Source organism: Papaver somniferum, chromosome 9, assembly GCF_003573695.1.
Source record: "Papaver somniferum cultivar HN1 chromosome 9, ASM357369v1, whole genome shotgun sequence".
NCBI classification, from domain to species: domain Eukaryota; kingdom Viridiplantae; phylum Streptophyta; class Magnoliopsida; order Ranunculales; family Papaveraceae; genus Papaver; species Papaver somniferum.
In genome coordinates this window covers 131,578,263-131,640,121 of record NC_039366.1, presented here as the reverse complement: position 1 = coordinate 131,640,121, position 61,859 = coordinate 131,578,263, and the positions used below count along the sequence as shown (strand labels likewise).

At 36.0% G+C, this 61,859-nt stretch overlaps 1 protein-coding gene across 2 annotated transcripts; it reads left to right on the top strand.

Annotated features, from left to right (window-relative positions):
* The first annotated feature begins 13,505 nt into the window (after nt 1-13,505).
* LOC113310734 (folylpolyglutamate synthase-like) lies at nt 13,506-19,896 on the top strand. 2 transcript variants are annotated; one of them, XM_026559498.1, is made up of 17 exons: nt 13,506-13,663; nt 13,886-14,037; nt 14,120-14,185; nt 15,712-15,821; nt 15,985-16,045; nt 16,230-16,313; nt 16,471-16,527; nt 16,657-16,717; nt 16,814-16,860; nt 16,958-17,035; nt 17,417-17,578; nt 17,657-17,941; nt 18,172-18,250; nt 18,337-18,489; nt 18,666-18,805; nt 19,135-19,190; nt 19,295-19,896. In XM_026559498.1, the coding sequence occupies exons 1-17, from the start codon at nt 13,654-13,656 to the stop codon at nt 19,296-19,298; spliced, it is 1,605 nt and encodes a 534-aa protein (XP_026415283.1). In that variant the 5' UTR covers nt 13,506-13,653; the 3' UTR covers nt 19,299-19,896. The 2 variants fall into 2 exon arrangements, with proteins under 2 accessions (XP_026415283.1, XP_026415282.1); XM_026559497.1 differs by having other exon boundaries at nt 17,411-17,578.
* The last annotated feature ends 41,963 nt before the right edge of the window (nt 19,897-61,859 follow it).

Here is a 61,859-nt window from a genome sequence, read left to right as displayed (position 1 = left end):
GGGGGGGGGGGGGGGGGGGGGGACCATGTGGGGTACGCATTGGTCCGGTGTTGAATGCTCCAATACCTGCTTGAGGGTTATGGATCCGACTAAGTCATCCAATCATGCTGGTGAAGTTGGATGGTCATGATTGTGTCTGAGACTGATATGGACAGTCCAGATGCTCGATCGGGCTAGTATAACACTTGGAGAGTTATAGCCTGTACGGGTATTTCGTACATGCCTCCTTATTTAATGCTTGGAGATTTGTGTTGCTCTGCTGAGAGCGATCACTCAGTCGTCATGCCGCACCAATAACGAGAATGAAGTAGTACAGGAAATACAAGGCTGGTCATGCATTAATTGATAATGCTATAAGTTTTCAATGGAGAAGTATTCTCTATTTTATCAGTGGCTTTATCCTTTGCAGGATGTTAGCGCATAATTTCGGCTTTTACAATTTTAGCCTTAAATGAAAATCCACCATCAACACTTTGAAGAAGATAAGATCCTACATACCTTGGCGGTCTTCTGAGCAAGTTCCAACTTTCTTGCTAATCGATCTGCTCTTCGTTGAAGTTTGTTGACGTGCCTCATTTGATGTTTGTACTTGTAACATCTTGATAGTTCGTGACCCTTCATCGAACAAAACGAGCACATCAATCTTGGATAATATTCAGGTATCCGTGGTGCGACGGCGGCTAAACACATAGTAGATCCTGAAACATCACAATCAGAGTTTCCATAGGATAAATCAATCAGATCTTCCAGCTTGATTGGGTTTCCTTCTTCCCTGAACCCATTGAGGTTTATATGTGTATTGCTACAAGTATCAAAATCGATGTTTTCACCAAGAAGCCCTACACTTGATTTCCTATCTTCATCGGAATCATAGGTTTCATACATTTCATCAAGTGTTACAGCTAGACCTTTGTTCCCAGTATATTTTCTGCGATTAGGGTATTCGTTTGCAAAATGGCCAAAACCCTTACACTTAAAGCACTGAGGCATGTCCTCGTCATCAGCCTCGTCAGCATCCCTGTTTTTAGGAGGTATGCGACCGTGAGGTTTGTCTCTTGAAAACCGTTCACTTCTCTTTAACAGAAGATCCCTAAAATGTCTTGTGATCAAGGAGACCGACTTGTCAAGGTCTTCATCTGAAAAATCATTCTTAGATTGATCATCCTTCGAAACATGAACACTTTTACCTTTGGCAAGTAATTTAGTGCTCTTATGTGCTTTAAAGGCAACATCCTTACCGACTTTGGATGTATGCTCATGATCAAAGATCTTTAGCTTCCCAACCAAGGTGTTTCTGGAGAAATTATTATGGTTATTCCCCTCAACGATGGCATGCTTCTTAGACTCGTATCTGGATGGCAGCGATCTGAGAATTTTCATCACAATGTCCTTTTCAGGAATAGTCTTGCCCAATGCAAAAGATGCATTCACAATTTCAGACACTTTGTGATTAAACTCATCAAATGTTTCTTCATCTGCCATACGAAGGTTCTCCCAATCGGAATTAAGGTTTTGAAGCCTAGATTCTTTTTCACTGGAGTTTCCTTCAAATACGGTTTCTAAGATATCCCAAGCATCTTTAGACCTAGCGCAATTAGACACATGGTGTTGAAGACTTGGGGAAATGGCATGTATGATAGCATTCAGCCCTTCAGAATTCTGCTTTGCAACAAGAATCTCGGCAGCATTATATTCACCAATTTTCTTGTGAACAGTTCCGTTTCTGGCTGCAACAACTGGCGCACCATAGCCATTGACTACATATACCCACGACTGAAAATCACGCGATTGAAAAAAAGCTCGCATAGAAATTTTCCACCATAAGTAATTTGAGCCATCGAAGACTGGTGGTACGTTAATAGAGATAGCACCTCTGTCCATAGAGTAAGATCGCTACAAACACAGACTGATGAGGTCTTTAACGTGTTTCCCTGCTCTGATACCAATTGAAAAAGCGGGGGTCTAACAACACCACCCAATATTTCGCTTAGCAATCTGTATGGACTAACTCCGAAATACTTTGCTAGAGAATCAACTAGACAGTCAGACTCAATCTAGATAAAAAGTATCTCAAGGAGTTATTATCTCAATCTCTCGATTTGATTTCTACTCAAGCTAAAATCAATAGTGAGTCTTTATCAAAGAGAGAACTTGGATGGTACCAAAGACCAATGTCCAAGGATCAATCAACTACAATCAACAACCAAAAGTTGGATTAGAGAAGTTGATGATCACGAACGCACAACCTAAATTATTTATATTATATAAAATATAATGCAGAAAAGAAATAACACAGACACCAGAATTTTTGTTAACGAGGAAACCGCAAATGCAGAAAAACCCCGGGACCTAGTCCAGATTGAAAACACACTGTATTAAGCCGCTACAGACACTAGCCTACTCCAAGCAAACTTCAGACTGATCTATAGTTGAACCCCTACCAATCTCCCACTGATACAAGTTACAGTTGTAGTCCAACGCCTTTGATCCCAGCAGGACACTGCGTACTTGATTCCCTTTGCTGATCTCACCCACAACAAAGAGTTGTTGCAACCCAAAATCACAGACTTGATAATAAACAAATCTGTCTCACACAGAAAAGTCTATCAAAAGGATAAATCTTTCTCCCACAGATAAACCCTAGGTTTTGTTCCGTCTTTAGATATAAAATCAAGGTAACAGGAACCAATTGATAATCTGGACTTATATTCCCGAAGAACAGCCTAGATTAATCAATCACCTCTCTACAATTCTTCCTGACTACACAAACGGATTGTCGAGAAATCACAAACAGTGAGACGAAGATGTTTGTGACTTCTTTATCTTGCCTATCGGAGAACTCTCACGATCTCAAGCCAATCAATCGATTGTACTCGTACGATAGAAGATGCAAGATCAGATCACACAACAACGATAAAAGTAGTACCGGTCTGGCTTCACAATCCCAATGAAGACTTTAAGTCGTTAACTCGAGTTTAGAGAAGAAACTCAAGAGTTAATGGAGATCGACTCTAGCGAGAGAACTAGTATCACACAGACGTGTGGGGATTAGGTTTGCTCAATGCTAGAAGTCTCCATTATATAGCCTTCAAATCACGGTTTTTCCTTAGGTACAAAGCAAACTCTATTCACCATTAGATGAAAACCTGATTTAGATTCAAGTCAATATATCTCAACCGTTAGATCGAAAGACATAGCTTGTCATACACACTTGGGTACACGTTTACTGGGTTTGAGAAAAACCATGCCCAAACGAGTACATGTATGTTGGTTCAACATGATAACCCAAAAGGTCAACCATATGAGCATCTCATATTAATCATGTTCTTCTTCACCATAACTAGTTCAATTGACTCAAATGAACTAGCTAAGAGTTGTTCAATTGCTATGAGATCTTATGTAACTACACAAGACACAATTGAAAAAAGATGATTCGATTCGATTAGAATTGGCTCTTGAACATTATAGCCACGGTTTGCATAAAGAATTCCTTAATAATTAATGTTTCATGTTCAGAGCACATCTTTAGATCATAACCTCTTAATCTCACAAACAAGTTCGCGGACTTAAGTTAATCGGTTGAGTTTTCCAAACTCAGCAGAAATTCTCGGGTCGAGAACTTCCGCGACTTAGCATACAAACGAGTTTTGGAAATCCCAGCAGAAATTCTTCGTCGAGAACTTCCGTCAGTTCGCGGACTTGGCAAGCCAATTCCACAATCCTACCAATTTCTCTTGATCAACAAAGTTCGAAAACTTCGGTTCAAGGAATACATGGTTATATAATCTAAACTCTCATTTCAATCGTTGAAACATTCTCAAAGGGCGATATTCAGTCGTGAAGAACAACAGACCTTTCTCGCCAGAGCAATTTCCAAAGTGACTGAAACTTTCATGACTTTCGTCACTAGGTGAAAATAAACCTGATCAAAGCGAAACGCTTTACCAACACATGATTTCGAGTAAAAGATAAGTAATGAATACTCATCTCGAAATATCAAGTGTATATGATCTAGTCTATATAGCATACGACTTTTGTCTCATAAGAAGTAGGAGAAGAATAGATAGACTTTCGAGTGATAGATAAGTTCAATTCTTCACATACCTTTTTGTTGATGAAGTTCCATGGTTCCTTGGTGTAGATCTTCGTCGTTGTCGTTGAATCACCATGAAGTCCTTGAGCTCAACTACACTTTTCCTATCCTAGTCCGAGACTTAGCTAATAGGCTAGAAATCAAGACTTTGTAGTTTTGATCACTAACATTGACAAACATGCTTGATATAGCAACGCATGCGAGGTTGACCGTGCTATGCTTTAACAACATTTTATGGGGGAGAGTTATTAATTGAACTTGTGATTAATTGCTAAATCTTTGCGGGGAGTACGGTTGTGGAATATTATAGGAGTTAGCTTGTATCTTTTTAAACTCCTTGATGAATACACTAAGTTTCGACTATGTGAAATTATCGAAACAAGGTTGATATGTTCTCTTTTAGTCATGAATTATCTCTTTAAGAATTTCATTATGATCCCGTAGTTTTCATACCTTTTCCAACTTATATTGACAAAAAGGGGGAGAATTATTTGGTAGTTCACACCACATACATATGGTTTACGGATCATTATGTAAAAGGGAGTGGTATTCGTTGTGAGGTGGAAGTATTGACTAAGGGGGAGTGATACATATCACCGTAGTATTATTGTCAAAGTTGTGATATAATTGGACTTTGATGTTGTGTAATAATACTATGACACTATATAACAATGATTGAGAAAAAATGTTTTTCATATGTTTTCGGCTGCGGATCTTCAACAACAATGATGCTAAGTTGAACACGTTCAGAATCACTGAAGTACTTTCAGTGGCGAAGAATCCAAGAAAATCAAGCATTATGGATGAGAAGCTATAAGGTTTATTTATTTTGTAATCCATATGTATTCATAGTTTTGTTACTAAAAATTGACAAAGGGGGAGATTGTTAGAGCACTGCTCGGTCGAACTCTTAAGCGTTGCTATCTTAAGCTTGTTTGTCAAATTTAGTTGATCAAAACTACAGTCTTGAATTCTAGTCTACTTATAGTTATGTCTCGGATTTGGATAGAATGTGTAGTTGAGCTTTAGACTTCACGGTGTTCATCGATTGAAGACGAAGATCTACTGATGAGAGCTTGGAGGAACTTCATCAACAAAAGGTATGTGGAGACTAAAACTTATCTATCACTCAGAAGTATATTTCATTCTATCTACTAATGAGACTAAGTCGTATAGCTATATAGACTTTTATATTATACACATTTGATATTTCGAGATGAGTTTATCTCGGTTATCTATTTATCGAAATATGTGCTGGAAGTTTTTTGCTTTAGATACGTTCATCATATTCTTAACGAGTTTAGTTGGAAACAATTTATATGTTGGAAACTAAATAATATGTCAAAAGATGATCATGTGAAAATTGCCTTGAAACATCTTACATGATTTGTATGAGACAATCATTTGATGTCGACTCAGAAAGTTTTGTATTGATCATTTGATCACTGGAAAATTACTTATAAGCTAATAGTTTGTGTGAGACAGCTATTGTCGTCTTCTAAGGATGTTTCAATGATTGAAATGTGAGTTCAGGACAAAAACCTTTATCTGGATACATCACAGTATGCGTACCTAGTATGCAAACTGTTTTGGTGTGGTTCAGGTACGAGAACCTTGTTTGCATACCTTGTATGCGAACAGTTTTAACTGTTAAAGTCCGGGAACCAAGTTTGCATACCAGTATGCGAACGGTTCTACATGAGTTAAGGTCCAGGAGTCCGGGACAGCAGTATGCATACCCGTTTGCAAACTGCTGGACAAGACCAAAGTCCGGAGGCTATAGTTTGCGTACCTGTTTGCAAAATTAGTGGTTAAAGTTCTAAAATCGGCCAAGTATATTTTTCATACTCATGAATAAATACATTTATGAATTAAGGAATGCAATTTCTGCAAACCGTGGCTTAATGTTCCTGAATTGGTTCTTACGAATCAATCTGATTTTGATTCAATTGGTTTATACATATTTATATGAAATAGTGAAAAATTGAACAACTCTATGTGGAACACAATTGGATTCATTTGATTATCTTTCATGATCGATTGATTATCATAGTTGATCTAGAAGTGTTAGATGAATGCGGTTAAGACAAAAGTATTCATATGGCTAACTTCGGTTAACTGTTATTGAGCAAGCTCAATATACACGTTTAGGTATAGTAACCATATCTAAATGAAGGTATATTTCATTTGTGTGTAAAAAGCTAAGACTATCTAACGGTGGAGAGATATTTCTTTGGTTTTAAGCAAACTTAGCTTGAATTTTAGATCAGTTTTTCATCTAACGGTGAATATTGAATGTTTTGTTACTAAGCTATCTTAGCTTTGATTGAAAGCAAACCCTGATTTGAAAGACTATATAAGTAAGAACTCTAGCAACTGGAAAACCTAATCCCAACACTTTCCGGTGTCCTAGTTGCGATTAGAGTCGATTCTCCTTTAAACTAGTTTTTTCCCAAACCCCATTAGGTTAACGACTTGAAGACTTCATTTGGGATTCGTGAAGCCAGACCCAACTATTTTCTCTGTAGTTGCATGTTCTAATCTTACTTGTTTTATTGTATTGAGTACTATGTTCTCTAAGATTAGCTCGAGATTTATCTCCAATAGGTAAGATATATAAAGTAATCACAAAGCTCTTCGTCTGATTCTTTTGATTCCACGATAACTTCTTCTACTACCATATAATTAAGTTATTGTGAGATGATTGATATTTCTAGACTGCTCTTCGGGAGTATAAGACCAGATTATCAATTGGTTCCTGTTCACCTTGATTTATCAATAGACGGAACAAAAACTTCATAGGAACTTCTGTGAGAGACAGATTTATCTATCAGAATAGACTTATCTGTGCGAGACAGATTTGTTTATAAGTTTTCGACTTTGGGTCGTAACAACTCTTAGTTGTGGGTGAGATCAGCTAAGGGAATCAAGTGCGCAGAATCCGGCGTGGTTCAAGAGGTGTAAGGAACGCGACTGTACCTTAATCGGTGTGAGACTTGGTTAGGGCTCAACTACATTCCAGTCTGAAGTTAACTTGTAGTAGGCTGGTGTTTGTAGAGTCTTAATACAGTGTGGTGTTCAAATCTGGACTAGGTCCCGAGGTTTTTCTGCATTTTCAGTTTCCTCGTTAACAAAACTTTTGATGTTTGTGTTATTTTTTTTTCTCATTATGTTTGTTTATATAATTGAAATATCACAGATTGTGCGTAGTTCAATCAATTGGTAAATGCGATCTTGATTGTTGGATAGGAATTGTTTGGCACTTGGGCATTAGTCATTGGTACCATCCAAGTTATTTCTCATATCAGTTGGGTTTACCGATTTCTATCCGTTCGATTGCAGATTGTATTCAGAAATTGAAATTAAGCTCTTTTATATATTTTTTGATTGAGCTCGCTTTTAAGTGGGTGCTCTCTGAATTATATTAGAGTTAGTCCATACAGATTCCCCAACGAATTATTAGGTGTGGTTGTTATACCCCCACTTTTTCAGTTATTAGTCGAAGTTCACTCTGTAACTGACGAATTTAGGTTTGGCTGATTCGAACAAAAAATTGAACAACCGAATTTAGTGTGTGTTTTCGATAAGTGAAGTTCATCTATCACTTTCATGTTTAATTATCAGCCGAACTTTTTAGTAGTACTTTAAGAATAAAGAACAACGAGAAGTTCGGCTGATTATTCGTTTTAATTTTCAGTTGAACCTCATTTGTAACTACCGTAACACCCGTTTTAAACCTCATATGTCAATTAAACATTAGTTTGCGGGAAATATTTTATACATAACCTTACTCGACTTGATTTCTTCTTCTTCTTCTTCCTCTTCTTTAATTCGACGATTAGAAGAATGACTAGAATGATTACGATTCTGTGTGCAAATCGGTTTATTGTTGTGTTTAATCGACGATATTTTGAAATCGGTTTTCAAGAATAAGTTCCATGAAGAAGAGAAAATGAAAAATAAAACTGATTTTGTAGTAATTAAATTTATAATTTTAAGTTCTAAAACTAGAACACCGCTGGCTCGGTGGGGAGGGCCGACCAAAGAAAACAAAACACCGTTATTACATAACGCGTTATACATCTTTTTTTTTATTGGAATGTTATTTTGAGGCATAACATGTTATATATCCTTTGTGTTGGTTTGCATAATGCTATACATTCAATTTTCAAAAAATTTTGTTTGTACTCATTGTATATATCTCTTTAAAATCATAAGCGGACTTCCTTCTCACATTTCGTCTGTGAAGCGTACAAATAAATCTAGGGTGTAGCAGAACCTATAAAAGGACATAAGAAAAGCGTATCTTGTGTCTTTGGAAAAAAAACATATTTTGAGGTCTTTATGGTGGAGAGAGGAAACTATAGTATTTAACTGCTTTTCACTACCAACGAGATAAAATTTATAAAATTCCAAGGGACAGATTTTTAGATATGTTATATTCTAGTTTGCTTGACAATTATACCCATGGAAAAATATTGATACATTGGGCCAAAAGGAAAGGGCATTTTTGATTTTTTAATAGTAATTATTTCCTATCTTTTTATCAAATTGCACATTTACGTTAGGCTTCAATTTACAAAAAAATGGTCATAAAAGGGACTCCCTCCTTCAGCCCTTGGAGCCCTGGGGTCAGTCGGCCCAATAAATTCTCCATTTATGGTGAGTTTGGATGTAGAATTTTAAAGGTGGAAATTACCAAACACACGAGAAATTTACATGCCAGAATTTGTAATCTCGCGGAATTATAAATTCCTGAAAACGGTTCTGCAAACAAACCCACCATCAGTAAAAACAGGAAATGGGCTATATAGCCAAAAATGGGTGTTTCCTGGGCCAAATGGACAGGTAGAGATTTCGTCTGGGTCAAATGACCAAAAGAATCTTTTGATTGAAATGGACACAACTACCCTGCCACGTCCACCAAAACCTTAACTCGTTCTTCTTCTCTCTTCAACAAAACCTCCAACGCCTTCATCTTCTTCCACCTCCGTTAATCCCATCTCCACTACCAGAAACACCAAATATCACCATCGACAGACATCAAATTTCTCCACCACCAACATTGACACTACCACCACCATCTCTACTACCAGAAAACACCAACGCCGTCGACAACATCGTGTTTATCCATCTCTATAACCAGATCTATCAACACCACCATCGACAATACTACAACCACCACCTTCAACATCTACAACAACTACAACCAACACCACCACCTTCCTCCACCACCGCAAACATCAACATTATCGTCAACATTGATATCACCACCACCACAAAAACACCGGCAACCCTAATTAAATGGAGAGTTCTCAAATTCATTCAAACCAAAATTAGGGTTTTCTCTTCCAACCAAAATTAGAGTTCTCAAATTCATTCACTGGTAAGTTTCTCAATCCTAATTTTTTTTTTCATGATTTTATTAACCGAACTCATCAATTTCACAGGAATTGATGTTAACTACCTTAATTTTCAGAAATAAATCATTTTTATGAGTGAAATTTCATTCTGTTTTTTTCTTCTTGTGTAAACACGTATGAAACTGGGGTTTAGGCGTTACCTGCCTTAATTCTCCTGATTTTCCTTCCACAATGACAGTGATGATGAAATTAGCGAATTAGTTTGTTTTGAAATTGATTTCATCAATGTTTGATAGTAACATGAAAATTGGTTTCATCTGTTCTGGATTGACTTGAAATTGTTTTTATCCATGTTATACTAGGATAAAACCAGTATCATCCTGTTTTGGATTGACCTGAAATTGGTTTCATCCATGTTATACTAGGATGAAACTGGTTTCATCTAGTTATAGTCTGTGATATAATTGTGTTTTAAATTGTTTTTATCCATGTTATACTAGGATGAAACCAGTATCATCCTGTTTTGGGTTGACCTGAAATTGGTTTCATCCATGTTATACTAGGATGAAACTGGTTTCATCTAGTTATAGTCTGTGATATAATTGTGTTTTCGTCAAAATACTCACGATGAAATCAGTTTCATATAGATCACTCATTGATATAACTTTATTTCATGAAAATACTCAGGATGAAACCAATTTCATCTAGTAGTAGAATGTAATATAACTTTTTTAAGGTATTACTTTCAATAGAAGAGAAGAAGATATTACTAAGGCTGTCAAAGACGGTTTCATAATCGTTATTATTTAATCATGAAGTGTGTTTCTGGTTTAGTTTCTAATACATTTATTTTTGTTTTAGTCCGAGCTGACTACTCCGCTAGCTCGATATGATGAGATATTGACTTCTGCAATATGATGCAAGGCAGGCAATATTGATGCAACACTTACTTTAAAGTAAAAAGGATAATCTGTCTTCAGGACTCGTGTTATGACTAAACCCAGGATTAGCTTATGTGAATAATGTCGTGGTTGCTTGGGAGGTAAATGATTTGTAGTTTTTATTGATGGTTTCCGTGATTTTGTTTGACTTATCTTGTCTTTGTTTCCTTAATGTTCTAGTGGTTTTGATAATTGAATGATTTGTTTTGCCATGGCGTGGTTAGATCTAAGCCTCTAGTTTTCACCGATGATAGTAGCCAGCTTGGTGTTTAAAGACGCAGAATTGCATCGGTCACTGAGAGTTTTAACTTACTTTTCTCATTATGCATTGTGGAGCACTTTTGGTTCTCTATCTATATGTGATACATGGCAGTTTGTATATTCTGGATTATCTTCGCTTATTATATTGGTTTTGTTAGCCTGAAGTTGTTTGTCGAGATTATGGCGCTTCTCCGGTAAAATTTGACTTTTTGTTTGCTGCATAGTTTTGAATGAGTATTGATATGCTTGTCTGTGGTAGATTGTTGTTTGAGATATGGCAGTATTTGCATCATGATTTCTCCTACTATATATTTTGTTAGGTGTTCTGTCTTGCTTCCATCTTCATTAATTTTATTCCCTTTTGTTGTTAGCAAACAAAGTCATAGAAAGTAACTGATCATATGGTTGTTGTACATGCTGAGATCCATTGATCATGTGACTAATTTTGTCGTCCAACTGACATATGTGTCATTCGTTATGCAAGAAATGCAATCTGGAGTGCTCATCTCAACTTATACGAAGGAGTAGTTGTTATTCTCGACTTTCAGGACGGTGTAAAACATGGTAATATCTTTTACATATTGCTGACCTGCATCTTATCTTGTCGTCGAATTCCTTGATTGGAGTTTGTCTCTGTTGTTTTACGACAAAACAGACTCATATTGATGCAACATCATAGCCTCTGTTTTTGTAGGGTGAGTCCGGAAAATACATGTGTGCTTCAGTAATGTTGATGCAACATCATAGCCTCTGTTTTTGTAGGGTGAGTCCGGAAAAATCTAATCCTTCAACTGCTTTGTCAATGTGCGAACCCGGTAAAATCTAATCCTCCAACTGGTTTGTCTAATGGAGCAAGCACTATGTATAACTGTCGACAATATGCGTAGGTGTTGGACTTATTGGTTTGTATGTTTATGCGCACTTTAGAGATGCTGAGGGTCAGGATGTGATTTATTTTTTTTGATAACATTTTCCGTTTCACTCAGGTAGGTGTTGTTGGCACTTGTTTAGACTGCTCTGATTTTTTTTTCCAGATTATCTGAACTTCCTGTTCCAGGCTAATTTTGAGGTGTCTGCTTTGCTTGGTCGTAGCCTAAAAAGTGGTATTTTAGGTGTTGCAGTTAAGAAGCACGCACAACTGGTGGAGTTTTGGTTGTTGTTAGACTAAAAAGGGGTATTTTAGGTGATTGATATTTTTTGTTTTTATTTTCCTGGGTCAAATATCCATTTTGGCTAAATGAACAGTATTTTTCTGTTTAATGTCCATATAAACAGTATCTAAACCTAGTAGTCCGTTTCACCCAGGAAATATTTGTTTTGGTCTTTTTGACCAACTTTGTGCAGTAAAAATGTATTTTGTGATTTAAATAATTTATTACCAATTAGCCTCCCCTTATCACCCCACCCTAGGTATTAATAATCAATTTGTATGCCTCAAAACAGGGTTCAAGAGAAAAGCAACATCCGTATCTCTGTCTCTCATGGAGAAAATTTTGCTCTAGCAGCTCCACGTCCATTCGTTTTGGTTGTTTGTGACATCACCAACCATAAGTAACTAACTCTAATTTGGTAATCACAAGTGTTTTTTTAGCTTCTGTAATTCAAAAAACATCCCATAAAGAACGTTTTTTTTGTGTCTATTGAAACATTCAGCACCATGTACTTATACATAGAACAAGACCAAGTCTTAACAGATATGGATTGGGACTGCAACGAGAGAACAAGTGGGACTCCAATGGGAGAACAGGACCTGCAACAATCTGGAAAAAACGCGGCATAGACATATTCTAAGTTGCAAAGATTGGATTGCAGATCACTGAAAACACTGACTGCATCTTTTTGCAAAGCAAAAACTGACTGCAAAATACTGCAATAATTGTTTCACAGAATACCTTTCAAAGCCTACTTCACTATACAATGACTACTAGTTTGGAGTTCTTAATCCCAGATATGTTTTCATAAAGGTAAAATTAGATTAGTTTGGCTCGCGACATCAAGTTTACAAAATACAAAAAAATACAACACAAGCCTTGTATCCTTTCAATGACGCCACTGCGTAGCACTGTCTGCGACATATGAGACCATAAACCTGGACATGTGACAACGCAGCCTCGAACAGCATTAGTCCAGCATAAGTACTAAAAAGCTTTGGTTTTCGACAAGGGTATGAGTTACTTCACCGTCCAATGTTAGTGGTTCCTAAAAAAATGCACAAATATCGACAAAGTAACAAACAAAGTGAGTTCTTAATAAGTATCTGTTTGCAAAAATAAGGTGCCCGGAAAAATGAACTTGTTGTACAACAAATAATAGGCAAACTGTATATACCCAAACAGACCCACTACATTTCGCTGTTATCATTTCATTATTAACGAAGTACAATACCAGAGGGAAAGAGTATTTCATTTGAAAGAATAAAAAATTGCTCATTCATGAATGGAATCAGTGGAAACTAGAGGCTCATTAGATGCTAGATCTTGCTGTTGACTCAATGTACGCTTGGACACACTGACTGCAGCTAGAATAAGTACACCCTTCTTGCAATGGATCATTCTAACTAGTAAACATTCTAACCATATCTTAACAGTCCCATGTCTGTATCACTAAGTTCACTATCTCTTATCAAGGAAAGAGAAATTCATAAGACATAAACTCGTAATAAGCCATAAGACATAAGTTCACAATCTCTTAGGGGGCATGGATAGTGGTGGTTGGCTTTGATACCAAATGTTAGGGTACCGATCCTAAACTCGTAATAAGCCCATGAATAGAACTCAAATCGATATCCGGTTGACTAAAAAAGGGAACTTATTGACTTATAAGCTACCAATTAAACCCTATCTAACCAATGTGGGACTAGGATCCCAACAGAGCAAAGTTGCTCTAGCACTGCTGGAGCAAAATTTTCTCCGTCTCTCACTCTCTATCACTATACGATAAGCTCTTGTTGCCTCTTCATCTCTGGTTTGAGTCTGATTCTCATTGCCAAGTCATCATGGCAGAAGGTACTTTCTCTCTCAGGTCATTTTATTTAAACTCGTAGACTAAATTTTCATCCCTTGATGTATTTTTATCTTAATTATCTTCTCCAATCTGTTTGTGAAATTGCCTCAACCGCCATAAACCTTTGCATCACCAACAACACAATAGTTCATGTTAAACAACAAATTTCATTATATTGACTTTTTACTGTCCGTTCCTGGGTTTTGTGTTTAAATTTGATATAGATAATGATGGTGTTGAATCTTCAAAGAAGAATGTTAAACCATCTACTTATGAAGAAGCTTTGGATGCTTTGTCTTCTTTGATTACTAAACGTTCACGTGCTGATAAGTCTAATAAAGGTGATCGATTCGACTTGTTATTCGATTATGTTAAGGTAATATCACTTACCAGTGACCTAATTTTGATTGCATAATTTAGTGTATAAATGATTGGGTAAGGTTTTGTGGATTGTGTAGATATTGGATTTGGATGATTCTATTTCTCAAATGAAGGTTATCCATGTAGCTGGTACTAAAGGAAAGGTTGTCATTTTCTCTTCCTATTTAAGGTTTTATTAGCTTCTATGAAAATGCTACTTCCGGCTGTAACATATATTACTATAAAGCATTTGAACATTGCACTGAATATGAGAAGTAGTGTTTATTAACGATTGGATGGTAAATTGTTTGTGTTTTCTATGAGAGAGATAAAGAGACAAAGATTGCCAATGGTTAGTTGTTTGGGGTAGATTATTATGGTAGTTTTCATAGTGTGGTCACATATGGATTATGTTTTTTGATAAAAGAGCAGCTAGACCAAATTCAATGTAGTGTATAGGATTTTATTGAAAATCTGTGTCCGGTGACCAGAATCCAAATTATGGATCACTCCTTGCTCTGTTGCACATACATGTCTTAATAGATATTGAGTTGACTGTTGATTCAGCTTCACTGATTTCTAACAAATAAACATAAAAAGGAAGAAGTTTGAATCAAATTGTTTGACCTAAAGAGATGCTAATTTGTAAACAAATGTACTGGACCCATGGTTCCTCGAATCCGCTAGTATGGAAATGGTCGAGTACCCATAGGGGCCTCTCCTTTCAGTCGAGCGGATAAATCTACTCTCATTATTTTCCAAGTGCAATCCCTTAGTATATATATACATAAGAGTGGAAAAGAGCTTTCGCAGCTCAGAGAGCCCATTCATATGTCTCAAGTCTTTCAGTTGTTGCAAACTTGCAATGTCTGGTTATATTTTAGAATATAATTAGCTATATTGATGAATTTTAATATGTTGAAGGTTCTGTTTTTTCTAATGAGTGGAGAAAATTTAATTAGGTATTTCTACGGACTTACAAGTGCCCTACAAGCACTTTGGGCATACAAATTGGACTTTGCGAGTGACGTGAATGTGGGATTTTCATAGGCACCTCTCTCTCTCTATATATATATATATATCATATATATCGTTCCAATCCATTTAGATGTGTCTTATCTATCTAGTGAGATCATTTTGAAACTAGACGCAATCAGTATTTATTGTTATAAGTTCGAATTATGTGAAATTCAAATGCTGATGAGTAAATATTCAGAAAGGAGAGGGTTAGCTTCAGCAAAACAATTTATTTCATAGGAAGTAGTAATAGAATTTGCAAATTATAAAGATGGTGAAAATTCAAGAGTATCAAAACCACTGTTATTTCTATGTAGAAGTTAATATTTAAAACTAAGTGCTTCAGCCCTTGGTGGTTCAGATAACGAAGTTGAATCACTTCAATCTACATCCCAAAATTCAGTATCACAAGGTTAACAGTCTAGTAATTTAGGGTAATTATTATACGCCATTTTGATGAAAATTTGGACATGGATTATGAATAGGTTATTGTAACAGTAACACCTCACTAATATGACACTACCTTGCATATTTTGGTTTGGATCCCTTTTGTTCTCTCAGCTTTGGTGCAACGTACAAATGGTTTGTAGAATGTGAACATTCTTGTTATTGCATTTGAATTGCTAGTATCAGTTTTAAAAATCTCACTTTGCTGTTTTCCAACATTTTGAAGGGATCAACATGTACATTTACAGAATCAATACTGCGTAATTGTGGGTTTCATACTGGACTTTTCACATCTCCTCATCTCATTGATATCCGGGAAAGATTTCGGTTGGATGGGTGAGTAAACTTTGCTTACTTTTCATTCTGCAATTCTTATCCAAGTGAAGGTCCTAATTTTACATGCGTCAGATTTAATTAAAGCCAGAAAGATCCTCTTCTTTTGAATCGAATTGCATGTAAGATGGTCCTTTTATTTCCAGTTCTTGTTTGTCCTTTGCAGGGTGGAAATAAGTGAAGACAAATTTCTGGGGTACTTCTGGTGGTGCTTTGATCGTCTGAAGGTTTTTGCATTGGTTACTTTGCTTGCATTTTGATTAATTCTTTTGAAACCAATGGGTTTTCATTCCCTCCATTATTGTTTGATTTTCCTCTAGTTTTCTCAATAATCAAGGTACACTTTTTTTTTTGTAAGTGGGAGCTCTTGCTTTGGTCATTCCCTCATGATTTATGGCATCTTGGATGCAGGAAAAAAGTAGTGAAGATGTACCAATGCCTACTTACTTCCGGTTCCTTGCTTTGCTTGCTTTCAAGATATTTGCAGCAGAGCAGGTCAATACATGAATTCTTTTTCTTTCAACTTGATAGAGTAACTATCACTGTTGCAATAGTTCCATTTCAGAAATTTGTTTGTACGTGGCCATTAGCATGTTATTTGAGTGAACTATAAACTTTCCTTTCTGCTGACATTACAAGTTTCACTGAGCAGGTGGATGTTGCTATATTGGAAGTTGGTTTAGGCGGAAAGTTTGATGCTACAAATTTGGTAAGTTACATTTTATCAAAAAATGGATGTACAGATTAATGAACATGTCAGAGTCACTTTTTGGAGAACATCATAATTGCATTAATCAAATTCAATCGAGCATGATTCACATCGTGGATTGCATTTCAGGTGCAAGCACCCATTGCATGTGGAATATCTTCCCTTGGGTATGATCACATGGAAATTCTGGGTCAGTGATTTTTCTGTGGAGTCCCTTTCAGTGAATCATCCCTGAAATCTTAGGTTAACATTATCATATTTGCTTATTTCTGATGATTCCCGGCAGGCTATACCCTTGGGGCAATTGCTGGTGAGAAAGCTGGTATTTTCAAGGTGATCATGAAACTAAATACTTTTACTTTTATAGATACCTTCATACAAATAGGAAGACTTCTTTCCTAAAACATTTTTTTTACCCTTCGTGATTCAGCATAGAGTTCCAGCATTTACGGTGCCTCAACCTGAAGAAGCAATGGGCGTGCTTGAGAAAAGGGCTTCCGAGTTAGATGTATGATGTTCTATCCTATTAGAAGCTTATGCAACTAACTTTAGTGCTTTTACTTTACCTGAAGCTGTAATTTCTACAATTCTTAGTTAAATTAATTCGAAATCCTAATTGTTGAATCCCAAATGAAGTTGACATCACTAAATCACGAAACTCTACGCATCTGGACGGCCAAACCATTTTGAAAGAAACTAACAATCTAAGGATGTCATTTTGATAAAAACTAACAATCTAAGGATATCATGTTGAAGAGTGATAACCTGTATTTTACCATCTTACAGTTTTTCATTCCTCACTTGCTAAAAGACAAGTCTAGTTTATATCATGTCTCACTGACAGGAATTAATTTGTTAAGCTTATACTTGAACTTTATACTAGCTACAGGTACCTCTCCAAGTTGTACATCCCCTGGATAGCAGCTTACTTAATGGTTTGCAACTTGGGCTTCACGGTGAGCACCAATTCCTAAATGCAGGTCTTGCTGTTGCCCTGTGCCGGACTTGGCTTCAGAAGACGGGCCATCTCGAAACATATCTGGATCAGAGTGTAAGTTGTACACTTAAGGTGTTTACTTTTTTATACCCACATTGCCGAAATAAATTATAAGAATGTGCACGGTTGCAGACCTCTCTGCCTGAGCAGTTTGTCGAAGGTCTTACGACTGCGAGCTTGCAAGGACGGGCACAGATTGTTGCCGATCCATTCGTTAACGTGGAAGGCCCTGGAGATCTGGTGTTCTATTTGGATGGCGCTCATAGTCCTGAAAGCATGGAAATTTGCGGGAAATGGTTCTCTCTTGCCATCGAAGAAAATATTCAACAATGTGATTCCTTGAAGAAACAACCTTGTGAGAGTTCAAATATTGCACTTAAGGGCCCCAATGAGTTTCCAAGGATAGATTCCACACAGGTAAAGTCAAGAACTCGAGCCCTTTTGCCTTATCTTGACTTTGGTACTTTGAAAACCATCGTTTAATGTTTCATGTCAACCATATACTCCTAAGGCAAGACTGCTTCTTTACACAGACTTGTTTGTGATTATATTTCACTCGGGTTTTGTTATCTTGTGCATCGTTTACTTAATGATTTCCACCACTAATTTGCAATCATACACTGAGCTTTGTTTCAACTTGTGACCAGATACTCTTATTCAATTGCATGTCAGTGCGAGATCCTCAGCTTCTTCTGCCTCGTCTAATTCGTGCTTGCGCTAATCATGGTAAGTTCTTAACACTGTATGCAGCTGTTATATAGGACCAAATGAGAAATTTAGCTGTTTTATACAATTGTACATGTGATATCCAGGAGTTCACTTCAAGAAGGCTCTATTTGTGCCAAACCAATCGGTATATAACAAGGTCGGCTCTCATGCTTTACCATCATCTGATCAACAAATTGATTTATCTTGGCAACTAGCACTTCAGAGAGTGTGGGAAAATCTTCTTCGTGGAGAGAAAGGTGATTTTTTCATTTATTCTATAAGTGTGAAAATACCAGACTTTTCCTGCCTCAATAATTCTTCTTAGCTTACCTGTTTTCTTTATCAATTTCTATTAACTATGATAATGACAACTGAGTTTTCTGCAAAGCAGAGTGAGCATAACAGTAGTAGTTTGTTTTCTACTTGTCTTCAGACTCAGCACTAGAAGAAAGCAAGGAAGATTCCGAACACAATTTCAGGAATTCTGAGACCAGTTCAGTGTTTCCTTCACTGCCTTTGGCTATTAAATGGCTCAGGGATAGTGTCCAACAGAACCGATCAGTTCGTTTTCAGGTACTTATATCCTCTTCCGCAAACATAAATTATTTGAGTTCACAGCTGCACATCACTGGCAATAGTGAGTAAAAATGTTAAATAACACAATAAAGCATGTAACACTCAATTCAAATTTCACTGATGAGTGAACTATGTATAGATCACCGAGGTACATTCACTGATATCACAAAGATGATTCAACAACCATTTGGCTCTGGAAAGGGAGTCAGGGACACATTTGATAACAGATACTAATATCAGCCGTATATTTTTTGCTTTAATTTTCCTTGAAAGAGAAAGATATATATATATTTTTGATGCCACTATTCCTGTTTTTGTATTTCTAGGTTCTGGTAACTGGTTCATTGCACCTTGTGGGAGACGTTTTGAGAATAGTCAAAAGGTAGACTAACTCCCATATAGAATCCCTTATCTCAATTCATGATCATTTAGCATGAATAGTGGGTTTTGATTATCTAGTGATGAATTGAACTTCAACGAACGCAGGTGATTCCTTCGAGAGAAAATGAATCAACATGCACTTCAGACAGGGCACACTTTTAAAGTACACCTATACCAGACGCAATCACAGCTACTGTACAATTTGCACTGGTGTGGGGGGAGGGTTTTAGTATTCTGTCCCAAAGATTGTGTTATTATGGCGAAGATTAAGACCATGTCCTATGAGGGAAGAGAAAATTCCCTTAAAAGCCCACGTGGCAACATTTTCTTTTGATGTGTAAAGCAATAGGGGAAGACTATGGGTTCGTAACGTGATAGAAAGCCGATAGAAAGCCGCTCGCTTAATGGTTCACCTGTCTGGTAATAATTCATAGATAATAGTTCATTGCATACCTTTAATTGTTCTCTGATTGGTGAATGGTTTTCTGGCTACCTTTAATATTCATTGTAGCGTTTTATTCATTGTAGTGTTGTGGCATTTGTGTGTCTGTTGTTCTGTTACTTTTACACTAGGAGTCTTTTTTGCGTTCTTGTTTTTCATGAGGAGTTATTGTATCTTTTGTGCTTTGGAATCTTGAACATGTTGGAACTGTAAACCATAATATATCCCTATCGAGATTAGAGATAACATACCAGCTTTTTCTTTATATGATTTCACCAAGTATACTTATTCTTCGTCAAGGAGCCGCATTCCCCACAAAGATTTATTCCCTCCGTTTAAAAAAGAATGATAGTATTTTTTTTCTTTAGAATCAGAAGGAATATCAATTAAGCAAAAGTTCAAATTGAACTCTTCCCATTTGATGTTATTCCAAAAAGAACAACATGAGCGACCTTTTTCTAATTCTTTAAGATAAGGATTTTTTTTTGGACATTAACAAGTGAGGGTTTATTCATGGCTTATTTGGGGAAGAAGGGAAAGAAGTGAGGGTTTAGAGAATCTGTATCTAGACCCTAGTTCCATTCAATGGAATTCAATAGATCCAAAAGTACTGAAGAATTGGCGTAGTCACTCAAATGACAGTTGATGAAGAGGCATCGATTAATATGTGATGAGTATGAGAATAAAACCAATTGAATGGTAAAAGAAAACTAAATGGGTTCCTTTGTTTTTTATTGTACACATTCTTTTGCTTTGATGATCAAACCTCAGTCTCTAACATTCAACAAGAGAAAAAAAATGAAAACGACGGTCGACGAAATAAATTGCGGGTCACGGGTTTACCCAGATTTACCCTATTAGTGTAAGTCAATCTCGACCATCCTTATGTTTTCATCTAACGGCCGACCTGAGACTGTGAAAACTTGTCAAATGAGGGCCTGTCAAGGGATCCCTCCTCTTAGTTTTTAACAAACAAACAAAAAAAAAATCCTAATTAGCCTTACACTTTCTGTACGTGGATGACCCTAGTTAGAAATTCGGGATTCGGCAAACGTACGGAACGGCAAACGTACGAGTATTATACGGTTTTGTAAAATCCAGATTCGGTCTAAAATTCGGTCAACGGGACGTGATTCGTCAGTAATTCGGAACGGCATACGTACGTGTATAATTCGATTTATAAATGTGAGTTCGGCTCTGAAAATTCGGTATCTATATATAACAAATAATTTGTATTTATAAGGTCATAGACCAATTTTTATGCATATGTGTGAGTTATTTAAAGAAAAAATAAACTTAATATGATGATATCAATAATATATACAACATTAGTTATCCAAGAGGACGTCGTATGGTGGTTTAGATGCTTGGTTAGTGAGTTTGAGATCTCTCTCACCTTCACCTTCAAATCTCTTCAGTCGTTTTTGTTTCATAAAAATTACAACACGTCTAATATTCGGTCGTGTATGCTCGGAAGGCAGTAAAGCCCAAAAAGTGGAGTCTTTGAAAAGTAAAAGCTAAAGAATTTATGGCGAATTAAGCGGACGTATCATTCGGAATACGTAAAATTCGTGAACGGTTCGCGAATAATCCGGGAATACCACATAATACGCGATTTGGGTTCGGAGTTGCAAACGTACGCAAATAAGACAGTAAAATTCGTGATACGGAAAAATTCGCGAATGATTCGCGAATCATTCGTGAACTTACTAACTAGGCGTGGATCCGTGTATACTCAACTGATTAGATTCCATGGTAATTGAAAACTCAAATTCAAATCACCCTTACGCAAAATCTCAATCTCAGGAATCCTTGTCCACAAAAATTAAATCCTATAAATTTCCTCATAGATCGCAGAGAAAGAAGAAAAACCCATGATAGCTATCTATTTCAGGTGAAGTTTTCCAACCTAATATTAAGATAACAAGAAAATTTCTTTGAAAATTCCAAATCGATGGGTATAGATAGAAGAGAAAAACAAGATGAATTCAACCAAATTCTTATTTTGAAAGGACTACAATGAAGATTTTTTATTGAAAGGGCGATGAAGATCAGCCAACTCTGATTATGAAGAACGATTGAAATAGCTTTCCTATTTTGTATTATCCATTAAAAAAAATAAAATAAAAAAGATACGTGGAACCGGGGATAAACCAGAGTCAGAGTGGTTTTGACCAAGCAATTCCTCCAATAGGGTGGGGAGGAATGTGCACCCCGGTTTTAGAGGGTGCACAAAGTTGGAGTGTCATCTCCAAAATAAAATTTAAATAAATAAACTTTAATCATTGTAAGATGATATTATTTGAAATAGTTAATGTAGAACATATAAAAATGCTACTCCCAAAGCTAGTGTTCCTCCTTAAAACAATAAGAATAAAATTTCTATAAGGAATTAACTAGAAAGATATACCCTTAAAGGATTCTTCAAATTCCCGAACTCGTTGTCAGCAACCGGCATTGGAACATAGGGTTTATGAATAAGAGCATTGACTCCTCCAAACTTATTATGATATTACAAGTGATTCTTGAATCTCGATAGATTTTTGCAGAATAGTTTTAAGTCCCCGCACTTCTATCTTAGTCTTCTTAGGTTCCTTAAGAAGCGTTGTAAACCTTTGGTGGTTGGAAATGTTTGCTCTTGGCTTCTTCGTATTCTTCTTCTCCAATAAAGGGTGAATCTTTCTCCTTAGGATATGACTTCTCATCTTCCTTCGTAGTTGTGAGATTATCAACAACCATAGGAATACATGTCTCACTGGAAGAGATAGTATTTAGAAGGTCCATAGTTTCTTATGAATACGAATTAGTGTTCACAAAGACCACATATATATAGCACTCTACAAGCAATTTTTGGAAGAGTTTCAAGAACAATGTGAGACTAGAAAATGAAGGATTAATTCCTTAGAAATAATTCTACAATTCTTTGGATCGACGCAGAATTAAAGAAAACAAAAACAAGATATACACTAAAAAAATCGAGAAAAAAGGCAAAAGATTTAACGTAGTTCGGCAATGTGCTTACGTCCACAAACAACTACAATCAAATCTTAATATAGAACGGTTTTCCCTATTTCCCATCCCCACTTTTCCTATTTCCCATCCTCCATAATTTCTATCCCCAATTATCCTAAATACCACCCAAATCAAATTTCATATGTCCTAAATACTATCTCTTGACTTTTTATTTACATCCAACAATAAAATCATCCTACCACCAAAAACAAATAAAAACCTAGGTAACAGTTCAAGTTTCCATCTTCAGCTCCGCCACCAACCTATATCTCGTATGCTCCATCTCCATATATAATACATCACCGGATTCACCACCTTCCGTGAATATAAAGAAAGAGAAAGTTTGGTGTGTGATGTAGGCTGGATATTAAAAATGGTGGACGATTGGACTTGCCCATCATATTACTTGGAATTAATGGGAGGCGAGCATATATCGTGTTAATGATTCACACTGTACTAGTTGCAGTATCTTTGACCGATGTTCTTTTGGGGAAAACAAGATCACCAGATAAAGACAAAAATAGATTAACAAGTAAACCCCAAGTCCTCCAGTATTCAGAAAGAGAAAAGGGGCAGACTAGTGCTCTATTTTTAGCCAATTATAGTTAGTTTTATAGAGGTGACACCATGAGACAACCCTTCTCATGTGATTAAATGAGTTTTTAATAGAATTTAGTGTAATTTTTTTGGATATCCGTTTGAACTAAGGTTCAAATAATTTTCCCTAATTTTTTAAATTGGAATCATCGGTGATAATGGTTTATCGATTAATCATCGATTAACTCATCTATGTCTTGTAAATTAAATGACAAAAAATATAAAGAAATAGATGTAATATGATAGTTTATTGGAACCCAAAATTAGGGTTTATAGTTTTTGATTTTCTACAATGAAAAAGAGGGATAATCAAAGTCATTTTGACTTTTATGGTTGGTACATAGGAAAAACCACAATTAAAAAGTAAATCGATTTAAAAAACTGTGAAGGAGATTGGAAATAGGAAAAATGGGGATGGGAAATAGGAAAAACCTATAGAACTTCTTATAGAGAACTAAAGCCATAATGATTAATGAATCAATCTACAAACTATGACCAACAAGTTACTTTTCACAAGCACTAAATAACTATCTATGAACAAAACGCTCTAAACCCTAAGTTCTCTTTTGAGAATGATTGTAAAACTGTGACTTGTGTTATGTGTTTTCCTTAAGGCTTCACAATAATTTATATAGGTCACAAACTTGGCTTCCAAGTATATGAGTTATACTAGGAAACCCCAAACATATCTAAATAAGGAAACCCTTACCTTAGCTAAATTGCCCCTGGAAGATTCTAAACTTTCCTTGAACCCTCCTAAAACATTGACGATATCTAAATATTCTCCACCTTCCAGATGTTTATCTTCAAAACAAGTTCATTGTGGCCTAAAGCACCCCTAGGGCCTCAACAATGAGCAGTATTGATCAAGCTGAAACACCTCTCAAACTTGACCTTCGAAACGACCTTTGTAAACATATTTACTGGATTATTTTTAGTATCAACCTTCGCTAGAAGAACTACTTCACTGCCAATCAATTCTCGAACTTTGTGATAGCCGGCATCAATATGATTGGTGCGTGCATGAAAAACTTGGTTCTTTGCTAGATGAAATGCACTTTGACTATCATAGTTCACAACAACACTTATTTGTATATTCCCCAAGTGTTCAACTAAACCACAAAGCCACAATGCTTCCTTATAGCCTATGTCACGGGTACCAATATACTCTGTCTCTATATTAAACAAAGCTACAATTGATTGTTAGATAGACCTCCAACTGATAGATCATCCACTCAATATAAAACGATATTCCGAAGTAAAACGACACTTATCTTTATCACCCGCATAATCTGAATCAACATATCCGCAAAATTTCAAAATCTGATCATTTTCAGACACTAAACCAATATCCAAGGTCCCTTGAAGATATCTCTGAATTCCCTTGACCGCACACCAATATGTTCTCCTGGGGACCATATAACGACTAACTAAACCAATTACTTGTGCAATGTCCGACAAACCATAACATACATCAAAGAACCTAGCGCATTAGCATAGGGAATCTTCGATATAAACTCCTTCTCCTCAGTTGTTGAAGGATATAACTCATCAGATAACTTAACTGTATGCGGTAATGGAACACCAATAGATTTGAAGTTATGCATTCCAAATCGAAGAAGAATCTTCTCAAGATAGGATTTCTTAGTAAGACATAATTTCCACTTTTATCTATCTCGAGTAATATTCATACCTAAAATCTTCTTAGCTAGACCCAAATCCTTCATCTCAAACGCTAAACTCAATTGTTTCTTCAAAACATCAATTTCTGACTTGCTCTTGCAACTACGAGCATATCATCCATGTAAAGTAAGAGATAAAAAAATTCCATCGGGAAACTTATTAAGTACACACACTGGTCATACTTACTATGAGTGTCCTTCTGCTGCAACATAAACGTATCAAACCTCTTGTACCATTGTCTTGCTGATTGCTTCAAACGATACATTGATTTATGGAGTTGACACACATAATCTTCCTTACCGTCAACTTCATACCAATGGGTTGTGACATATAAATTCCTTTCTATAAATTTTTATGCAAGAAAGCGGTCTTGATATCTAATTGCTCGAGCTCTAAGTCAAACTGCGCCACAAATGCTAAAAGGACTCAGATGGAGGTGTGATAGCCGTCTAAAACACCTTGATATTTATCTATTGTTTATGCTTTCTATGCGAGTTTTCTTGTAAATTATGTATCTTATGTTTGATTTTGAGTTTATCGGTGTTTTGGAGTTATTGACATGAAAGAAGAGAAATATAGGCAAAATTCATCATTCTGAGGCTATGTGTGTTCACGGACTTGGAGCTAGCAGGACACAGGTCTCAATTGTCCCTCAAACAAGGATTGTTGGAGCACCAGAACAGTTGGATCAGAGCAGCCACCTAACCCCATCCAATATACTCTAATCGAATCAGGTCAAGATTCAAAAAACATAAAACTTAGTGCTCTTAGGGAGTTAAACTTAATTGTGCTTTTACACTTTAAGTTGCTTTCTAGGTAGAATTCACATTCGCATCTTTTAATGTGTTTGTTGATGACACGAGGAAATTAGCGGGACATTCTTGCGATCAAGGTATCCTAGGACTTTTAATAAATTGAGATTAAATATAAATTCTAGTTATTGTTACAAATTCATGTTTGTGAATAAAAACTAATCCTTGACCAACATCTTCATCTTATTGATTTGCTTGTTTATTTCATTATTTGCTTTTAGTTTATTTTCCTTTACATAAAAATCAGAAATCCCCCCTTGTTTATATAGGAAACCGAAACAACTTGACAACCTAAATCCTTTCTGTGGGAACGATCCTTTCTTACCCTTGCTATATTATTTATTTTGAGTTGTGAGAAAGTGTAATTTATTTTTGACGCATACGACAGCGATCAAGGTGTGCTTAACAACCAGAGAGAAAACTTAATTATAACGCACACCTTCTCTTTGTGCACATCCCTTAGCCACTAACCTTTATTTGTATCGTATACCACTAATAATATCTTTGGAATTTGGGATCCATCCTTCACTGTATAGACCCACTTGCACCCAATCTTCTTTCGACCCTTAGGCAACTTAACAAGTTACCTAATTCCATTCTTGTGAAGAGTCTTCATCTCCTCATACATGTTTTCCATTTAATGTCATAAGTATTACTCATTTCCTTCTTAAAGGTAAACGGATCATCTCCAAAAACAGATAATGCGTAAGACACGTACTCATCAAAAACGTAACAAATTGGTGCACGTCATCACGCTGAAACGCAACGGAAGGAAAATTCTCAACTTGTTGCTGAATAGGTTCCTCATTAGAAACTAAAACTCTAACTTTGTCTTCTACAAGAGTTTATTTTTCTTCTTCTATAGTAGATTGATACACACATTTTTATGTCTGATTTGATCTCATTCTACGTATTGTTAGTGCTCATTTTTGTACTTATTATGGTATTTTGTGTATGTGTATGTGCAGGTGTTTTCGAGAAATAAATATGTGCGAAAAAATCGGAAAGATAAGTAACTTCGGTTGGAAAGGCTCTGCCCCGGAAAATGCGGGCTTATTCTAAAAAGGAAGAAATTAACACTACTTGGTGAAATAGGTTCCTTTAGAATCAATTTCGAAATACGAGCAATCATTTCTATTCATGAGCAGTAAGAACAAAGGCGAGCGTTGATGCCTGCTGGTGATGGAATTCTCACTGCTAATGATCGTGGAACCGACTGGAGTTCAAAAGTTGTAAATAGCGGCCCAAGGATGTGAATCTTTTACCCGCTGTTTGACTGCTAAAATTTCTAAACGTTGAAAGATCGAAGAACTGAGTGTACTCGAAAAGTTACTGAAGGTACCCCTCATTTGGATCAGGGAACCCCCGGATGTTAAAGATACCATCGTTGTAGATAGGGGCACCCACATCTTCATCATTCACATTTCACTTTTGGCGGGAGTCACCTGCAATTTTCTACACGAATTTTGGAAGAGTTTCATGAGGATATAATCACGGATTTGGATTGGTAATCCCCTGTTGAGACAAACATGGATGGTAATAGGTTTTAATTCGACAAACAAGGATTTTTACACGTGATTTCGATAAACAGGGAAGGTGTGATATTCACGGTACTTTGGGATTTAACTATGGAAGTTACGTGTTGTTTGGGAAGAAAGAAATGTGCTCTTAGGATTTGGTCCTATCGACAGAAGAGTTTGGACAAATTTGGAAGACGCGTAAGAGAAAAAAAAATGGAAGAATAAAAGCCTTAACTTGCAGAGAAGAAAACGGGGAGAATGAGATATTCTTGAGATTTTTTCGACCTATGGAATATACATAAGGTGTTGGGAGTCTCAGAGATGATCATACAGAGAGTTTTGGGTGAAAGCAAAGGCGAAGGAACGAAGAATTAGAGCTGCAGGAATTGTTGCCGCTGCTGTTGTTGTATGAAGAAAAAGTGTTGCGAATCAAGAATAACGTCTCAAATTCGTAACAATGCTATAATATTTACCAAGTTCTCTGTAACAGTCAAACCTTTGTAACAACTGATTTGTAACGCCTATACAGCGTTGCAAACTGCATGTTGTATTAGTTTTCTTTTGTTTTTCACACTTTTGAGCTATGGACACCTATCTTGAGCATGTGAATAATATGAGGAGATAAACCACATTGCTAAGGCGATGGAGGAAGCCATTTTTCCAATTATTATGTGGTAATTTCTATTTAAATCAAATTTTGCAATTGTTTTATGATTATTTGCATTGAACTTAAATTGATTATATGATTTTAAGTAGTATTGTTCTCTCTTGATGGTGCATGCTAGCTTAAAAGGTTTTTGATGTTCCATGCTTGCGATTTACAACTACTGTTTTGAAATCTACTTATCTGGGCAATATTTTAGATCAAATTGAATGTATGAGTTGCACAGTTATTGTTATGATTGAATGATTGATAGTTGGTTAATGGCGGAATCCTTTGTCTCAGTTTTCTTTACAATCTTGAAAACAACTTTAATCTAATTTACAATTTTAGGGTTAGAAATTATATTCTGAAAACAAATCTTTAACGAACCTTTTCTCACCATTGTAAAAACTACATCAACTTTTGGCGCCGCCCACGCGGACTTGGTTTTTAGATTTATTTTTAGGTTTTTAGTTTTTGTTCTATTTTACGTTTTCTTGTGTATTTTTCTTTTGGTTACAAGTTTTGAATTTTGGATCGAAGACAAAGCAAAAAGAACAGATTAGAAGACAATTTTATTTTTATTTTTAGGGTTTTATTATTATTTATTATTTTTAGAAAATTGTATTAGGGTTTATTATTATTATTGTAATTTTTCTTTTCTTTTTGAACTTGTTGGACACTTTGGGAAATTCTTTGGACTTTATTATTTTTCAACTCCAAGGAAGGGTAGTCTTAAATATAAACTGTTGCAGGGAAGGATGACAGTTACGATACTGTCTCGTCCCCTCATGTTTGTATACTGACAGTTACGACGATACTGTCGGTGGCCTGAAGCGACTACAACGGATTCGTCGCCCGTCTGGAACAGGAGGTAAGATTCTAAACACACGCGAATCCCTGCCTTAATAAGAAATGCTAGTTAACTAACCTAGTACTTGTCTTGTTTAAAATTGAAAGGTCTAAGTTTATGGATAATTAGAACCTGATGAGAAAAATGGAGTTTATCTTTATTTTGGTCTTATCGAATTAAGCGATTGTTTTTGAACAATCGGTTTAGCAAAGGGACTAAGGTGCTTAGTTGTTTTTTTTTTGTTTGCTAAACTAAATTGGAAAAGTTATTTCGGAAAATTATTTCCTTGGTAACATATCAAAATAACACTACTTGTAGTTTCGGTTTTGATATTGGTTATCAGAACATGATGTGTGGAACCCTCAAGCCTAACTCTCCAGGTTTGCAAGTCTATTATGAGATTTGTAAGATTCTTTTCGTGTTGTCCTTTATTTTTTCGTTTCTTTGTCATTTTTGTGACAAAAAGAGGGAGAAATATATGGAGTAAACAGGTGATGCTGGCGTTGATTTTATATTAATTGGCATCGCTAGGGAAAACAACATTGGTACTTAAATGTTTATCTAACGAAAGAGTGAAAGCACGGGCTAAGGGGGAGTAACATGTCATATAAAGTGGTATAACAAAGATGTGCGGATTGAATATCTACCTATCTTCCTTAGGGGGGGGGGGTATTTTCTTTGTTATAATAATGTCAACAGCGGCATTTTCAAGGATTGAATGTAAGCAGTTCTACTGTGTTGTTGAATCAGGAGTCAAGCGGATTGTAATGAATTCTTGTAATTTGTTTATCCATATGATGTAAGAGTTTTGTCACTAAAATTGACAAAGGGGAGATTGTTAGAGCGTTGCTCCGTTGAACCCACCACGCGTTGGTATATCAAGTTTGGTTGTCATATTTTAGTGAATCAAAACTCATGTTAAGAGTCGCTTGATTATGTACTAGAGTCAACTTCGTATAGGTTAGCTTGAAAGTATTAGGATATGAGACATTACAAGTATTGCGAAGACTTGAAGATGTGAAGAAGCAAGGAGCTACAATGACAACAATCATCCTTCCACTTGAGGATAGTGATATTTGACTTGAACTGTTTCATTCCCTAACGTATCTTTCAAGTCGTGCATATTGAAAACATAACTGCGAAGCATATTTGAACTGCAGATAGACATAGGTTTATTGCTTGACCATTAAACTTTGTAGATAAGACATCTCCATAATCATTTTAATGATATTGTTATTATGTATTGGTATGAGGTGAGGATTTCATCCTAGGGAACAATGTTTACATGTGTTCTAAGGAAGTAAGTTCATAAACTTGTTTGTGGACCGAAAAGGAAATTACCAGGTGTTATTGGTTTTGTTATTCATTGCATATCTTATGAACAACCAATATGTGTGATAGAGTATAACCGCTCACAACTTGTTCTGTTCTTGGTAGAAATATTCACAAAGGCCTCACTTATGTATTGGTATAACTTTTATTGGTAAAATCGATCTTAAGTAATCACCTGTGGTATGATCGGGTTTGTGTGTCTGACCAATTTTGGGAGAGGGGAACCGATCCTAGTAAGGGGTGCAGTACATCACAAGGGTAACCGATCCTTGTATGGGGTGCAACAAGGTTTATAGCAGAAATGGGAACCGATATCCTATGGACATGTGCGACACGTTTTTAGGCAAAGGGGAACGGATCCTATGGACATGTGCAACACATATAAGTTAGATACCATATATATGTGGGGAACCGATCCTAGTACCTAGTCAACCGAATTTTAGAAAGCTAATGTGACTATGCACAATACTCACATGGAGGTAGAACCGAAACTTGTTTTGGTAGAACCGTTAAACCCATGATTGTGATTGAATGTTGGTTTGATCAATCACATAGTTCTTGAAAGTCAGATGAACCAATTCTAAACTTGTTTGGAAGTGTGGCAAATCGATTTCAAGGTTGTAAGTGCGAAAGAGAACTTACAAAGTAAAGATGTCGACAAACTTTGAACACGTGCTATGAATATTTATTTCTTTAATTGTTCAAAGATATTCCTTAACGGCTAAGGGAAGAGAATCCCAGGATCGAAACATAAGTAAGTTAAGAATCTTTTAATTAAGGTTATTAATTTCATTTTGTAGGGAAATTCCAGAATTAGTAATGTGCGTTTACTAATTAGATTTTTCGAGAGATTTCGATCATTATTTTTGGACAGAGCATTTCCAGGAATTATGAAAACCGAATCTGTGCTTTAATGAGTATCTTGAGAATATTTTCGGTTTTGGAAATCCCTTGGTGTCCAAACTTCCTTGTCTATAAATACTTGAAGTTTGCCTTTATAGCAAACCAATCCTTCGTAACAACAAACTTCCTCTTTTGTTGTTGTTACTGGTGTAGCCGCCTATTCGGAAAGGAGAGTAACCTAATTAGGCGAAATCTATTACGGCCGCTCAGTTTAAAGTCTTCCTTGGGATTGAGAAGCTCTAGCGTGTACCGTTGGTGGGAAACTAGATAATTGCGGTTTATCTTTTGTTTTCGATTGCACCTAGTTTATTTATTCTTGAGAATCTTCTCTTCTGATATAAGATTCACTCAAATTAGTTCAAAGTTTCGGCAGGGATATTTAGACTGTTGTCAGTTCTAAAGACGATCTTGTGATAATCCATTGTTAACAGACTCCGTTATGTGCATGATTGATCACAAGAGATTCAAGTGATTGTATTCAGGTTTTTATTGAAGATTTAAGAAGATTTGAAGACAAAGAAGTTATTGAAGATCTGACTTGGGTTTTATAATCTTTGGTGTGGACAATACTTGTTTCGGTAAAAGAGGATCCAATTAATAATCGGTTTATCCTTGTGATAGATTGGATTAATTAATTGAGTAGATCGGCATCAACACGATTCTTCGGATTAAAGGTGTTGTTGGCTTAATTTTAAACGATTACTTCGGTAATTGAACATAAGATAGATCTAAGGACCCGACGAAGGAGTTTATGTTAAGATAAACGGAAGAGCCTTTGTCTGACTCATATCACTTGGTTGAATAGATTTAATACCAAACAGATTTGTTGTTCCTTTACTGTTTGGAATACTAACCAAATAAATTGTTCCAAGTACGTGACTTATTCATAAGTCGGAGGCGTGGGAATACAGACGGAACTAGGTGAACTATAGGGTTAGTTACTTGGTCTCAACTAAGAAGCTAGGTGTAATTTTGTGTAGTGGCTTAATCCTGAGAGTATTCCATTCTGGACAAGGTCCCGGGGTTTTTCTGCATTTGCAGTTTCCTCGTTAACAAAATTTTGCTGTGTCATTTACTTTTATTTTCCGCATTATAATTGTCTTATTATAATTAAAGTAAATTACACAAACGTTAGTTCCTATTTACTTGATAAGAAATCCTACTGTGTTTGGTTAAGTCCGAACTTTTGTATCAAGTAAACATACTTCATTGTTGTATTGTCTCGATCTCGTATCCTGTAGGATCAGAATCTCGCAACAATAATGTCTTAGCGAAATTATCAAAACACAACAGCGTCGCAGAACAATTTCAGAAATGACATAATAAACGACGTCAGCTAAAATCATGAGAAAAATGTAATGGTTCTGCGAAAATAAGAGTGTTTGCGAGATTAACATTTGTAAAGTTGCGAGAATGTCGCAAGCCATATCCGAAAATAAAGGACAGATTAGCTGTCATCCACTATGTACTTCCCTATAAATAGTCGTTCAGTTGTAAAGGAAAGGGAGTGATCTTTTTGTGAGTGAGAAACAAGTGAATAGGAGAGAGAAAATCTAGAGCAGTGGTTATTCTTGATTTCTTTATCTTTTCTTGTAAGATTGTTCAAAGATTGATTAATAAAATTAAGATTGTTAATCTAAAATGAGTTGAATGTTAATGAAATCTTGTGAGGGGTGTAGTGTAGGATTTCCTGCAACTACATAATGGCGCTAGAAACAGGGAACATTTGAAGATTATTCTAGAAAAAATTGAAGATTAATATTGAGATTTGTGAAGATTTGTAGTGATTGATTAAGAATTTTACATAATTTCTTGCAATTCGTTAACATTGAAGAAATGGCTAGAAGAAGAAATACATCAGAACAACCAACTACTGTTAAAAGAAGCAAGAGAATTGCTGGAAGAGAAAGAAGTGAAATGGGACAATCTACTAGAATGAGAAATAATGGAGAAAATCAAATTCAACCACCAGTTCAACAAACACTAGTACAAGGAAGGAATATAGATTATGATAAGGTGAGTATACACACTTGGCAATCAAACTCCGCAGAAGAAGTAGAAGAAGAGCAGCAAACCAGAAACCATAGACAGGTAGAGAGAAATCAAGAAGCAGATGAAGGAATAATTCATGGAGATGAGGAAATTGGAGCGTTAAAAACATTGAGACGAAGAATACATGAAGAAAGAAGAACTGAGGCAGAAGAACGTGCAAATCTACAAGGAAAAATCACGAATTGAGGATGGAAAATATGAGACTACAGAGTAGAAGATCGAGAAGTATTAAAAAATCATATTCAAGATCGACTAGAAGAGAGATGAGGCGAAACTCACCCACAACTAATGCTGGAAACAATATTCAAGAAGAAATATCAAATACTAATGAAGAATATCGCGAAAATAGAGAAAGAACTGATGATCGTTACGTTCCACAAAATGAAACTTTTGATGATAGGAAAAATGGTAGAAATCAAGAGAATAGACAACGTCAGGGACGAAATGATCAAGATGGCAAAGGGAATCGAGAGGAAGGAAGGAGAATTTTACATGAGAGAGAAACTCAAAGAAATCAACAAACGATTGAAGAAGAAATTGAAAGACATTATGCTGAACAAGCACGTTTAATTTGCGAACGTGAAAGATTGAGAGCGGAAATTAAAGAACAAGAGATTCAGGAGACAATTCGCCAGAACAATCACGACAATCGAGAAAGAAGGCGTACACAAAACCGGAATAACGGTAATATCAATGAAGAGTACGATAGAGTACAGAGGATAGCTGAAAGACAACGAATGGAATTAATAAGAAATGAAAAAAATCATGAAGGGGAAAATGAGAGTCATCATCATATGCTAATTCAACATATAGATATGAAGAAGAGACTCGCAGAAGAAGACGAGATGAGGATAATGAAGAAGAAATGCAAACTTTCGCGAGAGAAGAAAGACATGAACGCAGAAGAAGGGAGGCGAAATTAAAAAGACCAATGGATCAAAATTCAGGTGTAAATAAACAAATCTTGAAAGAATTAGAAGAAATGAGAGGAATGCTAAATAATAGAGGAGAAGTAGGCAGAAGACAATTGGATGAAGCTATAGAAGAAGCTGCGAAAACTCCATTTACAAGGGAAGTACAACTAGGAGGAATACCTCCGAAATGCAATTTGCCCGCATAACCAGCATTTTTGACGGAACAACTTGTGAAATTCAACACATTAAAGCCTACGTGAGGTGTATGTTGCAATGGGAAAATCATGATGCCGTATTATGCAAATATTTTGCATCCAGCTTAACAGGGGAGGCGTTAAAATGGTTCGAATGTCTACCAAAGAATACAATAACATCCTTCAATCATTTGCAGACTACATTCCTGGTGGCATATATAAGTAATTATTCTTCGTGACCTGGTATTGAAGATGTGTTTGGATTAAAACAAAGGATTGGCGAAAGTTTGAAGCACCTAACTAAAAGATGGAGGACTATGTGTAGCGAAATGGCTGGCCGTGTGGATGAGAGATATCTTATCTTATCATTTATCAATGCTATGTTTGCAACCAACCTATTTTATATTCAAATTTTCAGAGTCAAGAATACAATCACAATGACTGAATTGCGAGAACTTCAAGAAGAATATATTGCTCTAGAGGAAAGGAAAAATGAAATGGAATCATACCCAGTTGCGAATACCAGTTCACAAACAGCGAATGCAAGCTTATTACCCAAACTAATAAACACAGTGGCGAACACTTCACAAGTACAACAAGAGAAGGTGACGGGTAACAATCAACAGAAACTGGTGGCTATGGGAAGCCGAGATCAAGTGGAGTATGAAAGAGAAAGAAATTTCTACAATCGTGGTGGAAATAACAAGATTCAAAGACTCGATCAGCCACAAGAAACTTATGGAGGTCAAAGACAAAACTATAATAGAGGACAAGGAAGTCACAAGGTAGTATGGGAAGAAATCAAGATGCCACCTCTAAATGCAAGTGTGGAGAAAATATGGGAAGCTATAATTTTGATGGAGAATATACCAACACCATGGAACATGGGAACGGAACCACCTCCAAATCACAGAAGTCATGAGTTTTGTTCTTATCATCATTTTCATGGACATACCACAAATGATTGCAGAAATGTAAAAAGAATTATTCTGAGAATGATAGATCAAGGAAAACTAAACCACCTTTTGGTAGGGCACCCACAATCTCAACCATTGCCACCACCACCAGAGCATCACAAAGTAAACACGATGAAAAAGAAGGAAACATTCTTCATAGAAGTTGGTGCAAAAGCAAAGAATCTATTCTGTCACTCTATCGTACATTCATACAAGACAATTGAAGATTTTCATGACAATGTTTTGAGTAGAGTGTTCGCAAGAGATAATGATGGAAGAGAAATTATGAATATTGCGAAAATCTCGCCACTAGAGGAATGGCAGAAACAGATTATTTCTTTTACCGCAGAAGAAATCCCCGAAGGTGAAGAGGTACATGATAATCCATTGGTAGTAAATTTAGAAATTAATCCAAAACCAAAAGAAGATGAGGATGATGAAGCTGAAGATTCATGGGCAATTAATAGGATTCTAATCGATACTGGAAGCTCTATGAACATCTTATTTTATCATACTTATAAAACTATGGGAGGAAGAGATGATGATCTTATACCATCAACATATAAGATATATGGTTTTAATGGTACTGCCAACAAGCCTAAAGGGGAGGTTACTATGCGAATTCCATTGAAGGTAATATCTTCTGAAATCCTATTCTGTGTCGTTGATGTAGAATCACCCTACAATGCATTAATTGGTCGACCTTGGCTACATGGGATTCTAGGTGTAGCTTCAACTTTCCACCAGTGCATCAAATTTCCTCACCCCAGCGGTGTAGGAATCATAAAGGGAGATTGGGTTGAAGGAAAGAGGTGTTACGAAACTGAGGTGGAATCCTGCGAAGGAAGAGCAAACAAGAAGGCAAATTGGCGACAAAAAATCAAAGAGACACAAAGAAGTGAGAAATTGATGGTGGATACAATCGAACGAAAAGAAGAAGAGATGTTGCGAAACTAATGCTAGCTCAGAATAAAAAATGATGAACATACCACTACCAAGGAAGCAGTAGCAGAAAATAACAAAGAAGCAGAGGATGGCAAAGGTAATAAAAATAAGAAATGTATGAATGATTAATTTGTTGCGACACTCTCGCAATAAGTAAAATTCTCAAAAATACATTTTATTGAATGGAAAAATTGAGATTGCGAAATGCAAATACGATATGATGATGTGCGAGAATCTCGCAGATATAATGAATTTTACAGAAGACAATCAGAAAACAATGAAAAAAGAGAAAGGGGCAAACCTTTATGGCGTACACCCTAGTTCGCGAATACAATTTCGCAAGAGGCAAATGTAAGACCTAAAGTACGTCATATAAGGGGGTACATGTTGCATGGCTCAGGGAAAGGCTACACCGCCACCGGAACCTGAGTCATGGAGATTTGGGGTCAATAAAGCCCATCCGGGAGAGGCACCTTGGATTCTCATCTTAAGCATATGACTTAGGTTGGGCGACTAAGGTAATAAGGACTCTCCCAAGGAGTGCAGAATCTGATCAAGGCGCCGAGGTACACGGTTGAGTCAAGAGTGCCAGGGGCGTTTGAAACGTACCTTGCCATTCTTGACAAGTATTGGCTTATACTGCACTCGGCCCGAAGAAAACCCCACTCAGGGTGCAGTCTCGTAACCATAAACCCTATAGGTAAAAGGGATAAGAGCCTGCGAAAACAACTGGTTGTTGTTAAGACCGGATGGGAGGAGCCAACCTTGTATGGTAGAGGTACGCCTCCTTGAAGGGGAAACCAGGGGGAAGATAAGGGCGGCACCCTCCATTAGGGAGCTGATAAGTGTCTTAAGACGCAAATATCATGAGGCTTTTTACTTGCAAGGGTATTAAGGCTTGTCATATTTGTGCGACAATCCTGAAGAGGCAATAATACAAAAGAAAAAGATAAGACGAGATCAATGGGTTTTCGCATGAAAGTGCGAAGACGTCCTGCGATTTCGTCGCAAGACGGCAATGTCATGGGGCTTTATTTTCGAAAGAATATTTAGGCCTGTCATATTGTGGCAACATTCCTGAAGAGGCCATAATACAAAAGAAAAAGTTAAGGCAAAATCAATGGGTTTTTGTATGAAAGTGCAAGAACGTCCTGCGATTTTGTCGCAATGACAAGAGGTGGCATAATAAGACCTTTAATTAGGAAGGCAAAATAAGACCACACAGGAATGAGATTTTGAAAAGAATCAAAATTCACTTCGCATGAGATTGCGAAATTATACATAAATAACTGCGAAGTTGAGGCACAAAATAAGAAAAATCTGCAAATTCTCTCATTTGGATACAAATAACAGAGGCAAATATGGGAATGAATGAAATTAGAAAATGTTATTTGTCTCCATATAATAGATTTACACAAAAATTCAAAAATTAATGATTATATTGATTAACTGTATTGCAAGGAAGAATTGTTTTAATGAATGCAGGTCAAAATGAAAGAAACTCATACATTAAGGAATATGGAAAACCAAAAGAATTCGCAAATATACAGAAAGGAGGAATAAATTTACAAGTATTACAGAAGATTAAAGAAAGAAACAAAGACTACTTCTTAGTTGATCCTTCATCATCTTCATCAGACTTGTTCCCTTCTTCTTCTGCATCAGAACTTTCATCTCCATCAGAACCTTCATCACCATCAGATTCTTCATCATCAGCTTCGCTATCAGAAATAATCAGATTGGGAATGTTATTTGGGATCTCCTCCAAGAGACAAGGATAATCAGAATGAGGAATACTATGGTCATCACAAACCATTTGAATAGTTTGATTGCGAAAATGCATAGCATCATTCTTAAAGTTCGCAACAGTGATCTTGATTTGATTCCTTAATCTAGAATACTTGTCGTTGTGAGAAGAAAGATTCTTTGCGAGTTCCTCTTTTTCAGCTTCAAGTTCCTCAATCCTTTCGCGATATCTACTTTCAGAATCTTCAAGCAAAAGGAAATCAATTAATAACTTGATGAAAATTCATAAGAAACAAAAGATTAGTGAAGAAGAACAGTTAATAACCTTCTTTGTCAGAAATCATATCTCTAATCAAGGTTGTATGCTCAACTTGGAGACTAACATTTACACCTAAATCTTTTCTGGCATCATCTAAGATTTTCGCATCCCAAGCGAATTCATCCTCATTACTTATAAGAAGACGATAATGAATTTGGTTTTCTCTTTCGCAGAGCTCGATGTTCTTGCGGTTAGCTTCATCTCGTTCAAGTTGAACTTCAAGAAGGGTCTCTTGGAATTTCGCCAAAGCCTTAGCACCTTGATCAGAGATGCGATCCTTATCATCTATGAGACCGTTAATTTTGGTTCTCAACTCATTGATTTTCTCTTTAGAATTAAGAAGGAGACGCTTAAATCGGTTGGCTAAGCCTAAACTAGATCTATGGTCAATTTCTAAGAGGCAAAATTTGGATCTTAGTTCATTCAGAGAAAGAGATGAAATTTTATCATTTGAGAAACTATTTAAAGATTTTTTAAAACGCTCAAGAATGGTATCATTATCCAAGGCATTAGGAAATGAACGAAGAATGGTAGCTTCATCAGAAAGACCATAAATGTCTGCAAAAAGGATCAATTAAATAAGATAAAACAACAGTATGAATGAATGAAGGGAAAGGAGAAAAGTAACATACCATAGAGTTTATTATTAGCTTGCTGAAGACTAGAGATTTTGTTCTTATACGAAGAAGAATCAATTTCTAGTTGTTTGTTCTTCTCGCGAAGACATTTGATTTCAGCTTCCAGTTCCTCATTCTTTATACGAAATTGAAGATTTTTCTTTTCAAGAATTTCGCGTCTCCTCTCCAGATCTGAGGCAACAGCGAAAGAAGCTTTTCCAGCCCACGAGAAAATATAAAAAGTATTAAAATAGAAAGAGACTTTGAGTTATAATAATGAAGAAGTAAAAGGATGAAAGCATACCAGACTATTAAGAGAATGCAGGAAATTGGGAGTCACTGATCTAGAAACTCCACGAAGAGAATTATCACCATCCAATAAAGGAACATCGCAAATTGTAGCGAGAGCTTTGCAGGTATTGGCGAATTGACTATCTCCCATTCTTTGCAAAGAATCAGAAAAGAGGCCAGAGAGCTTAGCCATAGAAGATTCAGATGGAGAATCTTCATTTGCAGCAAGGTCATCATTATCCTCATCACTCTCGGAATTTTCATGAGAAGGAATATTTGAAGAAGAGGAAGAACGGATTTTTCTCTTATTTGAAGAAGGAGCAGTTGGTTTTTCCCTACGAAGAGCACCTTTGCCTTTATCTCCAGTCTTCGCAACATTGGCAGGCTCTTCTATTTCAGCAATAATCTTCACACACAGATAGAAATAAGAAGTAGAGGCAACAGTATACTGCTTAAAATCATAAGAGAATATTTCTTACCTCATCTGTGTATGAGCGAAGAGCTAACAAGGTACTAGCCTTCCCAGTCCTGTGATAGCTATCTTTCAGTTTCTGGATCTGTAGAATTTCACAAGAATCAGCGAACAAAAGAATAAAGATAAATAAAGAAATGTAAAGTGAGCAAAACTGGAAGAAACATACCTCTTTCTCCTTCTCGGTCCAAGAGAATACCCAAGGTTGATAAGTAGCGAGATTCTTAGGAAGAACATTTGACCCAGCAATGTAAGGTCCTTTTAGCATCAAGGGAAAAACACACCATTTATCATCTTTGGATTGGCGAGGAGTTATGTTCTTACCATAATGCCAATCAATGTCTTGCATGAGTATTTTAGCTTCATCAATGTTATCTTTCCTTTTCAAATGAATACCCCAGTGAGTATTCTCTTTCTTCATGGAGATCAATTCATAATTTTCAAAGAAACTCGCTACTGTTTATTTCTCAGCAATTATCTCCAAGTCTGCGAATTTAGGATCCCTAAGTTCTTTGGAGTACAGAGACCCTTTACCAGCACCACGGTTAGCGAACTCTAGCATCAGACGGATGCAATCCCCACTCAATTCGAAGATAGCTCGCGAAAATCCCGAGTGAGCGAGAATTTCAGAGAACAGAGGAATATCTGGGTCATAAAGAGGAATGGGGAGACCTGCGAGAATTTGACCTAGCAAAATTATGATTGATTGATCATCACAATATTGATCAGAGAAAAGTTTGATAAAAAGAATTGACTTGGCACTTTCACCAGGAATGGTAGAGAGTGTGAAACCTTTCTCGGCAAGATCTTTTTGGACGTCTTTTAAGTTTTTCTCATGTTTGTGGCCACTTTGAGGCATATCTGAATATAGAGTATGGGAATGAATAAAAAGTAAGAAAATTAAAGAAGGAAGAATTACAGTAGCAGAACTTACGGAAGAACAAAAGAGTTGCAGATATGAGAAAATAAAAAGAGAAGAGAAAGTAAAAAGAAAATGGAAAGAAGAGTAAGAAGAATATATAAAGAAGATTTTTTTTACTAGAAGAAATAAACACCATTAATGCGAAAAGACGTGAGCGGTCGAAAAGCAGCGGTTACAGAAGACGTTTTAAGAAATAAACGGAAGAAAGGATACGTGTGATAAATACAAAATATGAAGAGATGGACAGTTGCGGAATTTCTCACATCATTCTCTACTTCGCAAAGAAGATATGAGAAGAGGCAATATGTAGGATCAGAATCTCGCAACAATAATGTCTTAGCGAAATTATCAACAACACAACACAACAGCGTCGCAGAACAATTTCAGAAATGACATAATAAACGACGTCAGCTAAAATCATGAGAAAAATGTAATGGTTCTGCGAAAATAAGAGAGTTTACGAGATTAACATTTGTAAGGTTGCGAGAATGTCGCAAGCCATATCCGAAAATAAAGGACAGATTAGCTGTCATCCACTATGTACTTCCCTATAAATAGTCGTTCAGTTGTAAAGGAAAGGGAGAGATATTTTTCTGAGTGAGAAACAAGTGAATAGGAGAGAGAAAATATAGAGCAGTGGTTATTCTTGATTTTTGTTTATCTTTTCTTGTAAGATTGTTCAAAGATTGATCAATAAAATTAAGATTGTTAATCTAAAATGAGTTGAATGTTAATGAAATCTTGTGAGGGGTGTAGTGTAGGATTTCCTGCAACTACATATCCATAGACGATCACACGAAGTGTGAACCGATTAGCTGTATTGTCTCGACTCAGTCCATAAACAATCACTTTCGGAGAAAAGACTTATAGGTAGGAAAAGTTTTAGCTTGAGGTATATTTAGGTACCCTCGCCTTTTCAATTGGTATCAGAGCAGGCAAACACGAAAAGATCTAACAATATGTGTTTGGTGCGATCCAACCTATAAGACATGAGTCAAAGTAGATTAAGCGAAAGCGAAAATTATTGAAATACTCAGTTAACGTATCGCAAGAGGTTTTTAAACCACCTCAGAATCAGAAGTTACAGACTCTAAGTTGGAAAAGTTTCGTGAGCGCTTGTTGTCTAACGAAATTCTCTTAAGTGTGTCTAATGAGCAAATAAAGGAACTCCAGGTTACTTTACAATTAAATACTACTGAATGTGAAAGGCATCGTCTAGACTACGAAAAATTGAGGGAAGATACTTCTCAACAATTTCAGGGTCTTGAAGAAAAAGCTAATGCTAGTCTCTCTCAAGCAGAACTGTTAAAAAGGGAGCGTGATGCTGCTCTTGAAAAAATTCAGTTGTTGGAAGAGAAAGTTGTTGAATCTGATGCAAGGTTTAACTCTCAACAAAAGAGTTTTGAAGAGAAAAAGATTATATCTCTCACGAAGAAAATTCCTTGAGGTTGATCTAGCCAGTGCTCTTGATAAAATCAAGATGTTGGAAGAAGAAAATTTGGAATTGAAAAAATCCAATGAAAGCTCAAACAAGTTAACCTCAATGTTAGAAGCAAGTAGAAATTATCGTGATACACGAGGATTGGGATATAAGGGAATAAATGCTTCAAATATTAGCAAAGAGGTAAAATTTGTTAAAGCTACAAATTCTTCTCAATCAGAGGCTTCCACTGATGACAAAGATGCTCATATTTCTTGTAAAGAAGAGAAGTCTGTCAAGAAGGCAACAACGTTGAACAAGGATAAGAAGAAGAATAAGAAGAAGAAAACTCGTCAAGCTCCAATACAAGTGGATCCACAAAAAGGTAACATTAAAACTCATACTTCTTATATTTATACTAAGCATTGTTATTATTGTGGTAATAAAGGACACCTGCAATGGGGATGAAAAGTTTGTAAGATGCAAAATGAACTTTCTTTTGTATCGAACGAATTGGCTAAGTTTTCTCCTCATAAGAACTCAGATCGTTATTGCCCTAAGTTTAGGTAAAATAATTATTATAATGATATTTCAAATTTTGCATATTACTCGACAAGGTCATCTCATGAAATACCCAATTATAAAAAGAGAGATGACGTTTCAAATGTAAAGACAAGATCTGATGTTCCAAATTGGAGAAAGGATGTTTCGCAAAGTATTCAAAAGGACAATCGTTCTAATGGTATTGTGAAAGAGAAAGCTGCTCCTTCGAAACCAAACTCTAAATGGGTCCCTAAGTCCTCCATAGCCAAGAAGGGACCAAAAGTTAGTCACAATAATGACTCTCAGCTGTTAATTGTTAGTGACAATAATTACAAGAGTCTTCTTGAAAGGCTAAAGAAAGACATTATGTCTGAAATCTCTTGTACTAGTAAAGGTTGTGATGATGACACTCTACATAACAAGTCAAAGAAGAAAAACAAGAGATGGAACAAGACAAAACAAACCAAGCAAGAGGTCAAGAATGATGATTCGGTCTTAGTCACTCGTTACGAACAAGACAAGGATCAACTCAACACAACCTAGTTGTGTTAGAATGTGCATACTCACCTTGGTGGTCAATTTTGAAATGTGAGGAAGCACATAAAAAAACTGAGCACATGATCTCTCGATTATTATGTGACTAATTAACATCTTTAGGGAGATTTATTTTCTTCTATACTCATACCTTCTCTATCTATTTTTGAACTTTTGATAGAAACGGTAATTTTGAGTTGATTATGTTGATATCTACTGATCATATATGTGTAGCTCTTGCTTTTGTGGTCAAAACGAGCCAAAAATCACTGAATTCGGACATCGTATGCAAAAGTTATGTCAAAAACAGTTTACTGTTGTGATCCGTCACAAGTAACACTTGGGGTACCGATCCTAGTGAGAGGTCCCCATACTAAGAAGTGTAAAACTGTTTTGCCCATAACTTCTTCATCTGAGCTCAGAATGACCTCATTTTTTTTGCGTTGGTTTCTCAATTTAAATCCCTACAAGATAGATGATTAAGTTCTATCCCATGTTGGTAGGATTTATCAAAGGATCATGAGGGGTTCTAATAGAAACAATATGTGAAAAAGTCACAATATGTTGAATCGTTTGGTTTAGCATAAAAGCATATGTGTTTCGACGGTTTTCAACTTTTGCTTGCAATCGTTAAAACCAGTTTTCAACCTTTCTCCGGTAAAGGTTGAAGGTTTGTTGTTATTCTTTTGTTTATGTATAAGGATGACAATGTGGTGATATTTCGATATCAATTCTCCTTGGACGAAGATTCAATCATATTGGAGAAGTGGATGCGAAATTTGAGGTAACAATCTTGTTAGTTAATTGTTTTCCTGTTTAAGAAAGCCTGAGTTTATATTTTATATATTTGTTGCTTTTGCTTAACAAAATTTCGATACAATTGATGTGTGTGTGTGATTCAATTGGTTCTGGTTAAGAAAAACTATTGTTATTTTGCTTTTGTATGGTATCAATTGTTTAGGCTTACAAAATTTCGGTGCAATTGCGGTGCTTTTAATGTCTATGTTGTTTCAATTGCTTCCGGTTGAGGTGAGTAATTATGCAAGTTGATTTATTTTGGTTTGTATGAATTGTTTATATCTTAACGAAATAAATTGTGTACGGGATGAGTTGTTTAGTCCAATTCGATTCCGGATAAGAGAAACTAAGTTAATTCTGATCTTAGTTAGACTTATCGAAGTGAGGTTTCGGTTATTCAAGTCTAATCGAATGCCTTAACAAGAAATATTAATGAACTAACCTAGTACTTGTCTTGTTTAAAATTGAAAGGTCTAAGTTTATGGATAATTAGAACCTGATGAGAAAAATGGAGTTTATCTTTATTTTGGTCTTATCGAATTAAGCGGTTGTTTTTGAACAATCGGTTTAGCAAACGGACTAAGGTGCTTAGTTATTTTTTTTGGTTTGCTAAACTAAGTTGGAAAAATTGTTTCGAACAATTGTTTCCTTGGTAACATATCAAAATAAGACTACTTGTAGTTTCGATTTTTATATTGGTTATCAGAACATGATGTGTGGATCCCTCGTGCCTAACTCTACAGGTTTGCAAGTCTATTCTGATATTTGTAAGATTCTTTTTGTGTTGTCCTTTATTTTTTCGTTTCTTTGTCATTTTTGTGACAAAAAGGGGGAGAAATATATGGAGTAAACAGGTGATGCTGGCATTGATTTTATATTGATTGGCATCGCTAGGGAAAAGAACATTGGTACTTGAATGTTTATCTAACGAAAGAGTGAAAGCACAGACTAATGGGGAGTAACATGTCATATAAAGTGGTATAACAAAGATGTGTGGATTTAATATCTACCTATCTTCCTTAGGGGGAGTATTTTCTTTGTTATTATAATGTCAACAACGGCATTTTCAAGGATTGAATGTAAGCAGTTTCACTGTGTTGTTGAATCGGGAGTCAAGCGGATTGTAATGAATTCTTGTAATTTGTTTATCCATATGATGTAAGAGTTTTGTCACTAAAATTGACAAAGGGGAGATTGTTAGAGCATTGCTCGGTTGAACCCACCAAGCGTTGGTATGTCAAGTTTGGTTGTCATATTTTAATGAATCAAAACTCATTTCAAGAGTCGCTTGATTATGTACTAGAGTTAACTTCGTATAGGTTAGCTTGAAAGTATTAGGATATGAAACATTACAAGTATTGTGAAGACTTGAAGATGTGAAGAATCAAGGAGCTACAATGACAACAATCATCCTTCCACTTGAGGTTAGTGATATTTGACTTGAACTGTTTCATTCCCTAACGTATCTTTCAAGTCGTGCATATTGAAAACATAACTGCGAAGCATATTTGAAATCTAGATAGACATAGTATTAAGGAATACAATACGAGGTTTATTGGTTAACCATTAAACTTTGTAGATAAGACATCGCCATAATCATTTAAATGATATTGTGATTATGTATGGGTATGAGATGAGGATTTCATCCTAGGGAACAATGTTTACATGTGTTCTAAGGAAGTAAGTTCATAAACTTGTTTGTGGACTGAAAAGGAAATTGCCATGTGTTATTGGTTTTGTTATTCATTGCATATCTTATGAACAACCAATATGTGTGATTGAGTATAACCGCTCACAACTTGTTGTGTTCTTGGTAGAACAATTCACAAAGACCTGACTTATGTATTGGTATAACTTTTATTAGTAAAACCGATCTTAAGTAATCACCTGTGGTATAATCGGGTTTGTGTGTCTGACCAATTTTGGTAGAGGGAAACCGATCCTAGTAAGGGGTGTGACTAAGATTTTTGATTGTGATTGTAGTAAATAGGATTCGTTTGAGACTTGTGAAGGAAATGGAATTTTATATTTAATAAAATTATATATACAAATATATTAACAATGGGTACGAGAGGTAACCAAGACACTAGATTCCACTATTATGCAAAACTGAATGATAAATATTTCAGAACTCTATTCAATTCTTAAGTCCTCTTTTATCTTTAATTCACTATCAATCATACATATTCTCAAACATTATTTGTAAACCTTAAGCATAGATTATCAAGAGATTAAACCAAGCATAACCTATCAAACTGAATAACAAATAATTAAGACAATCATTCAAATAATTTAAAACTCTGCAAAAGCAGCGATTAGGTGAATTATATAATTAAATAAAATAGTTACCCATTTATGTTGCGTGAATAGCTTCCTCCATTGCCTTGGTTACGAGGGAATTAGCTCATCATAGTAAAAATGCTCTCAAAATAATTTATTATGGCTCAAAAATGGTTTACAAATGATGAGAATGTGAGAAATACAATAAAACCGGGTTTGTAACAATTATATTTGTTACAAACCAGAGAACTACGACCCTCAGTGACAAAATAAGACTGCTGAAGCTGTGTCGCAAACGATGTAGCAAATAAGTCTGCCTGATGTACGACCCACAGGTGTGAGTCGTTATTACTGTAGCACAACGACTGCTGGTGCAGGTCCGTTCTTCGTGTTCTTCATGTTCATCAGCAGCAGCAGCCGCAGAAACCGAGTTTTGTAAAACTCGAATTTCTTCTTCTCTGGCTCTCCTCATCCCCCCAGACTCTCGACACCCTTTCTACTCAACCACAGCAACCTATTTATAGCCAACATACCCATCGAATCTCGCTCATTCACTCCATATAATTCTCTTTAACTCGGCAGTAAAGAAAATATTTCTGGGAATATTTTCTTTCCTGTTTCATCTTCTCACGCGTTTTCAAGCCTCCAAATTACCATATTTAACTCCTTCACGCTCCAACAGGCTGTGAGGGTCTTCCATGCACGCACAAAACACGTTGAATCTTCTCCAAATCACGTGAAACCCGTGATATACACGAACTGCCCTGTTTTCAACCCGTGAATTGTTTAGCTGATTCTAGCCAATTCTGGTTGAACCAAACGCCCACAGTGTGTTTAATAGGCCATATCACAACTATCTACCAAAAATCAGCCATTGAATCTCCCTAGAACAATTCGATCAAAAATCTGCAGAAGTGTTCCCCATTTTCCCGCCAAAAACAAAATTCAAATGGAGAACATGACCTCCCCCTAATCCTGTACTGGGGTGTGAATAGCAGATGCCTTTTGGGGTGACCTGGGGTGCCCCTTAGTAATTGAGGTGCCCCTTATCCAACGGTGAGAGTCCGAATAACACGTGTCCTCCGGGGCTTTTACCAACTTTTCGAGCCGAATTTTCCAAAAAATGTTTATTTTCCAAAGGTGCCTACAAACACATAAAACACCAAAATTAGTACAAACTCGAGTGCCAACAATATATAGTATTGAGATCAAATTAAACACAAAAATGTGTCTATCAAGGTGCAGTACATCACAAGGGGAACCGATCCCTGTATGGGGTGCAGCAAGGTTTATAGCAGAAAGGGGAACCGATCCTATGGACATGTGCAACACGTTTTTAGGCAAATGGGAACCGATACTATGGACATGTGCAACACGTTTTTAGGCAAAGGGGAACAGATCCTATGGACATGTGCAACACATATAAGTTAGATATTATATATATGTGGGGAACCGTAACTAGTACCTAGTCAACCGAATTTTGGAAAGCTAGTGTGACTATGCACAGTACTCACATGGAGGTAGAACCTAAACTTGTTTTGGTAGAACCGTTAAACCCATGATTGCGATTGAATGTTGATTTGATCAATCACATAGTTCTTGAAAGTCAGATGAACCAATTCTAAACTTGTTTGGAAGTGTGGCAAATCGGTTTCAAGGTTGTAAGTGTGAAAGAGAACTTACAAAGTAAAGATGTCGACAAACTTTGAACACGTTCTATGAATGTTTATTTCTTTAATTATTCAAAGATATTCCTTAACGGCTAAGGGAAGAGAATCCCATGATCGAAACATAAGTAAGTTAAGAATCTTTTAATTAAGGTTAATAATTTCATTTTGTAGGGAAATTCCAGAATTAGTAATGTGCATTTACTAATTAGATTTTCCGAGAGATTTCGATCATTATTTTTGGACAGAGAATTTCCAGGAATTATGAAAAACGAATATGTGATTTAATGAGTATATTGAGAATATTTCCGGTTTTGGAAATTCCTTGGTGTCCAAACTTCCTTGTCTATAAATACTTGAAGTTTGCCTTTCTAGCAAACTAATCCATCGTAACAAAAAACTTCCTCTTTTGTTGTTGTTACTGGTGTAGCCGCCTATTCGGAGAGGAGAGTATCCTAATTAGGCGAAATCTCTTACGGACGCTCAGTTTAAATTCTTCTTTGGGACTGAGAAGCTCTAGCGTGTACCGTTGGTGGGAAACTAGCGGTTTATCTTTTGTTTTCGATTGATTTGATTGACTAATGGTGGTTGAAATCTGATTGCACCTAGTTTGTTTATTCTTGAGAATCTTCTCTTCTGATATATGATTCACTCAAACTAGTTCAGAGTTTCTACAGGGATCTTTAGACTGTTGTCAGTTCTAAAGACGATCTTGTGATAATCTATTGTTAACAGACTTCGTTCTGTGCGTGATTGATCACAAGAGATTCAAGTGATTGTGTGCATGTTTTTATTGAAGATTCAAAGAAGATATTGAAGATCTGACTTGGGTTTTATAATCTTTGGTGTGCACAATACTTGTTTCGGTAAAAGAGGATACAATTAATAATCGGTTTATCCTTGTGGTAGATCGGATTGATTAATTGAGTAGATCGGCATCAACACGATTCTTCGGATTAAAGGTGTTGTTGGCTTAATCTTAAACGATTATTTCGGTAATTGAACATAAGATAGATCTAAGGGCCGGACGAAGGAGTTTATGTTAAGATAAACGGAAGAGCGTTTGTCTGACTCATATCACTTGGTTGAATAGAGTTAATACCAAACAGATTTGTTGTTCCTTTACTGTTTGGAATACGAACCAAAGGAATTGTTCCAAGTACTTGAATTATTAATAAGTCAGAGGCGTGGGAATACAGACAGAACTAGGTGAACTATAGGGTTAGTTACTTGGTCTCAAATATACGAAGTTAGGTGCAATTTTGTGTAGCGGCTTAATCCTGAGAGTATTCAATTCTTGACAAGGTCCCGGGATTTTTCTGCATTTGCGGTTTCCTCGTTAACAAAATCTTGTTGTGTCGTTTATTTTTATTTTCCGCATTATAATTGTCTTATTATAATTAAAGTAAATTACACAAACGTTAGTTCCTATTTACTTGATAAGCAATCCTATTGTGTTTGGTGAAGTCCGAACCTTTGTATCAAGTAAACATACTTCGTTGTTGTATTGTCTCGATCTCGTATCCATAGACGATCACACGAAGTGTGAACCGATTAGTTGTATTGTCTCGACTCAGTCCATAGAAAATCACTTTCGGAGAAAGGACTTATAGGTAGGAAAAGTTTTAGCTTGAGGTATATTTGGGTACCCTCGCCTTTTGATAACAACCTCACCCAATATTTCGCTTAGCAATCTGTGTGGACTAACTCCAATATACTTTCAATAGAATCAACTAGACAGTCAGACTCAATCTTAAGAAAAGTATATCAAAGAGTTATATCTCAATATCTCAATTCAATCCGCAATCAAACAAATAATAATTTGCGAGCCCGATTGAATATAAGAGAGATAACTTGAACCGTACCAGAGACCAATGTTCAAGGATCAATCAATTTCAATCAACAACCAAAAGTTGGATTTATTAATTGATCAATTCAACGCACAACCTGTGATATTTCAATGATATGACAAAATATAATGCGGAAAAGAAATAAGACGGACACCAGAAGTTTTGTTAACGAGGAAACCGCAAATGCAGAAAAACCCCGGGATCTAGTCCAGATTGAACACCACACTGTATTAAGCTGCTACAGACACTAGCCTACTACAAACTAACTTCTGTCTGGACTGTTATTGAACCCCAATCAATCTCACACTGATTCAAGGTACAGTTGCGTTCCTTACGTCTTTGATCCCAGCAAGAACTACGCACTTGATTCACTTAGCTGACCTCACCCACAACTAAGAGTTTCTACGATCCAAAGTCGAAGACTTGATAAACAAATCTGTTTCACACAGAAAAGTCTACATGAATGGATAAATATGTCTCCCACAGAAATACCTACGAGTTTTGTTCCGTCTTTCGATAAATCAAGGTAAACATGAACCAATTGATATACCAGACTTATATTCCCGAAGAACAACCTATTATTATCAATCACCTCACAATAATCTAAATCGTATGGTAGCGAAACTATTTTGAGCACGTGAATAATATGAGGAGCCAAACTCCATTGCTGAGGTAGCGGAGGAATCCATTTTTCCAATTATTATGTGGTAATTTCTATTTAAATCAATTTTTGCAATTACTTTATGCTTATTTGCATTAAACTTAAGTTGATTATATGATTTGGTTAAGTAGTTGTGCTCTCTCTTGATGGTGACTGCTTGGATTAAAAGGTTTTTGATGTTCCATGCTTGCGATTTACAACTACTGTTTTGAAAATATACTTATTTGGGCAATATTTTAAATCAAATTGAATGTATAAGTTGCATAATTATTGTTATAATTGAATCACTGATAATTGGTTAATGGCGGAATCCTTTTTATCTCAGTTTTCTGTACAATTTTGACATCAACTTTAATTTAATTTGAAATTTTAGGGTTAGAAATTATATTCTGAAAACAAATCTTTACAAGTCTTTAACGAACCTTTTCTTACCATTGTAAAAACTACATCATAGAGAACTAGGAACTCTATGCTCAAGCTGCATCGAATCATCTTCAACACCGTTACACCTCTCACTTTCAATTTGAGAGAGTGAAATTTCACGACTAGATATGAATTTATCTAATTTTGGGCACCATTGACGGTACCCTTTCGCATATTCTGGATAACATAAGAAAATTATTTTCTTAGCCCTAACACCTAACTTATCTTCTTTGACATAAAAATAAGTTGGGCAACCAAACACCTTCAATTAGAATAATTCACAGGATTACCAGTCCATACCTCTATAGAATACCTACACTTAATAATTGTTAATGGTGATCGATTCACTAAATAGCATGTCGTATTAGAATGTTTCCGCCCACCAAATCTTTTCCAAACTTACGTTTGACAACATGCATCGTGCTCTCTCAAGTAATGTTTGATTCATTCGCTTCACTACTCCAGTTTTCTTTGGTGTACCTTTGACTGTGAAGTGCCTAACGATACCTTGTTCCTCACAAAACTACTTCAATGGGTCTTAGATGTGTCCACCATCATTATTGGAATGTATCTTCTTAACCACACAACCAAGTTGTTTCTTTACCATGGTCTTCCACTTCTTAAACACTTTGGTGACTTCATTCTTATGATTCATGGTATAAAGCTAAACTCTCCATGAAAAGTCATCAATAAGGGTCACAGACTACCTCACACCTCTCTTAGAAACGGTACGAGAAGGACCCCAAACATCCAAATGGATGTAATCTTACATACCATGTGTGTGGTGTACAACTGTACCAAAACTTGTCATACATTTCTTTCCGAAAATACAATGCTCATAAAAATCAAGCTTGCTAGTCTTTTTACCTCCAAGCAAGCCTCTACTACTTAACACGGACATAATTTTCTCACTCATATATATGCTTTAGACACACATGCCACAAACATGTTAACTCACCTGTTTCTTATTAATTGATTAGGAAACCATAGTTCCACCAAAAAACTATATCTCCTTGTAAGAAATATAAATTACCATGTTTTTCACCGGTCATCTTCAAACTACCATCGTAGTATACCTTCAAGAATCCATATTTTGCCACATAATTGTATCCGAGAGAATAAGTACCCATAAGGAAATCAAACTATTTCTCAAATATGGAACATGTATAACCTCTGAAAGTATTATAGTAATACCATGCAACGAACATGTACCGTACCAACTTCATCTGTTTTGCAGGCATTCGAGCTACATATCACAACAGTAACAATATTCACCTCTTTATAAGTGGTGAAGCAATCCTTAATAGGAAAAACATGATACGAGGCACCAGAATAAAGCGTACAACCATCATTAAGATAACTCTTTGATGTAATGGTTAACACCTTCTAATCAAAACCATCTATTGGATCCTCTGAAACTTCACTGCCTTCCGCAACTAAAACAACAACATTCTTCGAGGCTGGTTTCTCACGTTTCTCATCCCTTACCTTAAGATTAAGACAATCATCCTGTATATGACCAGGTTTACGCCAATAATAACATTCAACATCGTTCTTCTTATAATTGAAATGATTATCAGTATTCAACTTCTTATTACCATTCTTTCCTCTATAAAAAAAATAAACCCTTGGCTTGTAAAGAAGATACCACATCATCGAAAACCTACTTATTATGTTCTTCGGTTTTCGCACTTAGCAAATAGTCAACGAAAGCATCATATGTCCGAGGTAAAGAACATAATATGGATTTATACGTATCATAAATAGTGATATTGATATTAGACAAATCAGAACAGATCTTATGAAACTCATTAATATGATCAACCGTAAACTTACTTGAAGACGTCTGAAAGGCATGGAGTCTACGCTGCAACTAGATCTTCTCTAACTTATCCCACAATACCTTTGTAGAGATTCGACTCGAAAAGTTTTGGGTGATATCTGAAAAAGCGGGGGTACAACAACCTCAGCCAATATTTCGATTAGAAATCTGTATAGACTAACTCTAATATACTATTAAGAGAATCAACTAGACAATCATGCTTAATCTTAATAAAAAGTATATCAAGGAGTTAATATCTCTATCTCTCGATTTGATCTTTACTCAAGCAAATGGATGTCTACGAGTCTTTACCAAACACCAGAGAGATAAACTTGGATGGTACCAAAGACCAATATCCAAGTGTCAATCAATGTAAATCAACAACCAAAGGTTGGATATTCTAATTGATTGATCTTAACGCACAACCTGTGATATTTCAATTATATAACAAAATATAATGCAGAATAGAAATAACACAGACACCAGAAACTTTGTTAATGAGGAAACCGCAAATGTATAAAAACCTGAGGACCTAGTCTAGATTGAACACCATACTGTATTAAGCCGCTACAGACACTAGCCTACTACAAACTAACTTCGTTCTACGACCCAAAGTCGAAGACTTCAATAAACAAATCTGCATCACACAGAAAAGTCTATGATGATAGATAAATTTGTCTCCCACAGATAAACCTATGAGTTTTGTTCCATCTTTTGATAAATCAAGGTGAACAGGAACTAATTGATAATCCGGACTTATATTCCCGATGAACAACCTAGTATTATCAATCACCTCACAATAATCTAAATCGTATGGTAGCGAAACTAGATATTGTGGAATCACAAACGATGAGACGAAGATGTTTGTGACTACTTTTTATCTTTCCCTATCGGAGATATAATCTCAAGTCAATTATTCAATTGAACTAGTACGATAGAAAGTGGCAAGATTAGATCGCTCAACTACAAAAAAGTAGTTTCTTCTGGCTTCACAATCCCAATGAAGTCTTTCAGTCGTTAACCTACAGGCTCTCGAGAAGAAACCTAAGGTTAAAGGATAATCGACTCTAGCAAAACCAACTAGTATCACACAGGAGGTGTGAGGATTAGTTTTTCCAGTTGCTAGATGTCTCATTTATATAGTTTTCAAATCAGGGTTTGCAATCCAAGTTACCTTGGTAACAAAGCATTCAATATTCACCATTAGATGAAAAACCTTATTCAACCAAGCTAATATCTTTCAACCGTTAGATCGAAACTTAGCTTGTCACACACAAATGAAATGTATTCATTTAGGTTTGAGTAACCGTACCTAAACGTGTACACTTAGTTGGTTCACAAATAGTTAACTAATGGTTAGCCATATGAGCACTTTCATATTAACCATATTCATCTTTCTCATAACTAGTTCAAATGACTCATAAAAACTAGTTCAAAAGTTGTTCAATTGCTTAGGTCTTTATTCATAAACACAATTGAAACAAAATCGGTTTGATTCACTTGAATCAATTCATGAACAATATAGCTACGGTTTGCAAAGATTGCATTTGTTAGAGCATTGCTCGGTCGAACTCGCATGCGTTGCTATCTCAAGCATGTTTGTCAATATTAGTGATCAAAACTATAAGGCTTGATTTCTAGTCTATTATAGGTAAGGTCTCGGACTAGGATAAAAAGTGTAGTTGAGCTCAAGAACTCCATGACAATCATCATATAAGACGAAGGACTACTCAAGGAATCGGTGGATCTTCATCGACTAAAAGGTATGTGTGAAAAGCGAGGGTCTAACAACACCACCCAATATTTCGTTTAGCAATCTGTATGGACTAACTCCGAAACACTTTCTAGAGAATCAACTAGACGGTCAAACTCAATCTAGGTAAAAGTATCTCAAGGAGTTAATATCTCTTGTTTTGATTTACTCCAGCTAATAGAAATCAGCGAGTCCTAATCAAACACAAGGAACAACTTGTACGGTACCAAAGACCAATGTCCAAGGATCAATTAATGATAATCAACATCCAAATGTTGGATTAATCTAATTGATGATCTAAACGCACAACCTGTATTATTTCAACTATAAAGAAAAACAATATAATGGGGAAACTGAAATAACACAGACACCAGAAATTTTGTTAACGAGGAAACCGCAAATGCAGAAAAACCCCGGGACCTAGTCCATATTGAATACACTCTGTATTAAGCCGCTACAGACACTAGCCTACTTCAATCTAACTTCGGACTGGACTATAGTTGAACCCCAATCAGTCTCCCACTGATCCAAGGTACAGTTGTACTCCCTACGACTCTGATCCTAGCAGGATACTGCGCACTTTATTCCCTTAGCTGATCTCACCCAAACTAAGAGTTGCTACAACCCAAAATCGCAGGCTTTAACAATAAACAAATCTGTCTCACACAGATAAGTCTATCAAAGGATCAATCTGTCTCCCACAGAAAAACCCTAAAGTTTTTGTTCCGTCTTTTGATAATAATCAAGGCGAGCAGGAACCAATTGATAATCCGGTCTTATATTCTCGAAGAACAACCTAGATTAATCAATCACCTCACAACAATCTTAATCGTATGGTAGCGAAACAAGATGTTGCGGAATCACAAACAATGAGACGAAGATGTTTGTGATTACTTTTTATTCTTTACTATCGGAGAAATCAAACAATCTCAAGCCAATCAATATGATTATACTGTTACGATAGAAGATGCAAGATCATATCACACAACTACGATAAAAGTAGTATCGGTCTGGCTTCACAATCCCAATGAAGTCTTTAAGTCGTTAACCTGGTTTTAGAAGAAGAAAACCAAAGGTTAAAGGAGAACCGACTCTAGCACGCAAACTAGTATCACACGTAAGGTGTGGGGATTAGTTTTGCAGAGTTGCTAGATGTCCCCTTATATAGCCTTTCAAATCAGGGTTTTGCCTTAGTTACAAAAGCAATCAATATCCACCATTAGATGAAAACCTGATTTAGATTCAAGCTAATATTTCTCAACCGTTAGATTGAAAACTTAGCTTGTCATACACAAATGACTGTATGCTTCTAGGTTTGTTGACCGCACCCAAACGTGTACATTGTTGGTTCAACAATAGTTTAACCAAAAGGTTAACCATATGAGCATTTCATACCAACCATGTTCTTCTTCACCATAACTAGTTCAAATGACTCAAATGAACTAGTTAAGAGAGTTGTTCAATTGCAAGGAAATCTTATGTAACTACACAAGACACAATTGAAGCAAAGATGATTTGATTCACTCGAATCGGTTTATGAACTTTAATAGCCACGGTTTGCAAAATCATTCCTTAGTCTTTTAAGATTAAATTCAGAAATCATCTTTAGATATATAACCTTCTCAAGTTCGCAGAATAGGTTCACGGACTTAAGACACCGGATAGAGTTTACAAACTCCAGCAGAAATTCTTGGGTTGAGAACTTCACCGGTTCACGGACTGGGTTCGTGGACTTGGCTCACGCAAGTAGTTTGTCAACTCCAGCAGAAATTCTCGGGTTTGAGAACTTCAGCAGTTCGCGGACTTGGCACTTGCCATACTTCCGGTTCTCTTGATCAACAAAGTTCGAAAACTTCGGTTCAAGGAATCCATTGGTTATGTAATCTAAACTCTCATTCCAATCATTGAAACATTCTTAGAGGACGTTATGTAGTTGTTACACCATTTCTCGTCAAAGCAATTTCCAAAGTGATTGAAACATTCATGACTTTCGTCACTAGGTAAAGATAAACTTGGTCGAAGCGAAAAGCTTACCAACACATATTTCGAGATATATATAGGCGAGGTATACTCGACTCGAAATACCAAATGTGTATAATCTAGTCTATATATATAGCATGCGACTTTTGAATCAAAGAGTAGGAGATAGAATAGATAGACTTTTGAGTGACAGATAAGTTCAACTCTCCACATACCTTTTTGTCGAGAAGTTCCACCGGTTCCTTGAGTAGATCTTCTACTTGTATGATGAATCGCCATGAAGTCCTTGAGCTCAACTACACTTACTATCCTAGTTCGATACTTAGCTATAAGAGACTGAAAATCAAGACTTATAGTTTTGATCACTAACATTTACAAACATGCTTGAGATAGCAACGCATGCGAGTTTGACCGAGCAGTGCTCTAACAATATGGAGACTTGAACTTATCTATCACTCAAAAGTCTATTTATCTCTTATCTTGAGACAAAAATCGTTTTGCTATATAGACTTAGATTATACACATTTGCTATTTCGAGCCGAGCTTATCTCGTCTATCTATTTCTCGAAATATGTGTTGCTAAGTTTCGCTTTAGCCAAGTTCATCTTTACTTAGTGACGAAAGTCATGACAAGTTTCAATCACTTTGAAAATTGCTTACTTTGATGAAAAATAGTTTGTGGATAACAACTATAGAATATCAACGTCCTCTAAGAATATTTCAATGATTGAAATGAGAGTTTAGATAATATAACCATTGGAGAATATAAGCATTGTTGTGGAAACACATATATGTATAAGTCCTTATTCCTTGAACCGAAGTTTGCGAACTTTGTTGATCAAGAGAACCAGAATGGTGGCGTGAGCCAAGTACGCGAACTCAGTCCGCGAACTGGCGGAAGTTCTCGACCCAAGAAATTCTGCTGGAGTTTGTGAACTCAGTCCGGGAACTTAAGTCCGCGAACCCAGTCCGCGAACTTGAGTAGGTTATATCTAAAAACGATGTTTGTGAACTTATTCTTAGTATTTGTCCTATCTCTTGTTTTTGAGTGTTTTGCTATGTTTCGTTGCACTTATTCCACTTCTCTTGGACTTGGGCACTTGTATTCTTGGAGTACTACTCTTCTAAGCTCATTGTAGCTTTTACAAGAATGTTGTTGGTGAATCACAAAGAAGGAAGTTCAAGAACGAGCAGTAGTATGCATTACTATGAGATTCTTGAATGTTCACAATCATCTTATGTGAACTGTAGTGCATGGTCGTTAATGACTTTGTATGTTCTTCTTTGTTAAGAAAATATTTTTATACGCCTTTGGTAGCTATTCTCGATGTAAATCCGGGCGAAAAAGATTGATTCTACCCTCTAAGGTCAAATCATCTTATATGTGCATTACGAGTTTGTCCTGATGCCTAGGAAACTTCTTATCAAAATTTATTCTTTTTTTTGAAGGATTACTAGAGTTTGGAATAGCCATTATTGTGATTACACATAGCTATGTCCAACATTTTTTTCTTCATGTTTTTAGATTTATTGGTTTAAATTCTAAAATTGTTTGGAAGATGATTTTTGTAGTATTAATCTTTATGGTTTTATATGTTGCAATATTGTTATGGGATATGTGTGTTTGCGTCCGTGAACTATGATTGTCCCATACCTTGTCAAAAGTAAAGTCTTTCGTATGTCGATATGCATGTATTGATAAAAGAATGAATAGACTTTTGACAAATACAAAATTTAAGCCTATTATGTCAATTATTGATGGAAGATAGGTTAAAATATTTTGTTTGCAAGGATTATGTGTATTGAATGTCGTTATGCGAATAGTGATGGAAAATAGAATGAATCCTTGTGTATTCCGCAGTATTGATCTTCCCTGATCCATATTTTATGTATTACTGTGAGGCTCTGTAAACTGTCTTATGTTGAGCAATAAACGACCAAGTTGATTATTTTTATGATTAGCTTAGTTGTTTTTCCGCGAGATACTTTATATCGAGCATATTCAACTAAATTAATCATCTTATTTGATTATTTAGTTGTTGCTCCGTAAGTTTTCTTATGGTGAGCATGACCAATTAAATTGATTTCTTTTGTGATTAGTTTGGCTGTGTATTTCGATTAGATTAATTATGGGTTCTCTTGTGATAAATCTAATTGTATATTTTTGAGTCTCCATAAGTTCACTTATGTTGAGCATTTTCCGATTGAATTAATCATGGGTTCTCTTGTGGTTAATTTAATTGAGTATTTTGGATTCAAATTCATACTTGTATGTGATTTGTTATGTCCAAAGAAATCCTTCTTTTCTTTCGAATTTAAGGTCGCTCTTGTTGTTCTTTCGGGAATGACATTTTATGGGGGAGAGTTCTTAATTGAATTTGTGCTTAATTGCCAAATCTTTGTGGGGAGTGCGGTTGTGGAATATTATAGGGGTTATCTTGTATCTTTATAAACTCCTTGATGAATGCATTTAACTTCGGATATATGATTGCATCTAAATAAGATGATATGTGTTTATTTCTTTTGGTCATGAAATGTCTCTTTCGGAAATTTCATTAGGATCTCGTTCTTGTACCTTTGCCAATTTTATTGACATAAAGGGGGAGAATTAACTTCAAATTAATATCTTTCAACCGTTAGATCGAAAACTAGCTTGTTACACACAAAAGAAATGCGTGTTTCTAGGCTTGTGTAACCATACCCAAACTTGTACCATTTGGTTGACTATTGTTGAACCAACAAATGTACAAGTTTGGGTATGGTTACACAAGCCTAGAAACGCGCATTTCATTTGTGTGTAACAAGCTAGTTTTCGATCTAACGGTTGAAAGATATTAGCTTGAATCTAATCAGGTTTTCATCTAACGGTGAATATTGAATGCTTTGTTACCAATCTAACATTGATTGAAAACCCTGATTTGAAAGACTATATAAGGGAGAACTCTAGCAACTGGGCAACCTAATCCCCACACCTTCTCTGTGATACTAGTTGTGCTAAGCTAGAGTCGATTCTCCTTTAACCTTTGGTTTCTTATTCTAAACCAGGTTAACGACTTAAAGACTTCATTGGGATTGTGAAGCCAGACCAATGCTACTTTCTTGTAGTTGTGTGACCTGATCTTGTTGTTTCTATCGTACGAGTACAATAGTAATAATTGGCTTGAGATTGATATCTCTGATAGGCAAGATATAAAAGAAATCACAAACACTTCGTCTCATCGTTTGTGATTCCGCAATATCTTTTTTCGCTGCGTCGATTAAGATTATTGTGAGGTGATTGATAATACTAGGCTGTTCTTCGGGAATATAAGTCCAGTTTATCAATTGGTTCTTGTTCACCTTGATTTATCAAAAGACAGAACAAAACTCGTAGGTATATTCGTGGGAGACGGATTTATCTATTACCGTAGACTTTTCTATGTGATACAGATTTGTTTGTTAAAGTCTTTGACTTTAGGTAGTAGCAACTCTTAGTTGTGGGTTAGATCAGCTAAGGGAATCAAGTACGTAGCATCCTGCTGGGATCAGAGACGTAGGAGCATAACTGTACCTTGGATCAATGTGAGATTGATTGGGGTTCAACTACAGTCTAGACCGAAGTTAATTTGGAGTAAGATAGTGTCTGTAGAGGCTTAATACAGTGTGTGTTCAAACTGGACTAGGTCCCGGGGTTTTTCTGCATTTGCGGTTTCCTTGTTAACAAAATTCTGGTGTTTGTGTTATTTCTTTTCCGCGTTATATTTTGTTATATAATTGAAATATCACAGGTTGTGCGTTGTTCAATCAATTAGAATATCCGACCTTTTGGTTGTTGATTCAAATTGATTGATACTTGGATATTGGTCTTTGGTACCATCCAAGTTATCTCTCTAGTATTTGATAAAGACTCGCAGATTTCTATTTGCTTGAGTATATATCAAATCGAGAGATTGAGATATAAACTCTTTGATATACTTTTTATCTAGATTGAGTGTGACTGTCTAGTTGATTCTCTAGAAAGTATATTAGAGTTTTTCCATACAGATTGCTAAGCGAAATATTGGGTGTGGTTGTTGTACCCCCACTTTTTCAATTGGTATCAGAGCATGCAAACACGTTTAAAAGACCTTACAAGTCTGTGTTTGTGGCAATCTGAGTCCGAGGACAGAATATATGACATACACGCATACCGAGATGTCTTCTAAAGCTTTTAACTGTGCCAAATGTCTTGGAAATACCTTAAAGCATTAATACTTAGCTGATTCTTCCGAATCCCGAGGTAAGAAGATTGTTCCATCTTGTGATGACATATCTCTCTCTGATGAGACATTGTACACTATGGCAAAAGCTGAAATGGATCTCACCAGAATCTCAAAAAACTCTGCTGAGATTATTGATTTTCAGGATCATGATCAACTTATTGATGAATTTGAAAAGTCTCTTGATCGAGAACATGAACTCTATATCATCATTGAGTCCTTCTCTAAGAATATTGAAAAACTTCTCCAAGAAACTACTCTACATCGTGAAAAGATTAGTGTTCTTGAGGATATTGTTAAGGAATACTCAATTAGAGAGAAACGTTTGATCGAGACGCATTCATCAGAACTTAACAGGCTTCGTGTCGAAAAAGAAAAACTAGAAGCATCCCTTACTCTAGCCGATTATCAGTGCAGATCCTTGGAAAAGGAAAACTCTGTCTTAAGGAGAAATTCTTCTGTACAAACTAATTCTCATGGATTGCAGTACATGAAGGATCTTCCAGAAGAAGGTTGTGTCAAGAAATGTTTACATAACTTGCAATCTTCTCATATGGATATGAAGTTAAAACAGGCGTCGTTTATTGCTTCTCCTCCACGAACCTGTACATTATGTGGGAAAAAGAATCACTATGTTATCCATTGTTTTGCCAGAAGGAAACAAATTTCTAAACTTCATAATTTGCTTCTCTCCACTGTCAATGGAACAAATAGTCGGTCGACTACTGCAGTGAATCGCATACCCACAGAAAACCAGAAACCTTATAAATATGATTTTCTTTCTAGAAGTCATCACAGGTCACGAGTGCATTCCAGTGGGATAAATTCTTGTGCTACTAATGAAAGCTTTCCCTGTGCTTATAAGACTGTTTCTGGTAAATCTAAGTCTATAAAATGGATTCCTATCTATTTTGATCCTCTTGAACCAGTAGCAAGAGGTCCTAGATTTAGTCCTCAGAGAAATCTTTCTAACGGATATGCTAAACATGCTGTGTCTTACTTCTGTAGGATGAACACTTATCGAAGAAAGAAGGATAAACAAAGAAAACGTTCATTTAATGAGCTAAAGGCTCATACTTGTGTAAATTAATCACAAGGTTGACATCTCACCTACAAAAAATCCTAGTTGTGTGAGAATTGAATAGGTATACTCCTAGCAAAGTGTCTCTGATTATCTACCTAATTTCTTATCGTTCTTAGATGGATAATTAGTCAAACACTTTTACATGAGTATTTTTTTTGTAAATCATTCCTTTTTTTATTCTTTGATTTCAAACTTACTTCTGAAATATAAAAGCGTGGACTTTTTCCATACAGGCTTTGTGAACCATCCTCTTACGGGTACACGTACAGTTTTGAGTTCTCTCACAATCCAATCTTGTAAACCCTAAGTCTCTCGAATCTTGTTTATATACCTATCCTATTTGAGTTGAACTTCTCACTCTAGGCTTCATATTATCAATGTCTTATTCTTCC

What these genes read in the sequence shown, in the direction of transcription:
- LOC113310734 (XM_026559497.1), top strand. An exon ending in TCTTCTTCGTGGAGAGAAAG is followed by an intron (nt 18,490 to 18,665) that starts GTGATTTTTTCA and finishes ACTTGTCTTCAG; the next exon opens with ACTCAGCACTAGAAGAAAGC. An exon ending in ACCGATCAGTTCGTTTTCAG is followed by an intron (nt 18,806 to 19,134) that starts GTACTTATATCC and finishes TTGTATTTCTAG; the next exon opens with GTTCTGGTAACTGGTTCATT.